The sequence below is a fragment of the Dama dama genome, chromosome 8 (genome assembly GCF_033118175.1).
Source record: "Dama dama isolate Ldn47 chromosome 8, ASM3311817v1, whole genome shotgun sequence".
Classification (NCBI taxonomy): Eukaryota; Metazoa; Chordata; class Mammalia; order Artiodactyla; family Cervidae; genus Dama; species Dama dama.
In genome coordinates, this window is record NC_083688.1 from 3,334,485 (window position 1) to 3,405,230 (window position 70,746).

The following is a 70,746-nucleotide window of genomic DNA, read 5'->3' on the forward strand; positions in this document are numbered from 1 at the left end:
ACGGGTATTCACGGCAGAGACTGAGTTTAGGAGCATCAGTGTGGCTCATGCAGAATGTCCATTCTGGGTGGTCAGTGTCTGCAGTTTTTTTAAACTGCATAGTGACCAGGGGATGAACCCAGGCCCTCAGCATTGAAGGCGTGAAGTCCTAACCACTGACTGCCAAGGAATTCCCAGTGTCTGCATTTCAGTGATTGTTGAATATTTTGAATATCACACATGTGTATGACCCCCGGAGGAGGAAATGGCAACCCACTCCAGTGTTCTTGCCTGGAGAATCCCATGGACAGAGGAGCCTGGAGGGCTACAGTCCATGGGGTGGCAAAGAGTCAGACACGAGTTAACGACTGAGCACACACATACTCTATGAACTAGCTTTCCCACGCTTAATAATGCTCCTCAGAAACTCTCTCAGGCACGTCTGTAAGATAACCAGAGAAATGCAAATAAATACTACACGATTGACTTGACACCAAATAAATGTGCACACAGTGTGACCCAGAGATGTTTGTGAAATCAGGGGGTGGAGGCTACCCAGGTGGCCCCACTGGGGGACTGTTAAGTAAAACCTGGCTTATGCATTCAATGAAATACTACATAAAATGCAGAACTAATGATCCAGATGTATATATGATAATATGGGTGGATCTCAAGAAGAAAGTGTTAAGGAAACAAGTAGGGACAGAACGAGATTTATAAACATTTCCATTTGTGTGGATTTAAAACAGTAATAGGATACAGCTTCAAATTTACTTATATATCAAGATAAAACCAATGAAAGGTAAATTACATGGACTTACCTTAAATAAAATCAATGCATGTGCTTACAGTGGGAAGACTAGAAGAGGAAATAGAAGATGAAGGGGAAAAGAAAAAATAAAGTAAACTTTAAAAGAAGAACTTTCATTAGTGTTGCCATATTTCACAAATACAAATACAGAACATCCAGTTTAGGGACTTCCCTGGGTGGTCTAGTGGCTGGGAATTTGCCTGTCAATGCAGGGGACATGGGTTCGATCCCTGGTTAGGGAACTAAGATCCCATGTGTCCCAGGGCAACTAAGCCCATGTGTTGCAACTACTGAGCCCCTGGGCTCTGAAGCCTCCAAGCCACAACTAGAAAGACGCTGCAACTAGAGAAACCCCTGTACCACAGAGAAAGATCTCACATGCCACAACCAAGACCTGATGCACCCAAGCAAATAAATATTAAAAAAAAGAACATCCAGTTTAATTTGAATTTCAGACACATAAAAATTTTTAGCATAAGTATGTTCCAAATATGCCCAGTTAAAATTAAATTTCAGATAAAGAATAGAAAATATTTTATCATTAGCATATCTCCATAATTAAATATATGCATATGTCTATAGTGCTGATGGTGGTTAAATAGATGGCTAAATTCGAGCTCAACAGGACATTCCTCAATTTCATCTGTCAATTGTAGGTTCAGGACATCAGTAAGTTCTCTCCTCTACCTGGCTGAACTGTCCAGTCATAAAAGTATGTTGATGAGATTAGTGTTCTTGGCATCCCGGTCTCTGCTTCCCACAGTGGTACCCCTGGGTGGACCCTGGCTCCACCCATACCTTTCTGGTCGGATCACTGGATATCACGAGGCTATCTCTTGGCAGAAAGGTGGTATGGATCAAGGGTCTCTTGAGCCATTTACAGCAATAAACACAGCTTACACACGTTTAGCCATTATACTGTGTTGATAGCCTGTCTTAAGACCCACTGGGAACATTCAGGTCACCACTCCTCAGTCACATCTTATAGTAAGGAAAGAGAGAAACAAACAGAAAGAGAGAAAACAAATGATGGATGATATCCTAGGCAGTACTGCCAGCCCAACCTTGGTTCAAATCCCAGGCCTGACGTTTATCAGCCCTGTGATCTTGGGTAACTCACTTCTTGAGCCTCAGCGATTCTATCTGTAAAATGGGAGGAAGAAAACAGGTGTCTCACAAGTTTGCTGTGAGGATTGAAATAATAGTGGAAGGAACGATAATAAGAAAACATATATACAGGGCTTAGCACAACTGTTGGAAATACTTACGTAATCATGTACAGAGAAAAGCTTAGGAACTTCCCTGGTGATCCAGTTGTCAAGAATCTGCCTAATAGAGCAGGAAACATGGGTTTGATCCTGGTTGGGGAACTAATGTCTCATTTACCATGGAGCAACTAAGCACTCCATTGCAACTACTGAGCCCAGGTGCCACAACTAGGGAAACTGCACTGCACGGAAGGTCCTGCACTCCACGAGGAAGACCCGACGGCCAAGTCAGTTAACTCTTGTAAGAAAGAAAAGAAAGGGGAGGAAATTGGACATATGCACAGTGGCTAAGTAAATGACTCAATGAGGAAGATTGTGGAAGGTGCTATAGTCACTCAGAGAAATATAGATGTCATTTCCTATTAGTATTTATTGGTGATGGTCTCATGAATGATGCTCATTTTTTTTCTTTATACTCTTTTGTCTTTCCCCCCATATTTTATAAAGTGAAAGCATAATAGTATCTGAGACAACAATTACTTCCAGGGCACCCACCAGATCCTGGGCACTGTGTCGGATGCTTGGCATGAATTCAAACAGATGAGGTCTTTGTGGAAAATTCAGGCTGAGACGACAGGATGGTATTTTTCCTGCTTTGTTGTGTTGCACTATCTGTAGACTAGATACCATGCATGGGATATGCAGTAGTCATGTATGGATGTGAGAGCTGGACCATAAAGGAGGCCGAGCGCCGAAGAATTGATGCCTCCAAACTGTGGTGCTGGAGAAGAATCTTCAGAGTCCCTTGGACTGCAAGGAGATCAAACCAGTCAATCCTAATGGAAATCAACCCTGAACACACATTGGAAGGACTGATGCTGAAGCTCTGCCACTTTGGCCATCTGATGTGAAGAGCTGACTCCTTTGAAGAGACCCTGATGCTGGGAAAGGTTGAAGGCAAGCAGAGAAGGGGGCATCAGAGGATGAGATGATTAGATAGCATCACTGACTCAGTGGACATGAATTTGAGCAAACTCAGGAGATAGTGGAGGATAGGGGAGCCTGGCGTGCTGCAGTCCATGGGCTCACAAAGAGTTGGACTTGACTTAGCGACTGAATAATGGGATAAGCAACATAGCCCTCAAGGGCTCAGCACTTTCTTTTAGGCTTTTGGATCATTCTTCACCACTATATACCCTCTTTCTGCTTCCTTCACCCTTTCTTCCCTACTTTCCCATCATAAAGAAAAAAGGGACATTAAACATCGTCGACATCATCCATCAACTTTACAGATGGAGCACCAACCCGAAGTTTCTCTCTTCTCCCACCACATTTTCTATTTGTTCTGTTCTGTTTTCTTTTCTTCCCCTGACACCCCATGCTACTTTTCTCCTAGCTGTCCACAGTCCTGATGAACCTGTGGGGGTAGGAGAAGTTTCTGGTTGATGCTTTTTCTCTTGCTGGCCTGCTGTGTGCCCTGTGTCCTCAGGCTGCAGGGAACGTTCACACCCCTCCATCAGTGGAGGTGTGTACTACCTCTCCATCAGTGTTCCTGATCTTTAAGGGACAGATTTGGGTAACATCAAAATACTCTAGACTGGATGTTAAGAGTCTCCAAGTTCAAGTCTCCAAATGCCAGTGATACCAGCTGTAATATAGTCTCTGCTCTATCCCAGGCTCTGCACTGAGCCCCTTTGATACGTTTTCTTGCTGATGCTGAAATGCCCAGAAAGATGACTGATGAAAGACAGCTCCACAGGGTAGTTTATTCTAAAGAATGGATGAATGCCAGCAAGGCCAGTCAGCTGGATCCAGTGGTTTTAAAAATTTCTCCGGTGCTGAGAGTCCCCTGATGACCTAGTAGTTAGGATTCGGGGCTTTCGCTGCCGTGGCTTGCCTACAATACCTGTTTGGGGAACTGAGATCCTACACGTCCCATGGTGCAGCCAAAAAAAAAAAAAAGTTCAGTTGGTAAAACATCTTTAGTTACAGTGGGTTTCCCAGGTGGCGAGTGGTAAAGAACCTGCCTGTCAATGCAGGAGACGCAGAGATGAGGGTTCAGTCCCTGGGTCGGGAAGATCACCTGGAGGAGGGCATGACAACCCACTCCAGTATTCTTGCCTGGAGAATCCCATGGACAGAGGAGCCAGGCGGGCTACAGTCCATAGGGTCGCAGAGTTGGACACGACTGAAGTGACTTGGCATGCACACGCATGCACTTTAGTCATTGTGCTCTCTGTGGAACATTATAAAACTTATATAGCTGTATCTGTATCTCTATATCTCTATCTATATCTGTCTCTATCTTTATATACTTCCCTCAAAGAACAAATTAATACAACTACGCCATATGATCAGTTCATTAAAAAGGAAAGAGAGTGGTTGAAACATGGCTTCCTTTGAGTTTTCTCTCTAACTTTAGACTGTGATTTCTTTATTTGATTACTAATTTTTGATCATTTATTGGATCATAAACAAATACTATACTTATTGAGAGTCTTTATGGGTAAGATCTTCAGCAGGTGAAAGTTTGGAGGGAAAAACATTTTTATGTGAGAAAAAAATTAAAATTGGCAAAATTCAGAACCCTCCTGGGAATGCTTACATTTTGAAAGACATTTCCCTTCTTTTTTACCCAAAAAGGACAGCTTTAATTGTGGAATTTAAGCTAGTGGTGGTCCCAGGGGTTAAGAATTGCCTTCCAGTGCAGGGGACATGGGTTCAATCCCTGGTCAGGGAACTAGGGTCCAATATGCTGAGGGGAAGCGACTGAGCCCATGCACTCTAGAGCCCGCACACTGCAACTAGAGAAGCCTGCATGCCACAATGAAGAACCAGTGCAGCCAATTTTTTTAAACATTTAATTAATTAATTAAAAAACACTAAGCTAGTGTAACATGTCAAGATAGAAGGTCTGTCTGGAGGCACAGACACCCTTCCAAAGTCATGCAATTGAGGTGGCACTTACCTTGTCCTGGAGAAGCCTTTCTAGTGCGTGGGCCTCAGTGGCTAAACACTCTCCAAGCTTCTTGCTTAGACAAGGTGGGAATAGGAGTCCTCAGGAGCCCCCCTCATGGGACGTGACCTTTGCACAACTCTGAAGAAACAAGAGCACAATAACAGTTGAAAGAGCATGACCCAAGGGGCATTGGCCCCATCTGGATGACGGAGCAGGTGTTTCCAGGCGTGTCCAGGTTACCCTGTGGACAAGCACGCACCCACCTGCTATTTTCAGAGACACCCTCTCCCCTTCCCAGTGCTGTCTGCACTGGGTTTTAGCTTCCTCAGATGACTCTGAGTGAGCCTGGGTCCAGGGAAGCCATCTGTTCCCACTCTGTCTCTTAATATCTAGAAGCACATCTGTAGGTGGGGAAGGAAAGGCGATGGAACATCACTGACTTCAGAGTGTTGGACCAAAGTCCTGCTGTTTCTTAACTAGATGGCTATGACGAGGACCTTAACCTCCCCAGGCCTCAGTTTTCCAATCTGAAAGTGAGGGTCATGATAGAATCCTCATTACAAGGTTATGTGAGAATTAAATAAATCATACATGAAGAGGTTTTTAACACAGTGGGGAATGCTCAGTTAATAGTAACTTGGAGAGTTATTAATGTCCTGAAAATTCAAGATGTGGGATCACCCAATCCTTAGGGAGATTCATGGGCCTGACATGCATCTGCCTCCCATCACCTTCTCCCTGGCAGTCCAGTGTCTACTCTGCATATTTCTTAGAAGACAAGTGGCTTTTTCTCCATTGGGGTAAAGTCCCCCACTGCTTCAGGGAATTCAGGGGGGTGGAATGGAACTGGCGTTGGATTCTGATCTCTGTGGATGACTCACATGCTTTGGCGTGAAACCTGCCTTTGCAAAATGGGGACAATAAAACATTTTCCCCTTCACTGCCCCACCCCTGTCTCCCAATTTATGAGGCTGGCAGAGTACTGATTAGCCTGTAAACTGTCCCGGTCTCCCTTGGAGAATAACATCTAACAGAAGCGATGAGGATGGTTGCAGCTTAAGAACTGAAGATTTGTTTTCAGAGCAACACTTCCTGTTACCTGCAACTGAAGACTTTGTTCTGTGCAGACTCGGGTGGGAATAGGTGGAAATAGCGTGGAGCTCCATCTTGGAGAACTGAGAGTCCTTGGATTGACATTTGTGCCTGAATCTTTGTGGTAAGATAAGTGACTCTGAGACCCTTGACGACACGAAAGTTCTGTTTAAAACTTTGTGTTTAGGAGCACAGACTCTGGAGTTGGACTCTCAGGTTTGCATCCCCACAGCTCAACCCTTGCTGCTTGTGTGGCTTTGGGCTAATTTACTAATATCTCTGTGCCTGGATTTCTTCATCTGTAAAACAGGAATAATGTTAGTCCCTAACTTACAGGATTGTTGTGAAAATTGAATGAGTTAAAAAATCTAAAGTTTTTAGAACAGAGTGCCTGACAGAGCAGGGAGCTTGACACATGTTAAGTTTCTATCTGTCTGTATCTATCTATCTATCCATCTATTGATCTATCGATCTATCTTTATCTATCTGTCTATTATTTATCAATCTTCTGTCATTTGATATCATTATCTAGACTGAGCAGTGCAATGTAGAAGAAAGAATCTAGGGTTTGAAACAGATATATCTCTTACCCCAATCCTGCCTGTACTATTTAAAAGTTTTGTGATCTCTGAGTACAACTGTTCTTAAGCTTTTGTATCCATTAATAGCCGGAAGCTGGAGATGTTACCTGAGGCCAAGCTTGCTCTACTCACCGCATGACAGGCCAATAAATCCGAGAGACAACATGTTGAGGGAAGGAATACAACTTTATTTGGAAAGCTGGCCCCGAGAAGATGGCAAACTAACGTCTCAAAATAAACGTCTTGTCTAGATCTGGAAGCCAGGTTCTTTTATAGAACAGGGGTGAGGAGGGAGAGGTGAGGAAGCCAAGTAAAAAGGCCATTGATCTTGCAAATATATCCTAGAATGGCAAGCTTCTGCGAGGGAGGTGTGCCAATTTCTTCCTTCCTGTAGCTATCCACAGGTGGACAGGGTCCTGAGCAAAGGAACCTTAATATTCAGGCAGAGGGGTAGGGTTCCCCAAGGCAGGCCATTATGTATAAACACTGTCCCTTCAGCGAACAAGACAACAAGAAGCAAAGGTTAAAGTAACAGGAACAGATCCAAGGTGGACTCAGTTCTCCCCTGTAACAGGGATACTTAGCTGAGCTGTATAAAATACAAAAACATCCTAAAAGTGTCAAATAGCTAAGAAGATAGTGAGCAGTATTGGTTGACATCTGAGAAAAGACAGGATCCAAAAGAGTTGAGCCTTACACTCAGGGTCACTTGTATTGTTCCACCCATTTGCTGATATCAATAAGTAGCTCTCTCAGAGCTAGTGGAACTAAAGTAGAATTTTGAATCCCATCAGGCGTAAGGATCCTGGTAAACCATTCCCACTATTAGCTGAGACTCAAAAGGGCTCTACCCTAGGAAATAGGGTAAGATAGAAATAAGCAAGCTTTAATTCAGAATGTGGTGAGGCTTTGATGGAAAAAGTGTACAATAATACCAATATCATGCATTCTGTATATGGTTGTAAGAATTAAATTTAGATAAAACATGTACCATTTAGATAAACAGGTACCAGCCTCTGCTTTCATATTGGTCCAGTGAGGAAAATCACTCCAGTAGAGCTGTTTTTAGTATTGGCTGAGACAAGCTATACATCAGTGCTGAATTCCGACCACGTGCCACTTGCTGTCCTAGGAGCATGATATTGATGACCTCATTTCCAGGTGGATGAAAACATGAGACATATGGTTGTCTTCTTCCCTCTTAGATGTCTGAGAACTAAAAGCCTTGCAGGGGTCTCATCACAGAAGTGTCCTGGAGGAGGAGGAGGAGGAGGAAGAGAGAAGAGATGTTTTAGATCTTGGGAGATGCTCTTGATCTTCAAGTTCTACTGCTAAGTCTGGGGTCAAGGAGGAAAGTGATTACTTTGTTGGGCAAAATTCTCTCCTCCTGCATCCCAAGAAAGTAAAAAAAAATTGACAACAAGTCAGAAAGGGCCCCAATATTTCTCACCCTATAGTCACTAACCTTTTCAGAAATAAGTATCTATTATAGTAAAAACTGTTTCCTTTTGGAAAGGTGAAGGGGGTAGGGGGTCCAAAATCTCATGAGGCTGATTTCAGAGGATTCAAAGCCCTATATTTATTTATTTATTTTTTATTTATTGGGAGTATAGTAGCTTTATAATGTTGTATTAGTTTCTGCTTTACAACAAAGTGAGTCAGCTATATGGATACCTACACCTCCTCCCTATCGAGTCTCCCTCCCTACTACCCCACCCCCTGGGCCATCACGGACACTGATCTGGGCGCCCTGTGCCACACGGCAGGCTTAACACATGGGGGTGTATATATGTCAACCCCAGCCTCCCAGCTCACCCCACCCCACCCCCCAGCCCCATGTGCACACCGGTTCTCTATGTCTCTGTCTCTATCCTTGTCCTGCAAAGAGGTTCATCTGTACCATTTTTCTAGATTCCACATATATGCATTAATATGCAATATCTTTTTCTCTTTCTGACTTACTTCACTCTGTATGACAGACTCTGGATCCATTCACTTCTCTACAAATTGACTCAACTTGTTCCTTTTCATGGCAAACCTCTGTATTTAGTTACATCCATCCAGCAAGCACTTAGAGTAGGCTCTGTATGACACCCTCATTCAATGTTCACGACTCTTCTAAGGCTGTATTAGTTAGTGTTATAATGCTGGAGGCTATATAACAAATACAAGCTAACATTTCAGAGGTTTAACACAGTCAAAGTTTGTCATTCCCCTCCCTTACCAGTCCACCGCGGTGTTCCTGCTCACTGCGTGATTTTCCTCTTTGAGGTGGTTCAGGGACCCTGGTCTGGAAGTGACACATTGCTCAGTGGTAAAATTTGTCTTTGCATCTGGATGCAAAAGGGGCTGGAAAATGGAGACCATGGTAGGGTGGTTCACACTATGGAAGAGGAAGCATGGGGTTTTGGTGGACAGCTAGTTATCTGTTTTGTAAATATCATCATCACCACCATCATCCCCATTTCTGGATGGGGAAACAGAGGCTCCAGTACTTAAATAATTTACCTAAGGTCCATAGCTGATAAGCGGTAGAGGCTGGACTTGGACCCGGGTGGTCCATTTTCAAATCCCAAATGCTCGCCATTGAACCCTGCCACCTCACAGTGATAAACAGCATGCAGTCTCCACTGTGAAAAAAGCGAAAATATCAGACATGCTCTTGAAACTTTATTTTCAAGAATAAAGCTTTTGGGACCTCCCTGAAAATGCAGTGGTTAAGACTGCGTTTCCATACCAGGGGATGAGGGTTTGATCCATGATTGGGGAACTAAGATCCCGCATGCCCTGCAGCACTGCCGAAAAGAAAGAATAAAGCTCTTGAAATGAGCTAAACAAGCACTTGAGGACAAGTGCCCTCCCAGTCATTCAGAGCTCAAATGCCACCTTCTCAAAGAGGCCTTCCTGCTCCCTTTACCCTCCAATAACCCTGCTCCCCCAGATACTCTGTCTCCTATAAAATTGTGTGTTTTCTCCATAGCACTCTCATTATCTGAAATCAGGGACATATTTGTTTCTTGTGGATGGACTATGTCCCTGACTAGAATAGAAGCTTCCTGTAAGCAGGGAGCTGGTCTGTCTTGCTCACTCTGTACCCCAGTGCTCGTCATGGAGCCTGGCACACAGGAAATCCTCCATAGATTTTTGTAAAATGGGTAGGCATATCTGCAAAGTACAGGTGCATTCATTTATCCATTCTCACATTCTTATCATGTATTGGTCATTCATTCATTCATTCACTCTTTCTCAAATGTCAGGGCCTTATCTGAGAATTAGGATCTGATGCAAAGAGCTGATGGTGGGAAAGACTGAAGGCAAAAGGAGAAGGAGGAAGCAGAGGATGAGATGGTTAGTTACCATCACCAACTCAGTTGACATGAATTTGAACAAACTCTGGGAAACAGTGCAGGAAAGGGGAGGCTGGCGGGCTACAGTCCACGGAGTCACAAACAGTCAGACACGACTTAGTGACTGAACAGTGGCAACAACAGTCTGAGGATAGAGAGATGATAGTCCTTGGTCTACCGGTAACTTGTGAAACCTTGGAAGGCTTCCTATAGGAGGTGATGTTAGAGCTGGAGGAGATATTTAATTGTGAATCGGAGAAAGGGGTGTCATCTTACTTCTCTTGATGCTTTTACATCTTCACTTGGTCTGTAACCAAATACACTGCTCTCCTGGGCTTTGTAAACTACCACCGTTCAGCACGGAGACCAGCCTGGCTACCACTTTATGATGGCAAAACTCCTGAACCCTATCTACATTATAAAGAGTAGAAAATGGACTCACAATGGAACGAGGTGGGCTTGTCCTTTCTCTCTCTCTTAGAGGGGACAAGGGCAGGTTCTAGGTTTACAGCAAAGGGTTGGTAGCTTTCTTCAGCTTATAAATAAAAATGACCCAGTCATCCTTATGATGGCCAGCCCACCTCAAATTCCTGATGTCACCGCAATGCCAACGTCACAGCTGTAAGCGTAGGTGTCCCTAAGGAGAGGCATTGTTTAGTCACTTCAGTCACTCTGTGATTCCATGGATTATGGTGCACCAGGCTCCTCTGTCCATAGGATTTTCCAGGGACGAATCCTGGAGTGGGTTGCCATTTCCTTCTCCAGGGGATCTTTCTTGTTCAGGTATCAAACCTGTGTCTCTTGCATCTCCTGCATTGGGAGGCTGATTCTTCACCCCTAAGCCACCAGGAAAGCCCAAGGAGAGGTACTCAATGCTTTTCTTAAAAATCCGAGTGCCTACTCTCCAATTTTCTTTTTGGGTAAATTAAGGCAGTGGATATGACAGCTACTTGTTTTCTGTTACAATGAATACGCTTAGATAATGTCGCAAGTGACACGCCTGCAGGAATCAAAGTTAGGGTCAGCTGCTGGAGAACCAAGCATTTGACCTTTCCCAGTAAGAGACTGCTCCACTGTGAGTTCTGATGCTAGCAGGAAGCTTCAGGGACAGGATAAGAGCAAAGAACCGGTTGTCCCAAAGACATGTTTCAGGAATGTTTTTCTTATTACCATTGTAATAAAGTTTCAGTGTCTGAAATTCAGAAAAATACAAACATGCAACAATGCAAACAAAAGAAAAATACAAATCACCTCCATTTTCAAGAGCCCAGAGATAATCTGCTTAGCATTTTGGTGTCTACTCTTTCAGTCTTTACGCACGTATGTGTGTGTCTTTTATTATAAACAGACACAGGATCTTTGTGTGTGCTTAGTCGCTCAGTCCTGTCCGACTCTTTGCAACCCCATGGACTGTGGCCCACTAGGCCCCTCTGCCCATGGGGATTCTCCAGGGGAGAATACTGGAGTGTGGGTTGCCATGCCCTCCTCCAGGGGATCTTCCCAACCCAGGGACTGAACCCAGATCTCTCACACTGCAGGCAGATTCTTTACTGTCTGAGCTACCAGGGAAGCTTTATCTCTTTGCAAACTGCCTTTTTCATGTAATAACACACTACAGATACATTATTCCATTCCATTTGATTGCTCATCTTTGATGAGACTATTTGGAATGTCTACAGATATTCTATGGTATGACAACATCATAGTTCATTTGACAAATCTACTCTTGGTGGATATTTAGGTTGTTTATAATTTTTTCCCATGATAACAAATGCTGTAATGATTATTTTCAAAGCTCAGCACCCAGTCAAGTGGTGTGCATATTTTAAAAGCATAACTTGTTCTTTACCAGCAAAGTGAAGTCCTAGCGGCTGTAGCTGAACAAATTAAAATAAAGGCTAATTTAAATGAAGTGTGTGTCTGTATATAACTGTAAATACAAAAATTAAATGCTCGTTTCTTTGAATAGATCTACTCCACGGGGGTCATTTTGACCGCAATTCCTTTTTCATCTAACTGGAAAAAAGAAGATGTTTGCCTGGGGAATAGTAGGTAGGTGGAAGCACCAGATTTTACCTCCTTTTGTTACCGACTAGGGTTTTTGGCCTCCTTAATCAAGAGAAATTGATCAAAGGCCAGACAAGAAATTCAGGCAAGGCTTTCCTGGGGCCCCTCCTGCAGCAGGGTGGAATGAGAACAAACAACAGTTCCCCTTGCTGGCTCGCTCCCCAAGGAGGGGCAAGCTGGTTCCTTATATGCGCTGTGTCCAGGGGTGGAGCCTGAGGGGTGGCTTAGGTGGTTTGCCCACCCCTTTGGTGATGTGTGTGCAGGCGGTATGCTCAGTACCCTGTGTTTGCTCCCAGATCTTCAGGAGTGGCAGTTGGACTTTTTGGTCTCTTTGTGTCTTGTTGTCCAAATTTGCCCCATCTGTGCACGCACCCAATTATTTTCAGTCGCTTATAGTTTCTTTCTCTTTCGAGAGTTCCAGGCAGAGATGTTTGTCCAGGTGCAAAGCATTGCAGGACTGCAGCAAAAGGTCGAAGGTCCCAACATGTCTTGTTTTCAGGAGGCTTTTGCACCTGGAGATTTCACATAGGATTCTTAGGTGATCTTGGGCACATTTTTTTTTTTTTAAGATTTGTTGATACACACCCTTTTCCCCCTTCATCTTCTCTAAGAAGAGAAATGGACACAGAACAAAAGGTAGCTTACTGGGGTATCAGAGACGTACCTTCCTCAAGGGACAGACATATTCTTGGAGAGGGTTGAGGACAGCCATTTCCAAGAGCAGCAGCTGGCAGCAGCTGGCACCATGAGATTCTGGGTTTCTGTAACTGTGAGGAGTTTTCTTTCTCTCTCAATGAGCAGGCCCAGCTTCAAGTGTCAGAAACAGTTTCTTGCCAAACCAGTCTGCCAATAAAAGCTGCTTCCTTTTATAGGATAATCGGTATAGACCAGGCAGTTTACATCCATCAACTTGCAAAGTGGGCATCGGTATTTAATTTGCAGATGAAGAGACAGAAATTGAATGGTTAGCTAACTTACCCAGTGTCACATGTTCAAGAAGTGGAAGATTCAGGATTCTAACTCTACTCTGATTCCAGAGCCCCTAAACTCTTGTTGCTATGCCTCGTTGCTACTCTGGTTTATTGTCATCCTTGTATTTTTCAGTTCATTTTACAGATAATTTAAACTCCTCAGAGTTAAGAAGATTTCAGCTACTAAAAGAATTGAGTTTTTTTTTTTTTGTCTGTGTTTTAAGGTTCCAGCAATGCCATTTCCTACCAATCATATATTCTAGTTGTCAAAAAAACTGGAGACAAATTCTCAGAGAATTCTGAGACATGTTGACATATTCTCAATGCCTTTATCTAAAAATGTGGGCTTTTGCTTGCCATGGTGAAAGGGATCCATCATCTTTCAGGAATGGCCTCAGGATCCTCCGGGAGCTTTTCCCGATGTTCCTGCTCCGCCCTTCGCTTCTGGATGGCAGGTCCTAGCACCCCACGTCTGGCACTAGAGATGTGACATCACCATGACGCAAGCAGCCTTGATGTCCACTCTCCCAGACACGGGAGCCTTCTTACCACCAGTACGCTCTGCCTTGGGTACCCAGCAGAGGAACCCAGGCTAAATTTTCTAGCACAGCGGTCCTTACTCATTCGCTTCCTGCATTTGTCCATTCCACTCAACACCCATTAATGGAGCCTCTAAGGCCGTAGATGATTAATACAGAGTTCCAGCATGGAAGAGCCCAGTCTAGTGGAGAAAGGTAGATAGCAACCCTGAATATTTAACAGCAAAAATTTGAGAATGAATCAACAAAAGTGACACGTATCAACATGGATAAAGTTAATAAAATATAATGTTCATACAGCTGACAAATAGGCTCAATATTGCTGACAGTTAGAGAAATGCAAATTAAAACTATCATGAGGTACCACCTCACACTGGTCAGAATGGCCATCATGAAAAAGTCTACAAGTAACACATGCCGGAGAGGGTGTGGAGTGAAGGGACCTCTCCTACCCCGTTGGTGGGAATGTATATTGGTGTAGCCAATATAGAAAACAGTATGGTAGTTCCTTAAAAACTGAAAAGAGAGCTGCCGTGTGAGCCAACAAACCCACTCCTGAGCATGTCTATGGCGAGAACTATAATTAGAAAAGAAACATGCACCCCAATATTCAATGTAGCACTATTTACAATAGGAAAGACATGGAAACAGCCTAATGTCCATTGACAGATGAATGGATAAAGGTGTGGTGTGTATATATGATGAAATACTACTCAGCCAAAAAAAAGAATGAAATAATGCTATTTGCAGAACATGGATAGCCTAGAGTTTATCACACCAAGTTAAGTAAGTCAGAAAGAGAAAAACAAATACCATATGATACCACTGATATGCAGAATCTAAAATATGACACAAATGAACTTATTTACAAAATGGAAAGAGACTTACAGACATAGAAAAGAAGCTTATGGTTACCAAAAGGAAAAGGAGATGGGGAGGGACAAATTGGGAGTTTTGGATTAGCAGATACAAACTAAATATTATATATAAAATATATAAAAATTATATATAAATTATTATACATAAACAAGGCCCTACTGTATAACACAGGAAACTATATTCAGCATCCTGTAATAAGTAATAGAAAAGAATGTGAAAAAAATAAATATACATATAACTGAATCACTTTGCTGTACATTGGAAGCTAACACAATGTTGTAAACCAACTAGTTCAATAAAAATGATATATTGAAAGCATAATGTTCAGCAAGCAAGTCATAGAACGATATACTCACTTTGGTATCATTTATGTAAAGTTAAAAATGCTAAACCATAATGCATATTGTATAGTGATATAAACCTGTGTATGATGAACAACAAATTTGTGAGTGTGGTTACCCCAAGGAACTGGGGAGGGAGCAGGTTTGGGGGAGCAGTGGATATGGGCTTCAGTTGTATGTGACATTTTACTTCCCAAGAGAGGAGGGTCAGGCATGTTAGTGTAGACTGCATTATTCTTAATCCATGTTTGTAATCGTTACTATTTCATTATAAAAGGCAGATTTTTAAAGTGCACACACATGCACATATAGTCTCATTTCAATTTTGTATCTAAAAATGCATTTATGTTCATAACAGAAAAGATGGGAGGAAATGTTAAACCACATGAAACTTTTTTTTGTAGGTTATAAAAAGATCAATTGTCAGCAATCTCATATGAGTCAACCTGATACACTGAAATGGCAACAATCTCTACCTCTCTGAGAGCAGGATTATGGATGAGCAAAAAGAAAAAATGTTTAACGACTTTTCAGATTTTCTCCCATGAACAGGTTCTATTTTTCTTATCACAGCAATTTCCCTGCAGATTGTCTGGGAAGAGAGAGAAAGCTGTCTCTCTGCTGCCCCCTTGTGGGCCCTGCAGCACAGGGCTCCTCTGCCCAGGGCCTGCCCGTGAGTTAATCCGCGCCGCAGGGTGGGGTCCTGGCACACGTGCCGATGAAGCAGCTCCAGGTGGTTTGCCCAGGTGTCTGATGATAACCACGGACACTGCGGGCAGGTAGGATCGTTGGCACAGAGACACCAAACAGAGAAATTGTTCTGGAGCCATACAGATAAGTCCTGCAGCTCAAGGGCTGGCAAAGTCATTTTGAATGAGTATGAGCATCTCCTCCAGGAGTGGGGGCTCCATTCCCACACCCATCACCTCTCATCACCTTCAAGGGGCACGGATAAAATGGAGAAGTCAAGTGAGGGGCATGGAAATAAAAACTTCTGTCTTTTAAAAAATTTTTATTTTTAGAGTATCACTTTATTATTAAGTGAATGTTCTTTTCAAAGAAATTGGGACAACTTGGTCTATAGCATAACACGAAATACTGTTTAAGAGTCAGTATTACTTCCTTTAAAATTTTTTAAATTTTATATCAGATTATAGCTGATTAACGGGTTTGCCTGGTGACTCAGACGGTAAAGAATCCGCCTGCAGTACGGGAGACCCAAGTTCAATCCCTGGGTTGGGAAGATCCCCTGGATAAGGGGATGGCAACCCACTCCAGTATTTGTGCCTGGAGAATTCCATGGACAGAGGAGCCTGGTGGGATACAGTCCTTGGGGTTGCAAAGAGTCGGACACGACTGAGTGACTAACATACACAAAGCCAATGAACAATGTTGTGATAGTTTCAGGTGGGCAGCAAAAGGACTCAGTCGTACATATACATGAATCCGTCCTCACCCCGATTCCCCTCCCATTCAGGCTGAAAAACCTGTCTTTTAATCCCCTCAAGAGCCAGGTAATATATTCTATTTAGTTGCCAGAAAAATTAACAATGTAGGATATTAAACTATTCACTTTACATATAAATGTAATTTGGTATATGTAATATATTTTAAATAAATAAATAAATATATATAATTTATATACATATTTATATATTTATATCAGTTTTCTAGCCATTTAAGGGAAAGTGGAGAGAGTTGGCAGTGGTGAGGTAGGAAAAAAAGAGAAGTAAGGGAGAGAGGAGGCAGGGAACTAATATTTAATGGATAGGGTACTTTCTTAGGGTTGTGACAGTAACATCTCAGAAAGACTCAGAGAAGCAGCCGCCGCTGCCCTCACTTCTGGGATGAGGAAACCGCAGCCTGGAAAGATGATGGAAAGCAGGGCTGGTCGCACAGGCGGCTGGCAGCAGACATGGGATCTGGACTTAATTCAGCCTGACCACCCGAAAGCCTTTTCCTTTTCGTCTACCCTGTGCCGAGGGAGTGAAACCGAGGAGGACTGGAGATTCAGAGGAAGATGAGAGGGGAGAACGAGAAGGAAGGGAGGCAGCGGGGGGACCAGCCACCACGGAGGACGGGGGCCACGACGGGGAAGAGGCAGCGGGGTGACGAGGCTGCCCGCGCGCGTGCACACACGCACACCGCCGCCGCCGCCAGACGCAGGACGCCGAGAGAGACGGAAAAAAACGGACTCAAGACGCTTGTTTGACTGTGTCATGCCGGCTCCTGGTTGTGGCATGTGGGATCTAGTTCCTTGACCAGAGATCAAACCCAGGCCCGCTGCATTGGGAGCGCAGAGTCTTAGCCACAAGACCACGAGGGACGTTCCAAGACTTCTGCTGAATAACCTTCTTCCCTGTGGCCTGCTAAGAGGCGGAATAGAAGGCAATCAGACTGTGTTGCATTGTCACAACAGTAAGCGCGAAGGATGAAATGAAAGACCTGCCCTGATACTCTCTTCCCTGAACCTGTCCTTCCCTGAGACTCTGCCAACCAATCAATTGCACAGAGCACCCACCTTGCCCAGGGGAACATGCAGAGTGGTTCTGGGGGGCGGGGCAGGGCGAGGGGACGTTCTTTGTCCCGAGCATTCGATGTCTACATATGTGCTGCATGCCCATCAAATGGAATGACGTGTCGTTAACTCAAATTTAGTACTGAAAAAACTCTGATAGTTTGGACACGGCTGAGTTGACATTTGATTTTGCTTAGAAAGCCATGTCCTGGGACTTCCCTGGTGGTCCTGTGGTCAAGACTCTGCCCTTCCCGTACCGGGGCATGGGTTCTATCCCTGGTTGGGAACTAAGATTCTGCAGGCTGTAGAGAGACTAAAAAAAAAAAAAAGCCAGGTTCTCACAGGAAGAGCAAATTAGCAACACAATGAGATTGATCTGAGGGTGGTACAATGAGAAAGGCGAGAAAGCAAGATGCTAAGAAGCTTAAAAGACTGAGGGAGAAGCAATGTGCTTGTCACCAATTCACCTCACCTGATAAAGCAGGTCCCCCAAAACTCTACTGAGCTTCCATGTGAAGGAAAGAATAGATTTTATTAGTCTAGTAAAAACAATTGTGTTCATTTTGTTATATACATAATATGCAACCATATTGCACTCATTAAAAAATAACACATAAAGTTAAGTGCACTATCACGCTTTCCTCCCTCCTCATTCCTGTCAATTTGGTATTTATCTTTCCAGACCTTTGTCTTTTACATATTTAAGAATAGCCAGCATGGACTTTCCCGGTGGTCCAGTGGTTAAGAATCCTCCTGCCAGTGCAGGGGACACAGGTTCAATCCCTGGTCGAGGAATTGAGATTCCACATATGCCATGGGGCAACTACCCATGCTCTAGGGCCTGCATGCAGTAACTGCCGAAGCCTGTGTTCAGGCTTCTAGAGTAACTACTCTTGAGCCCGTGTTTTGTATCAAGAGAAGCTATGACGATGAGAAGCAACTGGAGAAAGCCCATGCACAGCAGCAAAGACCCAGCAGAGCCAAAAGTGAAAAAAAAAAAAAAAGAACAGTCAGCCTTCTGTATCTGGGAGCTTCCCACCCATGGATTCAACCAATGGTGGATCCAAGGTTGGTTGAATCTGCGAGTGGGGAAACTGCAGCTACACAGGAAGGCCTGTGTTACAGCCGTGTTATGTGATGGACTTGAGCACCCGTGGGTTTGGTGCTCCCGGGGTCCTGGAGCTGTTTTCCACAAATACCAAGGAGTGACCATATACGTGTATAGTAGAAGACATATCGTTCTTCTGTTTTGTTGTTTTATACAAAGATTACATGGAATGGATTGCTTTGCCACATGCTTTTTCATTCCACCAACATTCAGGAAAGCTACCCACGTGAGCTCATCTAGACCTACCTCATTTTCCCTTCACCATTCTTTTAAACGGTTGCATAGTACTTCATAAGTGACTACTTCATAGGTGAAGAAGCTCTTTTCCTATTGATGGATTTTTACTCTATTTCCAATTATTTTCTTTTACTCACCACTGTCACCTCCTAGTGCTTGTGTGCAAGATTTGTTTTAGAATAGTTAATGAGATGTGATATTTCTAAGTCACTAGGCATTTAAATGTTATCAGAGACTGCAAATTGCCCTCCAAGTGGCCAAACTAGTTTACCTCCCAACAGTAGTGTGTGAGATTTCTCATTTCCCCACACCCTCACTGTATATTCTTGCAAGTCTTGCACTAATATTCTACTTTCCTGTTGTTAAGTCGTTAAGTCACATCTGACTCTTTGTGACCCCATGGATGCAGCACACCAGGCTTCCCTGTCCTTCCCCATCTTGTGGAGTTTGCTCAAACTCATATCCATTGAGTCAGTGATGCCATCCAACCATCTCATCCTGTGTGGTCCCCTTCTCCTCCTGCCTTCAATCTTTCCCAGCATCAGGGGCTTTTCCAATGAGTCAACTCTTTGCATCAGGTGACCAAAGCATTGGAGCTTCAGCTTCAGCATCAGTCCTTCCAATGAATATTTAGGGTTGATTTCCTTTAGGACTGACTGCTGCTGCTGCTAAGTTGCTTCAGTTCTGTCCGACTCTGTGTGACCCCACAGACAGCAGTCCACCAGGCTCCCCCGTCCCTGGGATTCTCCAGGCAAGAACACTGGAGTGGGTTGCCATTTCCTTCTCCAGTGCATGAAAGTGAAAAGTGAAAGTGAAGTTGCTCAGTCATGCCCGACTCTTAGCGACCCCATGGACTGCAGCCTACCAGGCTCCTCCGTCCATGGGATTTTCCAGGCAAGAGTACTGGAGTGGGGTGCCATTGCCTTCTCCATTAGGACTGACTAGTCACACTAAAAATTTTTTTTTAAAATTTACTTTATTTGGCTGTGCTGGGTCTTAGTCGCAGCACGTAGGTTCTTCAGTCTTCCTTGTGGCATGAGGGATATTTTCAGTTGCAGGATATGGGATCTAGTTCCTTGACCAGGGATCAAACCTGGGCCCCTGCATCGAGAGCACGGAGGCTTAGCCACTGGACCACCAGGGAAGTCCCTAGTCACACTTTTTTTAAAAGAACTAATTTGGACTAAATGCCAGTCAATGAGGTTCGATGATTCTTTTAATTAATTCTGGTGAAGCTAGAATTAGAACATTCATTTTAATTCACTAGTCCTCCCTTCCTTTGGCCTTTAGATATAATTTATAAGCAGTATTGATTTTCACTCAAAGGGAGACATTGTTAAACACGGGCCTGTGATGACAGAAGAAAGACAAGCTCATTCAAAATTCTAGGCATGGCCTGACAGGTCAAGGGCTTATGCAAGAAAAGGTTTTACGAGAAGGGTTGTAATAGGGAAGAACAAACCTGACTCCATATTAGACCTGCTTCTTTTACTTTAACCTTTGATTCTACTGCTTCTGCTTCCAGTTAAGAAAGTTGACCATAGCCTGAAATACACAAGAGCCCATTCTCAAGGCTCTGACCTTTAAGGATATAACAGTTTTCTACTCATATAGAGAAAAAAAGTTGCAGAACAGAGAATAAGGTTCGTCATATTGATGGTTTCAGGAATATTGTGACCTGACCTGTGTGGATAGCTGCGAGAACAAAGGATTCCTACACTAAGAAGGCTGGAAAAACCAACGAAGATCCTCTCTCACCTTGTCTTTGAAAATGGCTTGCTGAGACCCTTCTAGGAGTTTGGAGTTTTGGAGGCACAAGTCACCCATCTCCTCGGGGCTTCCTAGGTGGCATCAGTGGCAAAGAACCTGCCTACCAAAGCAGGAGATGCAAGAGACACTGGTTTGATCCCTAGGAAGATCCCCTGGAATAGGAAATGGCAACCTGCGCCAGTATTCTTGCCTGGACAATTCCGGGGACAGAAGAGCCTGGTGGGCTATAGTCCATGGGGTTGCAAAGAGTAGGACAGGACTGAGTGACTGAGTGTGCATGTGCGCGCACACACGCACTCCCATCTCCTTGCATGGCCCTGCAATAAAGCTTTCTCTGCTCCAAACACTGATAGCTCGGTTTGCTTGGCCTCACTATGCCTTGGGCACATGGACCTGTGCTCAGTGGGCAAGTCTTTGCAATGCTGTCAGTATTCCCATGTGTTCTGCCTTTCTCCGTGTTTTGTGGAAACTCTTCTTTCCTGGTTTCTGAGGTTTGCAATGTCACTCTTTGCCCTGAGCCCGGGAGTTTTCCACAAACAGAGGGACGATTCAAACGGCTGAACTATGCTGGTACCTACTGCTGACCTGGGGCTTTACATTTTAATGTCATTTTTCCAACGCTTCCTCCCATTCTAATGTTATCTCAGTCGTTTTACAGAATAGAAAGCTGAGGTTCAGAAGTTAAAGAACTCATCTAAAATGAAACCAGGATAGAAACCCAGGCCTACCAGGCTCTAAATCTTTATGATCCACTTTAACGCAGAGAAAGTGAACTAGAAAATCAGATAGTAGTGATATCTGACAACAGATATCATAGAAAGCCTGTATCAACAATAATTATGGGCAGTGTAAGGGAGTTAATAATGAAATAAATTCAGGTGTTTTGTAGAGGGCTCTCCATAGTTTAAGAAAAAGTTATATGTGTGGTATAACACAGTGGTTAAGAGCATATACTCTGGAGCTAGGTGGCCCAGTTTCAAATCCTATCTCTGCCACTTCCCGGCGGTGTGACTTTGAGCAAGTTACTCATCCTCTCTGTGCCTCAGTTTTCTCATCTACAAGGTGGGGATTAAAAATAACACACGTTTCAGTAGGTCAGACAGAGAAAGATAAACATCTTATATCACTTACATGTGGAATCTAAAAAAGGGTACAAGTGAATTTACCTACAAAACAGAAACAGAGTTACAGACGTAGGAAACAAATTTATAGTTATCAGGTAGTAAGGCAGGGGAGGGCTGAGTTGGAAGATTGGGGTTGACACACACATACTACTAAGTATAAGATAGATAACATAAGGATCTACTGCATAGCACATGGAACTTTACTCCATACTCTGTAATGGCCTATGTGGGCAAAGAACCGAAAAAAGAGTGAATATATGTATGTGGATAACAGATTTACTTTGGTGTATACCTGAATGAATACAACATTGTCAATCAGCTATCAGTTCAGTTCAGTTCAGTCACTCAGTCCCGTTCTGACTCTATGAAACCCCAAGGACTGTAGCCCACCAGGCTGCCCAGTCCATGGGGATTCTCCAGGTAAGAATACTGGAGGGGGTTGCCATGTCCTCCTCCAGAGGAGGGACTCAGTTCAGTCCAGTCGCTCAGTCGTGTCTGACTCTTTGCGACCTCAGGGACTGCAGCACACCAGACTTTCCTGTCCATCACCAACTCTCGGAACTAGCTCAAACTTATGTCCATCGAGTTGGCGATGTCATCCAACCATCTCATCCTCTTTCATTCCCTACTCTTCCTGCCTCAGTGTTGCCCAGCATCGGGGTCTTTTCCAATGAGTCAGTTCTTTGCATCAGGTGGCTAAAGTATTGCAGTTTCAGCTTCAGCATCAGTTCTTCTGATGAATATTGGTGTAGGTACTCCTTTCCCAATTTGGAACTAGTCCGTTGTTCCATGTCCAGTTCTAACTGTTGCTTCTTGACCTGCATACAGATTTCTCAGGAGGCAGGTCAGGTGGTCTGGTATTCCCATCTCTTGATGAATTTTCCACAGTTTGTTGTGATACACACAGTCAAGGACTTTAGTGTAGTCAATGAAGCAGAAGTAGATGTTTTTCTGGAATTCTCTTGCTTTTTGTGTGATTCAGCAGATGTTGGCAATTTGATCTCTGGTTCCTCTGCCTTTCCTAAATCCAGCTTGAACACCTGGGAGTTCTTGGTTCATGGACTGTTGAAGCCTAGCTTGAAGAATTTTGAGCATTAGTTTGCTAGTGTGTGAAATCACTCCAAAAAAATTAAAAAAGTCCAGTTTCAAAACCCCCCACAAATTTCACTAGGTTGTTGTAATGATTAAAGAAGGTAGTATTTGTAAAGCAATAGAACAGTGCCTTGTACATGGTAAACACTATAAAAGTTTATCATTACTATCATTATGATTGTATGTGGTCTTCACTGTTACTCCCATTTTATAGGTGAGGGAAAGGTTAAGCAACTCACCTACGATCATGGAGTGAGTTAGTGATAGACTTGGACCACAATCTGGGTCTCTACCATTCTGTCCAGGGGTTTCCCACTCCTAGCACTGCCTCCCAACTTAACTAAATATAAGCAAAGGCGTTGCTGCAGGCATTGGAATGTCTATTGCAAGAAAAGACAGGGTCAGGCATAATTCACTTTCTTTCTTGAGAATAAAAGGGGGATCTGTAGAGGAGGAATTTCAGGAACTTCAGAGAAGCATGTGAAACATTCCACAACAGTTCAGTCCAATTCTGTTTCATGAGCTTTTTCTAGCACATGAATCCATCTTTCCAGTCTACTCCTCTTTCTTTCCATCCCATACTCAGCATCTTATCACCATCATCTGTCTTTGGATAGCTACAGGAACTTCCTGCCTGGCATCCCACCTTCAATCCATTCTCCTAACTAAAGCCAAAGATATATTTTAAAGGTACGCCTCCTCATGTCAGTTCTGGATGAAAATGCTCAGTGGCTCCCCATGGCTCTAAGGACTTGGGCTAAACCCTTTCATCTAGCCTGCAAGGCTGGGCTCAGAACTGACCCATCCTTTCATTTCCTATCTCATAACTCAAGTTCTGGGCTCCTTGGTCAAATTAAACTTCCTTCAGTTCCCAAAACAGAGCTCTGGTGTTGGACACAGAATCCCCTCTCTTTTAACCGTCTTCGTCTGGCCAAGTCTTACTGATCCTGTGAGTTTCAGCCCAGAACGCAGCTCTTCTGGGAAGCCTTTTTGCATTTTCACTCCACTTTTTGCACTCTTGATAACATATGTCACACAGCGTGGAAACTTCTATATCCTTGCCTATACATCTCACTGGAATCTGGGCTCCTTGAGGACAATAGCCGTGCCTCTTTGATTCAGTGCTACACCTGCATCTAACACAAGAGCTGAAGAGAAATATGCTAGCTGAAACTGAGGAAACAGAGGCTATTCCCAAAGGGGAACTTGTAGGTAGAGTGAGAAAATAAAATTATGAAGGGCAGAGACAGCATTAAGAAAGAGAGCCCGGGATGAGGTAGAAGAAGGATTCTGCAGGGGAGAGGCGATTACTGACGGAGTTAGCTTTTAGGGGAGCTAGATGTGGATTAGGGTTACCCAGCTACTTTGGTTTGCCTGGTACTGTCCCCGTTTTAAAATCGAAAGTCCTGTGTCCAGTGAAAACCCTTGGTTCAGGCAAACCTAGATTGGTGGCCTTAGGATGGAATCCAGATTATTAGAGGAGCTACTGGTTCTGGACAAGGGCTACTACTCTCTGAGTTATGAGAGAAGGCAGAGAAGGAGAGAAGGGCCGGATTAAATCAAGGGTGTGGGCTGAGCCATCAGGCTTCCCTGGTTGCTGACTCTTTGGGACCCCATGGACTGCAGCACACCAGGCCTCCCAGTCCGTCACCAAATCCGAGTTTACCCAAACTCATGTCCATTGAGTCGGTGATGCCATCCAACCATCTCATCCTCTGTAATCCCCTTCTCCTCCCTCCTTCAATCTTTCCCAGCATCAGGGTCTTTTCCAATGAGTCAGTTTCTCCCATCAGGTGGCCAAAGTATTGGAGCTTCAGCTTCAGCATCAGTCCTTCAATGAACACTCAGGACTGATCTCCTTTAGGATGGACTGGTTGGATCTCCTTGCTGTCCAAGGGACTCTCAAGAGTCTTCTCCAACACCATAGTTCAAAAGCATCAATTCTTCGGCGCTCAGCTTTAAGATAGTAAAGGATCTGCCTGCTATGTGGGAGACCCAGGTTCCCTCCCTGGGTTGGGAAGATCCCCCTGGAGAAGGGAATGGCAACCCACTCCAGTACTCTTGCCTGGAGAATCTCATGGACGGAGGAGCCGGGTAGACTACAGTCCATGGAGTCACAGAGTCGGACACGACTGAGCGACTTAATTATTTATTGTTCCTTATGGGCTTTGGAACCAAGGCTCGCTCTGACCTTCCCCCATTCTGTTCTCTCCGGTCCCAGCGGCGCCGCACTTGGAGGACGGCTCACCGCTAGGCGGCGGAGCGGCGCCAACAGACATGGGTGCCCCTCTAGCTCTTCCCAGCGAGCTCTCTATGGCGCTTGTCCGCCCGGCCAGGCCGAGGGGGCGGGGTCCCGTCATGTGACCGAGGTGCCTCTCCCTCCCCGCCCCGCCCCCCTCAAGCCGGCGCAGGCGCGGTGGTCGCGTCGCGGTCGCCGGGCTCCGTAGCCCGCGCCGCTTCGCCTGCTTTGGCCCCTGAGGCGGCCGCCCCAGCGGTCCTGCGGCTCTTTCTCCTGCGGTTGCGGGCCGCGGGGGCCGAGGCCATGTCCCGGAAGCAGGCCGCCAAGGGCCGGCCGGGCAGCGGCAGCCGCAAAGCCGAGGCCGAGCGCAAGCGGGACGAGCGGGCGGCGCGCCGGGCCCTGGCCAAGGAGCGGCGGAACCGGCCGGAGTCCGGCGGCGGCGGCGGGGGCTGCGAGGAGGAGTTCGTCAGCTTCGCCAACCAGCTGCAGGCCCTGGGGCTGAAGCTGCGGGAGGTGCCGGGGGACGGGTGAGGCGGGCCCGGGAGCGCGGGGTCGGGGGGCGGCGCCGCGGGTCGCGCCGGGACTTGGCGACCGTCTCCGTGCGTCGGCGGAGCGCGGGATGAGCGCGAGCCCGCCAGGCGCCTTCTCTCGAGAAGCTCGAGGCGTCCCCAGTGGTCCTCGTTGTGGCGAACTGTATGGGGTCCTGACAGAGAATAGTGGAGCAGGTCTTCCTTAGATCGGTGCCCGGGAAGCCCTCCCCCCCCCCGCCAAAAAAAGGTGACTCTTAAGCCGAGACCTGAGGGAATGAGATGGAGCCAGTCATCCCCCACCCCCCCCACCCCCCCCAAAAAAGGTGACTTTTAGGCCGAGACCTGAGGGAATGAGATGGAGCCAGCCAGTCAGAGCAGGGCCGTGCGAAGAGCTGTCACAATGACGGTCAGACAGACGCAAGGAGGTGTAAGCCCCACTTGACCGGACGCTCGGACTTCTTTGAGCCGTTACTGTTGGGTATTGCGCTTCTGCCACACTCGGTAAATTAGGTCTGCGAGGGCCTGTTGTTTGTTAAGTTGAAGGCAGCTTTTCTTAATTCTTCCTTGCATGGACTTCATTTTCTCCTCTGTAAGCAGTGGCGCTTACCCAGGGTTGCTTGATGGGTTTAGACAGGAATCTAAGTCCAACTTTGTTGGTCCAGCTTTTTTAAAAGAACTCGGGGTAAACGGGGTAGTAGGAGGGAGAGAATGGATGATGGGAAGGAAAAATGACCCCAGTAAGAGGGATATGGATCCAGGAGTGTGGAGGAAAGAAGAAAAAGGGTAGGGAGAGGGGAGGAGATCAGTTAGCATCCGCATTGTGGGGGTAGGTAAAAGGGAGTCTGGTTGCTGGAGTGTGGCACTGTGTAAGAGGCAGTATTAATAACAGCCTGGCTATTGTTTCTTCCTTCATTTGGGGGCTCAGCTAGGCCAAGAGGCAAGAATAAGATGAAGCTAAAGACCATACAGAATTGCCTTAGCCTTAAGCGTGGAAGAGGGGCAGGAAAATGTTTTTTGAATTACATTATGTCTCATTATAAATCAAGACTGTTTATGACCTGGCCTTAAGTTACCTTTCCCAGTTTTCCTACATATGTGCAGTGTTTTAGGCAGATTGGATTTAGAGCTTGATTGCAATTTATTCGCCACTCCCTAACACAGTGCCTGGTACATTAAAGGCATTCAGTGCGTTTTTGTTGAATAAATGATGATAAGAATATCATAGAGGAAGGCCACCTAGGCCCTTAGCAGGTCCCCTCAAAGAGGTGTTTTATTACTGGAGTCGCTACAGTTAAAAGGTTGCTTTGCTGGGTCTTGCTTTTAGCCTAATACCTTGATTTTTGTCAAATATAGTTTATTAGATAAACTATTAAAGAAATTAAATGAGTGGACATTAGCCACTCATAAGCACAAGACATTGGTATATAAACTGAAGTACCGGTTGAATTTGGTGGGACTGAGCTGGAGTCTGACTCTTCCTTACGAATGGTTGGATTGCTTGTGTCCGCTATGCTGGGGATGGTATTCCCACTGTCAGTGTGTCCAGGACACGGACATCCTCAGCAGAAGCTTGCTTATGAGCAGGAGTTGCAGCACAGGGAGTTGTAAAATCTTGAGGGAGTTTTCATAGTGCTATGGGAAACTTGGGGAGTACTACTTCTGCTCCCCTGCCCCTGAAGAGAGCATATTTCTTTAGTTAATTCGGCAAACATTGGTTGAGGAAGATGCTGGGAGTACATTGCCTAGTAAGAGAGAAACAGGACAGCAGGTCTCAAACATTCTGGTCTTAGGATCCCTTTATACTCTTAAAAATGAATGAGGACTCCAAAGAGCTTTGGCTCAATATTTACTATATGAGAAAGTAAAATAAAGTAAAAACATGCTACAAAAACACAGTATATTAGCTTTCAGAGTGATAACATCAGATATCATATATCAAGTAGCCTCCAGAAAACTCCACTGTACACTTGTGAGAGAATTAAAGAGTGAAAAGGATAACTAACATATTAGTTTTGGAGTCTGAACTCTGACAAGGTCTCAGAGACACCCTCCCTTCCCAAACTGGGCCATACTTTAAGAATGAATGGTATAAATAATTAAAATACAAGTTAATATATTCTTTACAGTGACTGATTATAGCATACTATTGAGAAGGAAGTGGCCTACACTCCCTGAAGTGGCCAGGGAAACTGCGTTCATTCAACACATGTTCATCGAAACCTACTCTGTGTTAGATGCCTCAGAGAAGGTCATTCTCAGACTGGGTCATGAAGGGCCAATAAAAATATGCCAAGAGAGCATCCCAGACTGAGGAGTAACATGTGTAAAGGCACAGGAGCACTTTATTTTTGAGAGATCTGCAAATTGTTGAGTATGACAAGGCTGGGGGCCAGCTTGACTGCAGTGCTCATGTCTGTCCCTTCTGACGTCCCTGTTCTTTGGGCAGTGTTAGGTAAAATGATAATGGTAATTCCTCCTCTGTGGGCTCCATGAAGTGAACCCCTTTTCACTCACAAGTTCTTCCCATGGATGCCATGCAGTGGGCTGTTTAGTCCTCTTTAGTATTTTATCACTTTTGGATATGGTGAAGACAGGCTTATCACTGTGCAGTGGATGGTGCTTCCTGTGTATGTTACGGGTTAGCAGATATCAGTGGATTATTTTGTTTGTTGATATTTCTTGAGTACTCTTGGTGAAATATGAAGTTAGGTAATGAAAAAATAATCAAGTCTCCACTCTTCTGACTTTCCATCCTGGTCTGATAAGAATATTGAATAGCCTGAGATAGTATCTCACTATATAAGTGTATTCATTGTTGGCAGTGTGGCATTTGTAGCATACTGGAACCTTTGGGTGCTTGGGCATAAACCAGCTGGTATTCCGCAATGTAGCCTTCATGTGAGCTGGATCAGTGTAGCATGGGTTAATCAGGGAGCTGCTTATGGGGTGTTGTAATGCTTCATGGGCCACCTTCATATTTATTGTGTTGTCCGGAGGGTGGACCCACATAAATTGGATTCAGTTTCAAAACAGGAAATATTTTAACCTTGATGTGGTCCTTAAAAACATGATTGAATGTAGCATAAATAGAATCTCTAATTGGACTAGGCAGTACAATACTAACATTTCTCTGAACTATGTCCGGTTGTATCTTCCTAAATGTAGCCTCAAATTACAGGACTAACTAGTAATGTTCTAATATTAAAGCATTAAAGAATCATTAATTGTAGCTACTTATTTCTGTCTTGGACAAGTTGTTTTATTTTTAAAGTTTTACCTGGTTTTTTAAATTGTAGGATTTTAGGGACAGAAGGGTATCCACAATATCCGTTAGTTCCTGCATCACCTGTACAACAGCCTCATCCTTTGGGTCTTGCTCAGTGGTTTTCCACCTTGGTGGCACAACAGAATCACTTGGGGAACTTTGGAAAAAATACAGTGAGTGGACTCTGCCCCAGATCAGCCACGCCAGAATTTCAGGCAGTGGGGTCTGGTTGTGGATAATTGGGGGAAAAAAGTCCACATGTGATTGTAAAGTGCAGTTTAATTGTGAACTGCTGATTTAGAGTCTAGATCCTAGTGTTGCTCAAACTTTAGCATAAAACAGAATCACCTGGAGGGCTAATTAAATCCTTGGAGAGACTAGACTGCTGGGTCCCAACCCCAGAGAGTTTGACTCAGCAGGCCTGGGGTGGAGGGCTCGGAATTTTCATTTTGAACAAGTTCTCAGGCGGTGCTCAAGTTGCTAGTCAGAGATCACACTTTGAGAGTCAGTGATTGAGCCCATCGCTGCCTGATTGAAATCAGAACCACATGTATAATTTGAAAATTTTTCAGTAGCCATATTAAAAAAGTAAAATGAAATGGATGAAATTAATTTTAGTATATATGGCAAGTTACTCTACCTAAAAGATCATTTCAACATATAGTCAGTGTAACAAATTTTAATGAGATACTTTACATTTTAAAAATACTGTTCAAAATCCAGTATTCTACACTTACAGCACACATGCATTTGGATTAACCACATTTCAAGTGCTTAGTAACCACCTGTGGATAGTGGCAACCATATTGTATAGCACGGAAGTGGACAGTTACTGAGGCTTGACAATCGAAATGTACAGAATCCTTAGTCTGTGCAGTCTGTCTGTATAAAACTAACACAAAGTTGCCTTCTGTTTGTCTTTGTCTCTGTAGCTTCCTTGTTTTGGTTTTAGTTTTATTGTACAAGGATAACATCCCTTTCACCATGATGGACTGTTGGAGGCCGCTGTCATGTCCCCTGGAGCCTTCTTCAGGCTGAAGGTCACTAGGTTTAAAGCCACATCACCTCACTTGAACATACCTTAAAATGTACTGATCAGAATTATATCTAGTACTCTGGCAGTGGTCTGACCTCAAAAGTGAAAGTCACTCAGTTGTGTCGAACTTTTTGCGACCCCCATGGACTATACAGTCCATGAAATTCTTCAGGTCAGAATACTGAAGTGGGGAGCCATTCCATTTTCCAAGGCACCTTCCCAACCCAGGGATCGAACCCAGGTCTCCCACGTTGGAACCCAGGTCTCCCGCATTGCAGGCGGATTCTTTACCAGCTGAGCCACCATGGAAGCCCAAGAATACTGGGGTGGATAGACTATCCCTTCTCCAGCGGATCTTCCTGACCCCGGAGTCGGACCAGGGTTTCTGGCATTGGAGGTGGATTCTTTACCAGCTGAGCTACAAGGGAACAAAACCTGACCTGCCGCCCATTTTTCTGCATTTTGTACTATTACTGCACCCTTTTTGTGTGTTAAGTCGCTTCAGTCATGTCTAACTCTTCGAACCTATAGGCTGTAGCCCACCAGGCTCCTCTGTCCATGGGATTCTCCAGGCAAGAATACTGGAGTAGGTTGCCATTTCCTCCTCCAGGGGCTCTTCCCAACTCAGGAATGGAACCCATGTCACTTATGTCTCCTGTGTTGGCAGACGGGTTCTTCACCACTAGTGCCACTTGGGAAGCCCAATTACACCCTAAGAGCCCATTAATTATTTTCATGTCTATGTTGTAATATTGTCTCATGCTAAATTATTGAGCATCCAAAGCCCTTGGATGCTACTTGTATAATTGATGACTTTTGTATGTGTATCTGTAGGGATAGTGATGTGGTTCTGAAGTGGGGAGGACAACGGCCGGAAATATTTTTGGCTGTCACAACTGGCGTGGAGAGCCGTGGTAGTGGTGCACCGGCATCTAGTCGTTAGAGGTCAGAGGTGCTGCTGAGCATCTTCCAGAGCGTGGGGCAAAGGCTTGTCCAGAATATCAGCAGTGTGAGGGCTGAGCAGCACTGCTCTAGTGTAGTAGGTGAGGGCGTGGGCCGAGAAAACAGCTGGGGTCTCCTGAAGGCCCTTCGGCCTGTGGCCGCCCTGTTCTCATGAGGATGGTGAGTGCTCTTCCTGGGTTCCCTAAGAGAACCCAGGTCATTTGTAGTGTTAGTTCACATTTCCTGTGTCATTGCCTTGAAACTGTTAGAAAAGGAAGTGATTCATCTATCTTGATTTTTCATTTTGACTATTTTTAGTGAGCTCAAGGAAATTTTTTTAAATATAGAAAAGTACATTTAATATTTTAAGTAAGTTTGACACTTACTCCTAACTCCACTACCCAGGGATGACTTCACTCACATTTTGGTGCCTGGCATTGAATCCTGGATGCAGCACCTACTGATTTTGTGACCTTTGGCACCTTACCATAGGGGAATAGTCACTGTGCCTGTCTCATAGAGCTAACTGTAAGGACTAAATGCTTTTGATACACGTAAAGTGTTTGGAACAGCCCCAGCACATTGTCAGAGCTGCTTAAGTGATGGTTTCAGTGCTTTTTCCCTGCATACATTTGTATGTGTTTCTGCATCTGTGTACATAGTATGCAGATGAACATGGTTGAGCTTATGCAGTGTACACAGTTTTATACCTACTTTTTTGACTTGCGTGTGGAATATTTGCCCCTGTTACTGAAAGTTCTTAGAAAACATGTTACTTTCTGTAGAACACCATGAATTTTGAGATATCAAATGTAAAATAACTTCGTATGTAATTTTTTGCCAAATCGTACCTCTTAAATGGAATTTAGGAGTAAACTAGTGGTAGCAGTTGGTAAAGGTTTAAGAAAAGTTTGAGAGAGAAGCTTAAAATTGAGAACATCTTATCCACTGGCTTCCTTTTTTCCCCCTGTGGTTGAAAAAGACCACCATTGTTAGATTTTAGCAACACACCTCTCATTCTAGTGTGTAGAACTGTTATGTTCCAGTCCCTTCTAGAATGTTGCCCCAGATAGATGCAGTTTCTTGGATTCTTTTGTTTATAGAATCTGTTGCCTTTTAAATCTCCCTTCTTCCCTGCCCCCCCCCCCCCCAAATCCTTATACGTTTGAAGAGATTCCTGCCTCTCCAACTTTCTGTTGAAAAGTCACTTTTCTAAGTTGAAAATAAAAAAAACTCCGTCACCAAGCACTTAGGTCTAAAGTCCTTTGAGAAGTGATGAGTTTATATTTTGGAATTAGAATGTCATAGATTTTCATTTGGAAGAGTAAACAGCTTGATGTGGAAGTGGGCAGCAGCTGTTTGGCTTCAGAACATCCTTGCCTTAGTTTTGAGGATACCAGATTGTGTTTCAGTCTCTGTGGATCAGGGCTCTGTGTTTGTGATGTAGTTTGGAATTTTAGAAGCCGTTAAGGGGTGTGAAAGTAAACTCTTAAAATTTATTACCAGCACTTTAGGAAGAAAACAAAAGGAAAACGAGGAGAATTTTCATTTGGCAGAAGTGGAAGCAGCACTGTGGCTCCTTGAGTGTGAGGAGAGGTGCTGAGGAGGGAGAGTGTCCCTGTGGGCTGTCCCAGCGCTTTCCTTCCCACGCCTTTCTCAACCGCGTCCTCAGGACTCGAAACAGGATGTGAAGTTTGGTCGCTTCTATTGGGAGCTTGGCACATTGCTATGTTTTTGATACTTGTTAGCTGAATGGTTAGTTAGCTGGGAAGCCATAGTGGAAGGGCTTTCAGAAAAGAGGTCGTAGATACGATTTAGCATTTTGGAAGGAGGTCTGGGTGTCATAGATTGCCCTTGGGTGTGGAGTGGCCCATAGTGTCTGGACCCTGTCTTCACGTGGTTAGTAAATCACCAACTCCACTTGTTGAAGCAGTGGAGGCTCAGAGAAGTTCAGTATCTTTCCTGAGTCAGCCAGCTCATAAATGCGGAATAGGATTCTTGTCTGTTGCCTCTCAAAAAGGTAATGTGGTTGAATATCTTCCCTAGTGCTCTCCTGCCCCCGGTATCTGGGAAGAATCCTGGACAGTCAAGAGAGTTGAAGCTTTATCTCTTTTCTGTGTGAAAGGTTTCCTTGGATAGCCTGCCATGAAGCATCACTGTTTTGGATGAACTAAGTTCATTTCTAAAAGGTCTTGACCAGCATTTTGTTTTGACAGCAATTGCCTGTTCAGAGCCCTTGGGGACCAGTTGGAAGGACACTCGCGGAACCATCTCCGGCACCGACAGGAGACGGTGGAGTACATGGTGAAGCAGCGGGAGGACTTTGAGCCCTTTGTGGAGGACGACGTTCCCTTTGAGAAGCACGGTAGGTTCCCGTGGGTGCTGGAGCCTCCAGGAGTGATGCAGCGGGCAGTTAGGTCCGGCAGCATCCCTGACCCCCCCAGCTAGGGCTGAATTACATAAAGTATGGCATGTTTTATTCAAAAAATACTTGTTTGTCTGCTCTGTAACAGGCAGCATGCCTAGGCAGTTAGGAATCAGTAGGTTTAGATGTGGGTGCCATTAATAAAAATGATGATGTTAATTAACTCGAAAAGTGACTTTTTATTTGGGGTGGAGGGGATGGGAGAAGGGGGGAAGCAGGTTATAAAACACTGTGTTTAAGGTTGATCCTATTTTTTAAAAAAATTTTATTTATTTTTGGCTGTGCCTTATCTTCACTGCTGCACACGGGCTTTCTTTGGTTTCAGTGAGGGGGCCACTCTTCCCTGCAGTGCGTGGCTTTCTCACTGCAGGGGCTTCTCTTGTCGAGGAGCATGGGCTCTGGACGCACAGGCTTCAGTGGTCGCAGGCTCGGTGGTTGCGGCTCGAGGGCTCTGGATTGCAGGCTTGGTAGTTGTGGTGCATGGGCTTCATTGCCCTGCTGTGTGTGGGATCTTCCCAGAGTGGGAGTTGAACCTCTGTCCCCTGCATTGGCAGGTGGATTCCCATCTGCTGCGCCACCCGTGCAGTCCAAGATTGACCCTGTTTTTAAAAGGTGTATGTATACAAAACAAATTAGGAAAAGTCTGTTGGTGTTGGTCAGTCGTTAAGTCATGTCCGACTCTTTGCGACATCATGGACTGCAGTATGCCAGGCTTCCCTGTCTTTTCCCCGAGCTTACTCAGACTCATGTCCATTGAGTTGGTGATGCCATCCAGCCATCTGTCATCCCCTTCTCCTTCTGCTTTCAGTCTGTCTCAGCATCAGGGTCTTTTCCAGTGAGTTGGCTCTTCGTATCAGGTGGCCAAAGTATTGGAGCTTCAGCATCAGTCCTTCCAATGTATATATACTTGGGGTTGATTTCCTTTAGGTTGGACTGATTTGATTTTGTAGTCCAAGGGACTCTGAAGAGTCTTCTCAAATACCACAGTTTGAAAGCCTCACTTCTTTGGTGCTCAGCCTTCTTCATGGTCCAACTCTCACATCCATACATGACTACTGGAAAAACCATAGCTTTGACTTTATGGACCTTTGTTGGCAAAGGGATGTCTCTGCTTTTTAATATGCTGTCCACATTTGTCATAGCTTTTCTTCTAGGAAGCAGGTGTCTTTGAATTTCATGGCTGCAGTCACCATCTGCAGTGATTTTGAAGTCTAGGAGTCCCCTTTCCCCACTTCTGTTTGCCTCAAAATGATGGGACCGGTTGCCATGATCTTAGGTTTTTGAATGTTGAGTTTTAAGCTTCGTTTTTCACTCTCCTCTTTCACCCTCATCAAGAGGCTCTTTAGTTCCTGTTTGCTTTCTGCCATTAGAGTGATATCATCTGCAAGTCTGGAAAGATTCTAACAGTTTATGGTTGTTAGTTATGGTTTATAACTCTTGGCTCCAGTTATTTTTCAGAAACCACTCACTGTCTTTCGATAGCTTCTATTAAGAGGAGATAATAGTACCTAATTTATAGGGGGTTTTGGTAAAGAGTAAATTAGATTATACAATTAAAATAAGTTTTTAGTAAGTGCCAGCCATCTTGGGATCCTGGGACTATGAGTATTCAAATTACCTTCTGTAGATTTTCTGATTTTTAAGTGATCATGAATTACTTTTATAATCAGAAAAACCAGTAAGGTCATTTTAATTTCTCCCCCAAACCCAAACACAATCTGATTTCTTTGAGGCAGTCAGGGATTTATATTAGTACCTTAATAGGCTCAAATCTAGTAAGAAAATATTTATGAGTTTTAAGCTTTGATTCTGACAATTATTTACTGAGACTGCTGTGCTAGGTGCTGATATATTTATGTTTTACGAATAGCATTTTCATCACAGGGCTCACAGTCTTACCTGTCTCAGGAAAGAGAATCATTCTGTGTTTCGGAGCACTGACTCTGGGAACCAGTCCAGAGTGGGTGGGGGGAGAGACTGAGAAGAGGCCGAGGTGGAGGCTCTGCACGTTGGTAGATGAAGGTATGAGCGCCTTCCGCCAGGGCTGTCCTGGGGATGATGAGTGGGTCCAGACCAGCCCCCAGCTTGGTAGTGTAATTGATAGGCCTCGTTGGAGGGGGCGGGGGCGGGGCTGGTGGTGGTAGAGACAAAGGTGATTTTGAAGTTCTGCTTGGGGAATGGCTAGGGTAGCTGTGCTTTAATAAATTAAAAGGCAGCAGGAGGAACACATTTTTTCTCATTCATCACTGGGAAAGCACTCATTTATTAGGCACAAGCAGCAAGAGAGACCCAGCAGCGAAACTCCATTGAGTAGTTTATCCTAGTCATTGAGTTCTCACGGTCCTCTTCCTGGATCATTTTTTGTCCGGCAGGCACCAATTAATTAGATGTCACCGGTTTATAGATTAAATATGGATATATGGAGCAAGTTTTGTTGTTTAATGATGTATAAAATGAGTTGGGTCATTGATTCAATAAATATTGTATGTGAAGAGAATCTTTGGTTTGTGACTTGAAATTCTGCTTTGAACCTCTTCAGTGAAGACCTTGTGGTAGATGTGGGGTGTGGCAGGACCTTAGATGTACAGGTGCTGCGTCATGGTTTGAGTATCATAGTGGACAGTGGCTCTGGTTGCCACAGCAGAAAGAAAAAGAAACCTGGAAGTCTGTACATTCTCTTTGTGTGTCAGTGGAAGCCTAGCCTTGTTATATTTCCTGCTCTTATAGCTGTGTGTTTTTAATGTCTACCTTGTTACACTGTGAGATTCTTGAGGGCCGGGACTGTGTCTGTTCCCCACTGTGGCAAAATGGCTGGCACATAGTCATCACTCGTATTTGTTGATGGAATAATTGAATGGCTCACTTAACTCTTCAGGACCTGGTTATCCTTGTGTCTGGTCATGTCTTTCCTTTGGTCTGTGGCTTTGGAGAATCAGCATCATCTTTTCCCTAACTAAACAGATACCCACCAGAAGCCTGAATGTTCTTAGTGCCTTCTCATACTACTCACTTGTGAAGTCTTGTCACTTTTCCTTCAATGTATTTTTCCTCACTTCTACCTCAGAGAGTCAGGCCTCTTTGACCATTTGCCTAGATTTCTCCAGTACTCTTTGAATTGGTCTCATTGCCTCCTGACCCCTTCACTTTGCTTTCCATGTGGAAGCCAGAGAGGTGATCCAAACATATATCAAATAGGTCTTCCCCTGTCTAACACTGGTAGGCAGCTCCCCATTGACCTCAAGAATGTTCCGACTCTAGCCTTTATGATCTGTGATTTTCTTGTTTCCCTGCCCTCTTGCCATTTCCCAGTATATTTTTGTGCTCCCCAACCCTGCCATCTCAGCATTCTAAGTTCCTGCCAGTACTGTGCAGTCTGTAAACTCATCGTGTTCTCTTTCTCGCTTCTGCTTGGAACATCATCCATTCCTCTTCTGTTTGTCTTTTACCTGCCCTTTGGGAAGCAGTGTAGTTGTCTCAGCTGAGAAGCTTATCTGGTATACCTCCCCTCCCCTCCCCACTGTTCAGACTGGCTTATGTTCCCCACCTGGAGTTAGCCAAGCTGCAAGGTTTGAGGACACAGTCTTACTTAAGACTCCCCTGACTTCTGACACCAGCTGAAAATTTGTGGTTTCTCAGAACCATTCTCAGGTTTGATAATTTGCTAGAAGGACTCACAGAGCTCACTGAAGTCTGTTATACTCACAGTTATATAGGAAAGGATCCAGGTCAAATTAACCATAGGGTAGAATCATTGGAGAAGACTCTTGAGAGTCCCTTGGACTGCAAGGAGATCCAACCAGTCCACCCTAAAGGAGATCAGTTCTGGGTGTTCATTAGAAGGACTGATGTTGAAGCTGAGACTCCAATACTTTGGCCACCTGATTCGAAGAGCTGACTCATTGGAAAAGACCCTGATGCTGGGAGGGATTGAGGGCAGGAGGAGAAGGGGACGACAGAGGATGTGATGGTTGGATGGCATCACCGACTCGATGGACATGAGTTTGGGTGAACTCCGGGAGTTGGTGATGGACAGGGAGGCCTGCGTGCTGCGGTTCATGGGAGAGAGTTGGACATGACTGAGTGACTGAACTGAGAATCTTAGAAGGTTACACAATGGTAAAATATCGGAAGGTTACACAATACACAGTATTGTCAACCAGGGAACCGCACCCAAACATCAGTGTCCAGACTTTTTATTAGGCTTTCATCATGTAGATTTTGTTGATTGATTGCCTAAGTGGTTCAAGTCATTCTCTAGTCCATGAGGTCTTTCTAGTGTGACTTGACCAGAGAGGTCCACCAAAAGTCACCTCGTGCATAGACTTAGCATAAACAGTCAGATGTGGTCAGTCAGAGGGGCCACTGTGAACAACAGAGACACCCCTATCACTTGGGAAGTGCCAGGGTTTTAGAGGTTCTTTCCCAGGAGCAAAGGTCAGACTTCTCTTTGTGTAAGGCCAGATGCTTTACTACGCGTGCGTTTCTTTCCTGAAGCACCTGCACATCAGCAGTGTCTGTTTTCTTGTTGTTTGTCCCCTGCTGGTTGTAAACTCCTTGAGGGCAAATTGTGACAGGCTGTATAATGGAGTGGCCAGGAGCCAAGATCTTGGAGTCAGGATGCCTGGGGTAAAACTCAGCTCTGTTGTGTACTGACTTGTGACCTTGGACACAGTTACAGACTGCCCTGTGCTTTAGTTTCCTCGTCTGCAAGATGGTGTGCATGATAGTACCTCTTTCACTTCTTTCACAGGGCTATTTTGAGGGTTAAAAGTGATCTATGAGATAGAGAACAAACTATGGACATGTACAGACTGCTAGACTCTGACAAAGCTATTGGACTTTTCCAGGCATATACCCTGATTTCTCATTTTTGGAACTAAATAAATACCAAAGCATGTTTGCATTTGGGTTTTTCCATTATAAAGACTTTGTTTTTCTTTCTCTCCTATTTCCTTCCACACAGTGGCCAGTTTGGCAAAGCCTGGAACATTTGCTGGCAATGATGCAATTGTAGCCTTTGCAAGAAATCATCAGTTGAATGTGGTGATTCATCAACTTAATGCCCCTTTGTGGCAGGTAGGTCATCTGTTGAGGAATTTATGTTAAGCCTTTATTTAAAAATTAGCTTTGGGGATATCCTAAGATAATGGGGCTTGACTGATGATATTGAACTATGCAGGGTAACTTGGACTGTGAACCTCAGCAAGCTTGTAGTGGCTTGGAATTAAACCCTGCATTACAAATGGAGTCTGAAGTAGGATTCAGAGACTTAAAATGTCAGAAATATTACTCAACAGTTAGTTACTTGGGTGATTTGGGGCAGAGAGCCTAATGTGGAAATAGCATAGATAATTTTGTAAAAATCTCTAAATGAGAATTCACAGGATTTGCATACAGATTCTAGTTTGAATATACCTGTTCCATGTGTATGTTTTTGTTTTTTAGATGGAGAGAAACAAAGACCAAATTGACTATAATAAACTGTTGCTAAAAAAGAACTTTTGAACAACAAAATTTCATGGCCTAGGGCATCAAGCTCTATGTCTGTGCTCTTCCCAGCTATCCCTAGCATTCTGATGATGTTTCTGCAGCAAGTAAGATTTCACAACAGGTGTTCAGTTTATGCTGTGGGATGGCAGAGCACGATGTTGAGCTGCTTAGTCCTCCCTTCCCCTCCTCATACCCCTTTGCCCTTACCTTTGTTATTCTAAGTTACCTTTGGTGTCCTAAATTAACCTGGTCTCCCAAACAGTCCATCAAACCAAACATTCTGTAGCATGGAAGGTCAAAGGTTGGGATGAAAATGTCCACAGACCACCCCTTGCTTGCCCTCCTTGCACTTTTCATCTTGTGGCTCAGCTCCCAGACACTGGATGGGTGGTTCCTATCAGACCTCCTCACTCCCCTTCTCTACTACTTCCCCATTTCTAGCTTTTTTTAAATTATAAAGTAAAACATAATGATTATAGAATAATTTGAAAATTCAGAAAAGCCCAGAAAGGCAAATAAAAATCACCTAGTCACACTCCCTAGAGATAATTGCTGTTAAAATTTTAGCATGTATCCGTGTTATTCACACACACTCTTAAATATAAAAACATTTGTATGTAACTGGGAAGAGACATATCCCAGTGTCACATTTTAAGAACTGGTTCAGTGGTAAAGAATATGCCTGCAAGGAGGGAGCTGCAGGAGACTCTGGTTCTATCCCTCAGTCGGGAAGATCCCTTGGAGGAGGAAATGGCAGCACACTCCAGTACTCTTGCCCGGGAGATCCCATGGACAGAGGAGCCTGGTGGCTGCAGTCCATGGAGTTGGAAAGAGTCAGACACGACTGAGCGACTGAGCATGCAAATACACATAGATGCATCCGTATGTACACGCCTACACACACTATATCCCCATATATCATATCATTACAGAGGTAACATGACCTTTTTTCCTCATTGTTTTCCTGTGAAAAGTGAAAGTTTTAATTGCTCAGTCATGGCTGACTCTTTGGGACCCCATGGATTGTAGCCCATCAGGCTCCTCTGTCCAAGGGATTCTCCAGGCAAGAATAGTGGAGTGGGTTGCCGTTTCCTTCTCCAAGGGCACTTCCCAACCCAGGGATCAAACCTGTGTCTCCTGCATTGCAGGCAAATTGTTTTCTGTCTGAGCCACCAGGGAACCCCATTTTCCTGTACCATCTGCATATATATCCCTTTGTAAATTGCTCAATCCTTTGCTTAGCTTTTGCTTTCTGAAGTACAGTCACTTAGAGAGATATAATTTACATATATCAAAACTCACCCTTCTTGGTGTGTAGTTTGTGTGTGGACATGGCCATGTAAATGCTGCCACTGCCTCAGTGCAGTGCCGTTGGGCTCAGTCGCTCAGTCGTGTCCGACTCGCTGCGACCCCATGAACCACAGCACGCCAGGCCTCCCTGTCAGTCACCAACTCCTGGAGTCCACCCGAACTCATGTCCATTGAGTCGGTGATGCCATCCAGCCATCTCCTCCTGTGTCGTCCCCTTCTCCTTCTGCCCTCAATCTTTCCCAGCATCAGGGTCTTTTCAGATGCGTCAGATCTTTCCATCAGGTGGCCAAAATATTGGAGTTTGAGCTTCAACATCAGTCCTTCCAATGAACACCCAGAACTGATCTCCTTGCAGTCCAAGGGACTCTCAAGAGTCTTCTCCAACACCACAGTTCAAAAGCATCAGTTCTTCTGCTCTCAGATTTCTTTATAGTTCAACTCTCACATCCATACATGACTACTGGAAAAACCATAGCTTTGACTAGTCATACCTTTGTTGACAAAGTAACATCTCTGCTTTTTAGTATGCTGTCTAGGTTGGTCATAATTTTCCTTCCAAGGAGTAAGCGTCTTTTAATTTCATGGCTGCAATCACCATTTGCAGTGATTTTGAAGCCCCCCAAAATAAAGTCTGACACTGTTTCCCCATCTATTTGCCATGAAGTGACGGGACCAGATGCCATGATCTTAGTTTTCTGAACACTGAGCTTTAAGCCAATTTTTTCACTCTTCTCTTTCACTTTCATCAAGAGGCTCTTTAGTTCTTCTTCACTTTCTGCCTTAAGGGTGGTATCATCTGCATATCTCAGGTTATTGATATTTCTCCCGGCAATCTTGATTCCAGCTTATACTTCTTCCAGCCCAGCGTTTCTCATGATGTACTCTGCATATAAGTTAATAAGCAGGGTGACAATATACAGCCTTGACTTACTCCTTTTCCTGTTTGGAACCAGTCTGTTATTCCATGTCCAGTTCTAACTGTTGCTTCCTGACCTGCATACAGGTTTCTCAAGAGGCAGGTCAGGTGGTCTGGTATTCCCATCTCTTGAAGAATTTTCCACAGTTTATTGTGATCCACACAGTCAAAGGCTTTGGCATAGTCAATAAAGCAGAGATAGATGTGTTTCTGGAACTCTCTTGCTTTTTCGATGATCCAATGGATGTTGGCAATTTTGTCTTTGGTTCCTCTGCCTTTTCTAAAACCAGCTTGAACATAAGGGAAGTTCACGGTTCACATATTACTAAAGCCTGACTTGGAGAATTTTGAGCATTACTTTACTAGCATGTGAGATGAGTGCAATTGTGTGGTAGTTCGGGCATTCTTTGGCATTGCCTTTCTTTGGCATTGGAATGAAAACTGACCTTTTCCAGTCCTGTGGCCACTGCTGAGTGGCCAAATTTGCTGACATAGTGAGTGCAGCACTTGTATAGCATCATCTTTTAGGATTTGAAATAGCTCAACTGGAATTCCATCATCTCCACTAGCTCTGTTTGTAGTGATGCTTCCTAAGGCCCACTTGACTTCACATTCCAGGATGTCTGGCTACCTACATGTAGACTATTTCCACTACCCCAAAAAGTTACCTCGTGCCTCTTTGTAGTCACTAGTCCCATCTCCTCTTCCCCAAATTCTTGTAACCACTAATCTCATTTGTCTCTTGTAGTTTTGCCTTTGGGTTTTCCCTGGTAGCTCAGCTGGTAAGGAATCCGCCTGTAATTCAGGAGACCCTGGTTTGATTCCTGGGTCTGGAAGATCCCCTGGAGAAGGGATAGGCTACCCACTCCAGTATTCTTGGGCTTCCCCAGTGGCTTGGACAGTAAAGAATCCACCTGCATTGCAGGCGTCCTGGACTTGGTCCCTGGGTTGGGAAGATCCGCTGGAGGAGGGCATGGCAGCCCACTCCAGTATTCTTGCCTGGAGAATCCCCAGGAGAGAGGAACCTGGTGGGCTGTAGTCCGTGGTGTTGCACAGCACAGTTTTGCCTTTTCAGAATGTCACATAAACGGAAATATGTCACCTTTTGTGTCTGGCGTAATGTCCTTCTAACAGCCGCACTACAGCAGGGTAGATTAGCTATTCCCTAGACAGGTGAGGACTCTTTACAGGGACACGGTGAGCCGGAGGAAACAATATCTGCGTGTGCTGTTTGTTCTCTGTGGTAGTGTCATCACGTGTCCTCCGAGGAGAGCTATCATATGTTTACTGAGGCGCTCTCTTCCTCAGGATGTCTTTGAGGCAGGAAGACTGGTTACCTCCTTCATTGTCCCAGTTTTTTGTCCTTAAATCTTTACTGCTTAGCAGAAGTCATCAAAATCATTTGAATATACAGCATAATGATCCTGTTCTTGAAGCAGTATACTCTGTGCCAACTTAGTAACTATAGCTTGCCTATTCCTCCATTAATAACTTTTTTAAAGTTTCTTAATTTTCTAGGTAGTTGTGGAAGATATTCTTCATAGTTAGACTTTTTTTTTTCTCAAATCCAGTTATTTCTCTAGTGTCCCCTTTTATGAATTGCTTAATATTCAAAGTATGTGTTTTCAAACTAAATACATTTTCTGTATACTGGAACTATCCACTAGGTTTCCCCCATCACCCCTTACCCCAATGAAGCATCTTATAAAATTTGAGAGTTAAAACTGAATTGATTGCTACTGTCAAGAGTAGGAGCTCTTAATAATGAGGTGAGGTGGTTTATACTGAGATCCTACTATTTTTTTTTTTTTTGGCTGCAGATGGAATATATACTTCTGTAAACCATATAGACATGTGTAAAGTAGAAAGTGAAAGTCCTCTGTGATCTCCCTCGCCTTGAGCAGCACAGTTAACAATTTGGCGACTGGTGCTCAAGTTATTTTTTCCTTTGGATAATGCATACATAGTGTGTTGTTATTATTTAAATATGTAAGTGCTGTAGGAATGATGTCACTCACAGATTCTGATTGGCTGATTTCCTTTCCAGTAGTCTTCCTGGGAGATGAGCAGTGCTCTATTTTGTATGTGTCAAAACCAGACTCTTTGCACTTTGAGACCTAGATACTCTACCTGGGAAAACTTCTATGATTTTGACTTCTAGACCTGTGTGGTTCCTGTTTGTTCCAAGGTTTTGCTATGTTTTTAGACCACAGATGCTATTTAATAATAATTTAACTGCCTATGACTTTGCGCAAAAATAAGGAGGTGCTAATATTTGGGGGATTTAACAGACAGTCTCAGCTTTCTAAAGGACAGCATGGGGATTACCGCAGAGTTTCTGTGGAGGTGGTGGTTTGGGGGCATTGCCCAGGCTCCGTTTCAGGGCGTGTGTGTTGCATGACTCCCAGGAGCACTGTTCTGGTCGGGTTGTGCTCCAGGGGCACATTCACACGGACCACCTCATGAGCAGCACTTCTGGGGTGTGCAGTGCAGTGGTGCTGCTCGGCTGTGCATAGTTTTGTTTTGAAATTGATACAGATGGGACATTTGTGTGTTTCTCAATATGTGTTTGATGAAAAATGCTGTTTTTGTTTTAAGGACAGGGTGGATTTTCTGTGAAGCCTAAGTATCAGTTCCTTCAATTTTATGGCCCCCTTCCAAGGTCTTGGGAGGGGTGATTGCAATTTTATATTTTTAATTTTATATTTTTTTTCCTCAAAGAGAGCCCCTAGTTGTCTAAGATGCAAGGCTCTCAAATCTGCATCTGCCTCTGGGCCTGCCTTCTTGAAAGGAACCTGAGCATTTGAGGGGCTGAGGTGTCCTGATGCTCCTGAAACTTAGACTTACTTAACTTCATGGTAAATTTGCCCCTGGTTTTTGGACATGCCTTTTCAAATGGCTTTATTTCCATTTAGTTGCATATTAAGTACATGGAATCATACACACATGAGTGGGAGAAAGATAATTAAAAAATTGCTTAGGAGTATCACAGTGATACTCCCAGTTGCTTTTATAGAGAGCCTGTTGACCGGGCGTCCTGGGGAGGCAGGTGGCCTTTCTCTTCCGACGTGGACACTGTGCAGATCCTCGCTGGCATCTCCTCTCCCTCTGCCTGCAGATCCGCGGTACGGATAAAAGCAACGGGCGGGAGCTGCACATCGCCTACCGGTACGGCGAGCACTACGACAGCGTGCGCAGGATCAACGACAACTCGGAGGCGCCGGCACGCCTGCAGACGGAGGTGAGCCAGGCCGCCGGCCTCAGTGCTCTCGGCCCTGCAGGGGCCGCTCGGGAGCTCCGTGCCCTGGAGCCCAGCGCCAGTCACGTTTTAAGAGAAAGTTGCCTTTAAGAATCTGTGGGCTTGTTTTTTTTTTTTAAACTGTTCATTTGGGTGAGGGCAGTGGATAAAATTGTCATTCTTCTGCTTTCCCTCACAGTGATGGCTGTGATTGCATGAATATAATTTTTTTTTTGAATATAATTTATATAAACAGTTAAAATTACTTCCATGTTTTAAAATTAATTCATGCTTCATATCTAAAATTTGGAAACTGTAGAAAAAGTAAAGAAGAAAATAAAACATACACAGAATCAACAGTTTTGTTACTTTTTTTGTATTTGTATAGCTTTTCCCCATTATTTCATATGTCTCTCCTCACATGATTAGACACTTTCTTTGTAATTAAAAAAATAAAGTGAAAGTCAGTCTGTCACCCCTGTGTACCCCTCTGGTAAACAGTGGGTGCAGCCAGTGTCAGTGTGTCATGAAATCGCCTGGAGAGGCACACGCATCAGTCAGTCACGTGGGTGTGTGGCGCGCCTGCGTCTGCTCGGGTACGTTCTCCTTACCCACAGTTGTAGCATCCGCTGCGCAGTGTTCTGGACTGCACTTTTCAAATGGAACGTATCTCAGAGGAATTCATAGCAGGACATAGAACGCTTACGGCTCCATAGCTATGTAGTGTGTGCATGCATTGTAAGGTGCTTAAATAGGCCCTTCAATGGACTTTTAGATGGCTTTCAAACTTGGTTTTTACAAACAACATACAGTGCCTTATATGCATGTCTTATCACACATGCGCGGGTGTATTTGTGGAACAAATTCCTAGAAGATTCTTACTACATCAGAGGATGTGTGCATTTATAACTTGGTCGGTATTGCCAAGTTGTTCTCTGTAGAAGTCTCACCAGTTTACACTCCCACTTGCAATGTGTCTCTTCTGTACCTTTGCCAGTGCAGTGTGTTATCAAGTTTTTAAATCTGTGTCACTTAGGGGAAAAAAAATCTTAACATAGTTTTAATTTCTATTTTTTTTTATTAATGAGCTTATACATCTTTTCTTGTGTTTAAAACCTCTTTGTCCTTTGTTGTGTGTGAACTGTATGCATGTTTTTTATTTTTTTTTCTGATCAGTCTTCTTAGTGATTTTTGGGAAATCCTTTATGTACTAGGAAAATTAGCCTCTATTTGTGGTATGAGTTGCAGAATTTTTTTCAGTTTGTTATCTGTCTTTTTATTCTCTCATATTGTCTTTGCTATGAAGGAATTTTAGATTTTTATGTGGTTAAATTTATCTCATTTTCAAGACATCGGGTAAATGTCTTCTGGGTTTTGGGTCATAATTAGGAAGTTCTTTCCCATTCTGAGTTTAAAAAGAATTCTCGCATAGTTTATTTTAGTACTTCTGTATGTTCATTTTTTGAAAGAAAATTAGGTCATGTCTCTAGTTGGTACTTATATTGATATACAGATGTGAATGTATGGATTCAACTATATTTTTCTTTGTGGTTACTTACTTGAACCCAAACTGTTTATTTTTATAATTATACATCTTTTTCTCCATTGATTTAGCTTGCTGATTCTTTCATATTCTAAATTCCCATATGTAGTTGGGTCTATTTCTAGACATCGATTCTGTTCCACTGTTTTTTTCTGTTCATATGTTCATGTGTTCATAATTAAGAAAGTATATTTTAAAATCTAGTAGAATTTTTCACCCATCATTACTTTCTTTTTTTATGGTTGCCTGTATATTTTTGCTTTTTTGTTTTACATATGAATGTTAGAATAAGTTTGTCTAGCTAAAAAGTCCTGGTAATATTTCCTTTTATTGTAATCTCATTAAATTAATAAACAAGCAGAAATTGACATCTGTATGATGTTGAATCTTCTTAGCTGGGAACCTGATAAGCTTTTTGTTTGTTTGTTTGACTTTTTTTGGTTATCTGCAGGAGCGTTTTTTTTTTTTATATGGCTCTTTCCCATTTTTTGCTGACTTTATTGTTAGATGTTTTATGTTTTCTGTTCCTCTTGTAAGGAAAGGGCCTTTTGTTCCCTTTACATTTGTATTTATGAAATTTGGTAACAGAATTTTAGTTATGTATATACCCAGCTATCCTACAGAGTTTTCTTTCTTTTTAATTGAGGTAAAGTTCACATAATGTCAAATTCACCATTTTCAAGTGTACAATTCAGTGGCACTGAATACACCCACAAAGCTGAGTAAGCACTTCCTCTATCCAGTTCCAGATAATTTTCAGCACCCCAAAAGAAAGCCTGGAGCCCATTAAGCAGTTACTGCCCGTTCCTTTTCAGCCCCAGCCAGCACCAGTCTACTTTCTGTCTCTGTGGATTTACTTTTTCAGGACATTTTTTATAAATGGAATCACACACTGTGTGGCTTTTTATGTCTGGCTTTCCTTAGTGTGATGTTTTTTAGGTTCATCCATGTCATAGCACATATTACTTAGTTCCTTTTCAGGGTTGAATGGTACTCCATTTTATTGATATACCACATTTTGTTTATCCTTTTATCTGTTGAGGTCATTGGGTGTCTCTGTCCTTTGGCTGTTGTGAACAGTGCTGCTCTGACTATTTGGGTATAGTATTTGTTTGAGTACTTGTTCTCAACGTTTTGGGTGTACAGTTGACCTGTGAACAAGGGGTTGGGGTACCAGTGATGCACAGCTGAAAATCTGAGTGTAATTTATAGTTCACTTGCAAATCTGAGCTTCTGTATCTATAGTTCTGCATCCTTAGGTTTGACCAATCGTGAATTACGTAGTACTACAGTATTTACTACTGGAAACGTCTGTATAAGTGGACCTGTGAAGTTCAGATCTGTCAACTCTATATAGGAGTGAAATTGCTGGGTTATGTGGTAATTCTGTCTGTAACTTTTTGAGAAACTACCACACTGTTTTCCGCAGCGTGTAGCTGTGCCATTTTACTTTCCCACCAGCGGTGTATTGAGGGCTTCACTTTCTCTCCATCCTCACCAGCACTTGTTATTTTTCCTTCTTTCTTTTTAAAATTACGGCCAACCTACAAGATGTGAAGTGGCATCTTGTAGTTTTGATTTTCATCTTGTAATGATTAATGATGTTTGGCATCTTTTCATGTGCTTGTTTGCCATTTGTTTATCTTTGAGGAGATGTCTGTTCAGGTCCTTTGCACCGGTTTTAATTGAGCTTTTTGTGATTTGGTTGTTGAGTTCTAAAAAGCTCTTTATATGTTCTGGGCACTAGATTCTTGTATGACTTTCCAGAATTCTTTTTGTTTGAAGTAGTATTTTTTTGTTCTCTCTCTTTTTTTAAGGTGTAGAATTATCTGCAAATAATGATAACTTTTCTTCTTCCTTTTCAGTTTTATACTTGGAGTTTTTCTTTATTGGGGGGCTAATTGCACTGCTGTTCTCCAAGACACTGTTAAATAATCATGGTGGTAGTGAAAATCCTTGTTGTGTTCCTTACTTGAGTGGGAATGAAGCTCTGTTTGTGGGTAATTTAACTACACCCACACTAAGAAACCTGTAGTTGTTTCCAGTTATTCACCACCCTTCGTGGCAGTGGGATGATCACTTTTACATAAATCCTTTCTATCCGTGACATTATTTCCTTTGGATAAATTTCAAAGAATCCTGATACACATAGCCAAACTATTAGGGTAAAATTTTAGAATAGGTTTTGCTTTTTATTACACATTCTAGGGAATATACTGCACATTGCTGGCTTCTACTTGCCCTTTTATAGGCAGAAAGCAAAAGTGTCCTTGCTTATGTTCTACTTGCTGCATTAATAGCAAGCAGAGGGAGAAAGTGATTGGAAGCCATGGACGGATGACTTTAGCTTTTCTGAAGTGGGCTTAGGTCATAATAAAGTCCAGTGGACACCAAGTGAGCGGCTCTTGGTGGCTTTGAAATTGGGACCACAGGTTCCCGTGAGTGTGGTGGTAGCACGGGAAGTTGGCGGAGTCATGCTCACCTGTGATGGTCTGGTGTGGACAGGGGCTCCAGCACACCACAGCTTGCTGGTGAAACGATAGGGCCTAGGGAGCCAGGTGGGAGTCGTCTGTGTGTCTCTTCACGGTGAGCTGTTCTGCTGAAAAAGCTCATTGAGTGCTCGTGTAGAAGATTGATTCTGTTACTAGGTTCACAGCTCTAGAATCCAGCTGAGACAGGTGTGTGCTGTCCAAGTCAACAGTCATTGCCAAAATGTTGGTCTCTAATGCCATTTTTACTGAACAGTTTATCCCATATCTTGGGCCTTCTTTTAAAAAAAAAAACTTATTTGCGCCAGGTCTTCGTTGTGGCATGTGGGATGTTTGATTTTCACTGCGCCTTGCAGGATCTTCAGTTGTGGCTGTGAACTCTTGAGCTGTGCCATGTGGGATCTAGTTCCCTGACCAGGGGTCAGACCTGGGCCTGCTGCATTTAGATTACAGGGTCTTAGCCCCAGGACCAATAGGGAAATTCCTGGGCCTTTCTTCTTAGTATTTCAAGTTGTGGCCTGGAATCTCAGTGTGTGAATGAAATTTAGCTTAGTGCTTGCTGTTCCTTTAGGATTGTTTCTGAATGTTTTTTCATATATTTGAATGTTTTGAGATGATAGAGTGTTTTCCTGTGTTCAGGATTCTGAACATAGTTTGCTAGAGTTCCATGATTATCACTCTTGCTGTGTCTTTTAGTTTCAGATGCTTCATCAAGACGAATCAAATAAAAGAGAGAAAAGCAAGGCACAGGGAGTGGACTTTGAAGACGGCCTTCGAGATGCAGTGGGAGATGCTGTCCAGAAAGTTTGTGGTGCAACCGGCTGCTCCGTGAGTGCTCGTCGCGCGGCGGCCGCGGCTCAGCGGCGGCCCCCAGCCTTTATGGCACCAGGAAGTGGTTTCATGGAAGACAGTTTTTCCACAGATCGCGGGGGCCTGGGGGGTGGTGGTTTGGGGATGATTCAAGTTCATTACATTTATTGTGCACTTTATTTCTAATCTAAGGCCACCGCCGATCTGATGAGAGGGACCAGTCCGTGGCCTGGAGGTTGGGGACCCCAGGTTTATAGACAGGCATTGTTGAAAACCCGTCTGTACAGGTTTAACTTTTTGAGAAACTGCCACAGTGTTTTGTGGCCTCACTCTAGCATGCCAACACCCGATGAACCAAAGTAGGCCCATGATATTTGTAGTTTGATTTAGTTATGTCGTGTAACTTACTGAGAGCTATTTATTCATTTCTGTCTTGTTTTCTCCACTTTACCCAGTATTGTTCAAAATCCGAAGAAAGTATGTCTATTTATTATTTTCTGACTAGTGCAGTTTTGTACGAATTCACTTTATTAAACGGCTATTTCAGGTGTTCGCCTTACTGAGAATATTAAGACATTTTCTAGATGGAAAGTCTTGAAACCTTGCCTCAATTACATCGTTTTGCATGTCAAATTGTTGATGTAGAGATGGACAAGAAAGTACACCCAGATTCTGATGTGTTCCTTTGTTTCTTTCATAGGATTTTAATTTGATTGTTCAGAACCTGGAAGCTGAAAATTACAATATTGAATCTGCGATAATTGCCATGCTGCAGATGAACCAGGGGAGAAGAAATAGTAAGTCTGTGATTGATATTCTTAAGCTTTCAAGATGATTATGTTGGTGATTTTTCAAATATTTAATTTTAATAATTTTATTAATAATTGGAGAATAATTGCCTTATAATGTTGGACTTGTTTCTGCTGCAGAACAGCGTGCATAAACTATTAAGTACCCATACATCCTTCCCTTGTGGGGCCTCCCCCCAGTCCCAGCCCTCTAGGTCATAGGTCACCCTAGACCGCCGCTGGGCTCGCTGCGCCCCACGGCAGCTCCGCGCTGGCCGTCCCCTCCACGCAGGGCGGCGTCTGTGCGTCCCTGTTATCTCCATGTGTCCCGCCCGCTCCTTTCCACAAGTCCTTCTCTAGGTCTGTGTCTCTGTTCCTACCCTGTGAATAGCTTCATCAGTGCCATTTTTCTAGATCCCACGTATGTGCATTAATAGATGGTATCAAATTTTCATTTTTAATCAAGTGGCAGGCAGTTAACTGTCTTGCCATTTATTCATTTCGCAGTTGTTTATTGAGCGCCGTGTGTATGCAGGTGGTTTTCACTGGGTGCTAGCTCTGCCTCACGGAGTGTGTAGTCTGGTGGGGAGGGGATGGTGAGTAAACTGGCATAATCGTGAGTGACGAAGTTGGGGTACAGGGGGCGAGGGGGTGCATGGGAAGGCCACCTAGCCAGTTTTGGAGGAGTGGACAGTGTCAAGGAAGACTTATCCTTTTAGAAAGAAGATTCCATTATAATACCAAAGTGGTAACTGAAATGGAATGGAGAGAAAAATTACCTTTCTAATGGAAATACTTACATTACTAGTGTCAATGAACTGGTGATAATTCAGAATTTTTCTTTGCTTAAACTGAGTTTAATTCTGTGATTCAGAGTAAGGAAAAGAAATGTTAACATCTGTTTTTCCAAGTTATTTATTTTGAATGGCTTCAGTACTCATTGCCGGACATTTTACGCCAGATGCTGTTCCTGGCGTTACATTAGTAGCTTTCTGATTGGGCATTTTATTATCCTCCTTATATGTTTGTTGTACCTTCTTAGAAAGCTGATCCGTGTGATTTTAAAGCAGCGCTATGTAGTGTCTGTGCTATTGCCTATGGTATATACTTGGCAGGTGGCTAAGTGAGACTGAGGAACTAAATCTAAAATTTTATTTAACTTTATTTTTAATTTAAACAACCACATGTGGCTAGTAGCCACTGTATTGGAGAGCACAGCTTTAGAGCTTATTTCCTTTCTGTTTTAGGGGTACAAATGAAAGATTTCCTCCTAAAAATTCATGTTGAAAAGTGGTTTAATCTGATAAAGCACTCAGCTGGTAGGAACCTGATGAGAAGACTGGTCAACGGGTTATTTTAAAATTTATCTTCCAGATTTTACCAATAATTTTTTCCTTATGTTCCCCACTGTGTTGACTTGATACTGGAATTTTGCCTCAAGGAAACTTGCTCTCTGAATGACAGTGATGTAGGGAGCCAGGTACTTTGAGTCTTTAACACTTGTCACGCTGTGTAGCTGTCTTAGGCTTTCAGTTTAACAAACGGTCTTTCTTTGGAAGATGCAGAGGAGGACCCTGAGTCCAGTGGCGGCGTGCTGACGCAGCGTGCTCCCTCATGGGCAGAGGGAGGCAGTGGTGGCAGACCCTTCGGGACTCAGGGTGTGGGTGAAGGCGGGACTGAGGACAGGAGGGCGCAGGCCGGCCCTGCTGAGGAAAACAACGCGAATAAAAACCAGCTCCCGAAGGTAGGCCTGACGGGGCGGCCAGGGTAAGTGGTGAGGGAGGGAGGGAGCGGGTGAGTCAAGTCGCTCAGTCGGGCCTCTGTAATTTGGCAGCAGTGGCAGGAACTTGGAGCTCGTGTTCGTATGTGATTTTATTTTGATTTTATAAAGTGATTATTGTAGGAAATACGGGGAGTGCATGGGGGTATATCATGAAGCGAAATGAAGACCCCACTTGTCCTGTTTGGACTTTCCAGTGACGCATGGAAGGAGGTATACTCTGAGTTGCTGCTCTGTACACAGCAACCTGTCTGCCTGATGTCACAGCGTGTGGGTGGCTTTCTTGGCTGATCATGTGCTTGCATCCCATTTGTTGTAAATGCCACCACCTTCAGTGAATACCTTGTGTGTAAATCTTTGTATTTGCATGATTTGCTTGGCTAGAGTCCCAGAAGAAGAATTAACAGGTTAAAGGGCATAGATAAGTGCATCTTTTTAAGATCTTCTGGTAAGTTGTCAGATGCTTCCAAGAAAGGTTGTACTTCTCTCTTCCCAGCCCAGCACTGGTATATGACACCGTGACATTTACTGAATTTGGGACTTCTTGTTAAGATTTTTACCAGGAAATTCTGAGCTCAGAATGTGAGGTAATGTAAAAAGTCACAGGCAGAGGCTAAGATGCAGTAAGCTTGGAAGGATTCTCTTAGGATTCCCTGGGGCATTACGCACAGAAAGGCCTCCTGTGGCATTTTTGAGCATTGTCTCCATCTGGCCTAGGGTTAATGTTTCTTTAGGTCGTTTTGAATTACTTCAGGAGGAGAATGGAACTGACTTTATTTGCGAGCCTAGCACGGGGGTATACTCACGCGGCAGTCTCCTCTTTCAGGTCACGAACAAACAGAGGCGGGAGCAGCAGCGACTGGAGAGGAAGAAGCGACAGGAGGAGAGGCAGCGCCACAGGGCCCTGGAGGGCAGGGGCAGCCGCAGGAGCGAGGCGGACGCCGGCGCCCAGGTCACCTTGGTGAAGACCTTCGCGGCTCTCAGCATCTGACTGGCCTCCTGGGAGTTGTCAGGAGCGAATGGAAAGTGGAGGGCTGTGTGCCAGGCTTTCCAGTGAGGCCGTCCTTTTACAGAACAAAACTCAACCCACAGAATCACTCACCGAGTTAGTCTCCTTCAAGCTGCCTCTTTTTTGTTCAGAGTTTTGTCCAGTGATGTGTTTTATTTAATGAAAGTACAGTGAAGCCATTCATGTTCTGTGATTAAAATATCGAGTTTTAGGGGTGGATAGTTAGGTTAAAAAAAAAAAAAAAAACTTTTAAGTGTGGTTTTATTTGCCCTGAAGATTTAGAGTTTGGTGACCCAGGGATCTTTCCTTAACACTTGGGGTGAGTTTGCTGTAATTGTTCATGAAGTAGTTTAGATTAATTGCTAGAAATTCAGAGGACAAGTTTCCTTTGTTTCTGTTTCATTTTCAAACAGACATTAATTTGCAGGATAGTTTATAAATGATCTCCAACTCAGGTACATGTTTAGAATTAACTTTCTTCTACTCCAGGTTAATCAGAGAATAATTCAGGAAATGTTTTTCCAAAGTAATGTGATAGGGAGGTTGTGGCCTGTATGCAGGTTGGCAATTAAACAACCACATTTCTCTTCCTGATCATGATGTTCAGATGGGTTTGCAGGTACTGCTGGTTCATTTGTACTCAAGCCATATGATAAATAGGCCTGACTGTTAATTAGGCCTGGGCCTTGCTGGAAAATTGGTAGTGTGGCTGAGTGTTTGATACTTGTTTCTTGACGGTAAGAAGATGCTGTATGACTGCTTACGATACAGTTCTGGGATTCTGAAAGCATGCAGTCCAGAATCTGTAGTTGTGAAGGGAAAGATCGCCAGAGTCTGAGGTTTTGCACAGGAGCAGTCTGAAGAGTTCTTTTTGTTTTGTACGGAGAGAGTGTCTGGAAGACCTGCTAAGGTTTTTCATGTTCACATTTTAAGTGAGTTGACTGTCTTTTCTTCCTTGCTATCCTAGATTTAGAGAGATTCCTTCAGAGGAAAAGTAACTTGAGCTGTTTTTTAGTTTCTTAGTATTGTGAAACTAAGTCCCATAAAATGCTGCACTTTCTTCTTTCTAGTTAAGCCCCGTTTGGGATTTTGCTCTTGGGAAAACTCTCCAGCACCCTCTGGAAGTCATCAGGGACTTAGCGTAGACCAGCTGGGCTGAGAAAGCACTTGGGCTAAGGCCCTGCAGTGGCTCCACGGTGCTGAAATAGTCAGGTTTGGGCAGTGGGAGGCATCATCCCTCAAACAGTTAGATGGATGTGAACTTTAACCCTTGAAGTGGCCAATCTTGGACCGTTTTTGCCTTTTGAAGACCTAATATTTGGAGAAATAATATTTGCTGAACTGAAACGTAAGCTACTGGTTTTCTCCTCCATCTGAGATTTCAAAATGACAAGAGTTCCAAGGCAAAGGGAAGCTGATAAGAAGGTTTGACATGTGTAGACATAGCATTGTGTGGGCAGCCCTTGGCTTTAGCAGGTTGTCTTTATCAGCAAGTAATTTGCTTTCTTTGGTTTTGATAATGTATTTTAATTTTTTGTTTGTTGGACTTTGGTAACTTTTTGTGGTTGGAGCTTCAGTAGTCTCTTGGAGGTGCTCCCAGGACGTCCTGGTACAGTACTTCATAACATGTAGCAGGCTTAGAAACGGCATAGCATTTTTTCTTTGCACACTGCAGAGTCCTGAGTTAGAGCTTCTGGCGCTCAGTACAAGGAAGTCAGCCATCTCTGTTGCCTCGCCGACTCCAAGGGAGTGCGGTCCAGTGCTTTAGGCTCTGTTCTCCTGGGTTTCCACTGTGACTGAGCATTTCTGAGTGAGTGAGCACTGTTTCTTGAATGTTTGTATTGTGAGGATTCAGGAGACCAGATCCTCTCACACAATGAAGATTGTGTTACCAGGAATCCAGCAGAATTAGGAGTCAGAAATAGCGGAGGGAGACCCATTGTCAGAAGTAGTAGGATTGCTTTATTTACATGGTTAAAGAAGCTGGCCTTGGGCTCTATTGGGTTTTAGAAGTTGCTAAAGAGTTACTATAGAATATTGGGGGCATTTATTTATGAATTACCGAATTCTGAGGATAGGCTTCACCTTTTCTTGGGTAAATGGTTTTAAAAACTAATCTAGTGGCTTCAGTAGTTTACTTATATTACTATTTCACAGTTTTCCAGTTATAATTGGCCTGTGTTGAGTATGTTAATTATTTGGGATGGGGTACATGTATCCAACTTTGGTGATATCTTCTAGCTAAGGGTTTAAATTTAAACTTCCCTGCCTCTGTCCCACCAAAGTATGAGGTAGATGGAATCCATGTGGTAGTTGGTTGCCTCGATAGGCTCTGGAGAACCACGTTATTGGCAGCCAAGTAGGGGCCTGGCGTGTTTATTAGTCCTAGGATGACTGGTCAGTGGTGGTTACCTGGTGCGGTTACTCAGGTGCACTGCATAGTGAGAAGTGAAGTTTTCTTAACCTCTGTGGCTGTTAGATGTTTGTTCTGTGGGGTTATCTTGGTAGCTTTGGTCAGGAGAAAGGGGATGGGGTGGTGGTCCATAGCTGCTTACTTGTCTTATAAGCTGTACATAAAAATTTTATGAATTTTTTTAAAAAAAGATTTTTTTAAAGGTCAAAATAAGAAAATTTTAGTGGCAACAGCTTTGTACTAGAGGTAGATGTATTAAAACAGCATAGAACCATAACTTCTATTAATATAGTTGCCACCAGGAGATGTTAGAAGTTGTGTATGTATATTTAATTTTTCAGTAATAGCATATGCTTTTAGGAGTGAAGTCTGGTCGAAGAGTTGTGGCAGAAAGAAGAGTCTGAAGGGTCGAGCTTGTCTGTAGTTCCCCCTATAAGCTCTGGACGCACTTCCACACCCCGTGTGATTCCGAGGGCTCTGGGGGCTCCGCTGTGGGGCACCTGGGGCCGGGCTCCGAGGGGGTGGTTTCTGACGCGCCGCCTCCTCACCAGGGAGCTCTGCCGGTGGGAGATGCCGAGGGGAGCGCCGTGCCCGTGCCCCGGAGGCGGGGGTCAGGCGGCTTGGCACAGGGCTGCGCTTGCCTCGCAGGGAGTCCCTGTCGCGAGTGTGCAGTTTCTCTCATTCTGAGAAACTCTCCAGACTGCCTGGGTTTTACTGGGTCCACATGGAATGCTGTCGGTTTACCTCTGTGAGACGTTCAGCTCAGAGCGTGCAGTCGGCTGAAGGAAAGTCGGATTCCTCGTCGGGGCTGACTCACGCTCTCCCTGGCCAGGAGGCTCGGTGTGGGCGGGGTGACAGCGGCGCTTCTTGGTTTGGGGCCGTGGCCGTGGCCCTCTCTGACCCCCACCTGGGGTAGGCGCGTAGCTCTTCACCTTTTTACCTCAAGGCTCTGTCTATCTATGGCAAACCTTTAGACTCAGAGTCTGATGCAGTTCTTTTGTTTTCGTTTGTTTGTTTTGACATTTTCATCATTCACTGATTGGTTCATCTCAGCTTTCAGAACAAGCGTTGCTCAAACTCGGGGCCTTCCGACGGTGGTTCTGAGGTGATTTGATGATGGCACTTTCTACAAGGCGTGTCTTTCTGACTCTAAAACAAATTGTATGTTTCCATTGATGTTGTTAAGTTGAAGATCTCGATTGTAAATGATAGCAGATCTTCTGCCATCACCTACGAGAGAGGGGATGGGCAGTTGGTCTGCAGCAGAGACGCTGAGCAGCGGTCACGGAGTGCGTGCACAGTACTGAACTCAGAAGGCGCCCCCAGAACCCAGCCCCGGGCAGGAGCTGGGCCTGGTCACTGCCTGTCCCCATGTGTCCAGGGTAACATGCCCTGTGAAAACCTCAGGCTCTTACCCATTTCCTCTGAGGGATCACCTTCTAGAGTCCTGCTCTCGTAGTTCAGACTACTTTGTAACTCGATTAAAATGTTTAGCATCCTTGCAAAGGTACTTGAGAAGGAGCTGATTCCAGTGAGGAATGATTTCTGTGAAAGCATGAACGTCTGTGGTGACCTCGGTGTAAGCAGGGCCTCCCCGGGTCCAGAGCAGCTTGTGCTCACTGAGCCGCAGTGCTGGGCGGTCGTGACCGCTGGTGAAAGCTCAGCAGCCCGCCCTCCCCTTCCCATCTCGGCATCCACTGGGACACCGTTGCCAGCCGTCCGTGATGGGGGTGTGAGTGCGGCCCCAGACCTCGGCCTGCGCTCCGATCCCCGGCAGGTCCCTCGGCCACAGCGGAGGAGTGCGGCTGCGGGTTCCTCCCATGGTTCATCTTCGTGGGGGAAACGGCCCTTGGCCTCCCCGGAGCGACCCTTCCAGCCTCCACCCACGCTGAGCTCAGTCAGGAGAAGGGAGGAGCCAGGAGCCTGACGGCAAACCTCTGTGTTCCTCGTGCTGACGGGGAAGCGCTGGTGGGCGTGAGTCCCCTTTATGAGGGAGGGCAGGTGGGTCTGTGAACACCGGAGCCCCTGTGGCTCAGCCACCTTCTCTTTTTCTCCTGATTGCACTACACTTGCTCTCGCTGCAGGACGGAGATACCCGAGACCTCCGTGGGGTCATGACCCAGAGACTGAGCAAGTCTCGCCTTATCCGTGGAGCTCGACAGGGAAACGTGACCATTGTCTGATGTCCGTAGTTCATTTCTTCCTTCTTTCCTCACCTTGTGTTACTCTGAACCGTTTTGGTTTTTATTTACCAAAGTACTGTACTTGGCTATTTGCAGTGTCTCCAGAACCAAATGTTTTCTTTTTTGTCTGTTTTTAATCTTCAATACTTGGTGCAATAGAAGCTGCGGAGATGTGCCACTTTATCTATGAGATGGGGTTTTGTATACCAATAAATTCTGGTTTAAAGACAGAGCTTCCAGTTGTCTTTGTCACCGTCTGACCGCCGTTTGCACGAGGCGGAGAGCCTGCCGGTCCTTCTCGGAGACTTTACAGGAAGCTGGGCCTGTTCCGCCCGTGGACAGTTGTTCAGGATCTCACTGAGCTCAAGCAGCTGATTGCAGCTTCCGCCCGGGTGAGTGTGGCCGCACACACTGGCCAGGCCCTCCTCCGCTTACTGCTGGGTGTCTGAGAACGTCTCTCGTAGTTAGCCGTTGTCTAAATACAGAGCAGCTGTGTTTTGGCTGCCCCGAGGGTTTCTGCAGGACTCTGGGGCTGGGTTTGACCCCGTTCCAGGAGGGATCGCCTTCCCCCAGACACACGTGGGTGGCGGTGACCGCACAGGCTTACCTGGAAGGGGTGCTCGGGAAGGGGAGGGGGCGCCGGAGGGCCGGGCCCCTGGGCGAGACTGTCGGGGCCAGTCCTGAGGTCGAGGCTGCCCCCGTCTCGCCAGCCGCACTGTGGCCTTGTGGTTTTGGCCTCTAGGTTCCCGCCTGATCTTGTTCTGTGTGCTCGTCAAGCAGCCTGTGAATGGGCCCCACGGTACCTTGATGCCGAAAGGGGTCCGGTCCCACCCTGGGTGGATGGGGACTTCTCCAGCCGCTGGCGAGGCCATTCCTTCCCTCCCTCCCGGTCACTGTCCTCCCCGTGTGATGTTTGCCTCATTCCGTGACCCGGAGACCTTGGGGTGCACAGATGCTATCCAGTTCCTGAGCCTGTGAGGCCCAGACTCCGGACCCTGTTCACTCAGCTGAGAATCTCTCTGAAAGATCCGCCAGGACCGGAATGCTGCCCCGGTGCAGGGTCTGTCCCCCCTCCCAGGTGGAGAACGTCTATGGCCTCCTTGGTACTGTTCCTCAGTGGTTCTGCTGGGGCCGTGGGCCGCCTGCTGGGCTGCATGGTGGTCCTGGGGCTGCCTGCCTGGGTCTTGGTGACCTGTGAGGTCGGGTGAGTCTGCAAGGGCGGAAGTGTCCTCAGGCCTCAGAGGGGACAATTAAAGGAATATGGTATGTTGTTTAGGTTTTCCTCCAGGCTACAACCTTGCTTACTCCGGGTGAGTGATAATTTATGGTCCCAGACTGAGATGCCATAAGGGGAAAGTGGCTGTTCCCGTATCCCCTCTTGGTAACTGGTCATGGTTGTCTAGGAAAAAGCAGGGTTGAAAAACCCAGGATTAAAGTTACCTGTTCCCCAGATGGGCAGAGAGTGCGTGTCCCCCTTGAGATAGAACCAAAATTTATCGTAAATGCTCTGCTTCAGTATGGGTTTAGCTGGACTGCTGGACAGAGTGGGCCCTCAGACCGCAGTGACGCAGTGATTTAGAACTTTCTGTGTTAAATAGGATCTAGGCCAGTCTTGCTGATTGGTGGATTCTGGTTTGGCAGCAGAAAAACTCTTCCATCTTGGAGAAACTTGTCTGAAATTCCCTAGGTAGAGGGACCTAGCTATATCAAGATACTCAGCTTTCATTCAATTTATTCACCAATCAAAGCATCCAGGAATTTATCACTTACTGAACCTGTGCTGTGTTGGAATCTTTACTTCTGGGCATTGAATCAGACATGGACCTTGTCCTCGAAAACCTTTCAGCCCAGCAGTGAAATTGGACACATAACTATGACCCAAGAGAAGACAGGCCTTAACAGGAAGTACTGATAGGAAGAGGCTGTGAGTTCAGAAGGGAAACCAAGGAAGGCTCCGTGGAGGAAGTGTCATTTAGATGAGGCATGAAAAGGGAAATAGGTGTAAATGGGGAGTGAGGTTTTTGGGACTGAAGGGCCAGCATAATCAAACCCCTCGAGTGGGAGAGTGGGATTTCCCTTGTGTTAGGGACAGAGTTTACTAAGGATGGACGATTCATTTGGAGACAGACTGGGGACTCCTTCCTTCAAATGCTCGTCACATGTCGTTTGCCACCAGAAGACTATTGCACTTGCTGAATGAATTCCAAACATCAGGCATTCCTGATCCCTCCTGACCACATCTACGGTGTTCCAACTCCGCCTCCGTGTACACTTCTGACCTTGGCGCACATCACAGGTAGCAGCCCTCCAGGAAAACGCTGCACGCCATCTCTCTAGCCAGTTGCCAATTGCCTCATTGCCTCTGTAGGACATACGTTCAGGGCACAAAAGGTTAATGATTTCCAAACACATGTCCATTGAAGATAAACGAGTGCTCTGAGTAGTGAGCCACGGGGCTGTTCAAGTAAATCAGTACAGTATTTATCATGTGTATGATGCCACGTCTGTAAAATCACCATGATCATGTATCTGTGGATTCAGTGGAACAGATGGATTCAGTAGGGGGGGCAGAAATGCAAAGTGACCTAGCGCAGATGGAGCTCTCTGAGGCTCCAGGCACTTTTGAGTAAGTTGTCTCATTTAAACCCTAAAACCACCCAGTGAGGCTGATGGCCCCATCCCCATCTTACACAGGAGGGGATAAATGATGGGTCCAAGATCACAGATTTGAATTCAGGGCAGTCTGCACCATGTAGGAACCCAAAATGAGAGCCCAAGTAACGGGTATGTATCCCTAGGAAAGGTAAGAACACATTGCTTGGTCCTTCAGAGGAGGGCGAGATCTCCAAGTGGAAAAACATCATGGAAGAGGTAGCATCTGAGATGTGCCTCTCAGCACGTGGATGTGAACGTGCCGATGAGTCTGTGAAGAGGGAGGCTTCTAGGTTGAAGGAAGCTATTGCAGAACTTCAAAGGGAGGTGGGCCTGGCCTGGCAGTGGTGAGGAGCATAGAGAAATACATGTGGCGGGATAAAGGCCTGGAAAAGCTGATGAAACCAAGCTTGAATGCCAGGGGTCGGTGGACAATGGGGAGCCATAGATGGTTCAGGGCAGGAGAGTGATGGGATGGAAATCAAACTCTGGGAAATGAAGCTGGTGTTGGTGGACGATGGAGAATGAAGGGCTGAGGAACATTTGGTTCTGAGAGCCCGCTTTTGGCTCCATTACAACACTCAACTAGGGTAGCATGGCTGGTGGTATCTGTCTGGCGGTTGGCCACACCAGACTTGTCTGTCTCCAGCATTCAGCGAGGGGCCAGGAGCATCGTTTGTATGAAAGTGTATTGAGGGAAAGGATGAAATTTAATACAGTATTCAGTTCTCCAGCAGTCTCTCCAAAGACTACAAAGAACCCTAAGGAAGCAGACAAATGTCCATGAAATCATAATTGGACTTTTAACTCGGGAATTCCAATGTGATTTGACTTCTAACCACTTATTCAGCAAGTTATTTAATTGAACACTTGGTTCATAGCTTATGCTAGGGGCTAGGTAGGAACAAAAGCAAAACTCACCCAAGTCCTATCATCAAAATTGGAGAGGCAAGCTATGAAACATTGAGGTAACAGAGCTTTCAGCCTTGATTTAGTCCCATGCCTCATTCATTCATTCACTCATTCAATGAACTGAGAAACAGCATTTTTTTTTTTTTTTATAACAGTGCCTGGTGAATGCCAAGTGCTTGATAAATGTTAGGAATTGTTGCTATGACTGTCATTCACTTACGGGATTCTTTATAAGGTGCTAGGCATTATTTTGTGTACATTCATACATGGTGATTTATTAAAACCTTGCTATAACCAGCCTGCCTGGGACGTGTCATTGTTCCATTTGACAAGTGTGGAAGCCGGGGCGGTGGCCGTCTATCAGTGCTTTTTGATTTCAGGGTGCATATGCACCACCTGGGGGTCTTGTGAACCAGCAGGTCTGGGACCAGGTCCACGATTCTGCATTTCTCACATGCTTCCTGAGCAGTGAGGTCTTGAGTGACACGCTGCTGCTCCCTGGCAGGGCAGAAGGCTCTACCTGGAACCTGCAACAACATCAAGTTCAGGGTTCTGCTTTCCTCTGTTCAGTCCTCTCCACCAAGTCTACAGCTGGAAATCGAGTGTGTGGACTGTAGAGACGCACAAACAGGAGTTAGACGGAATCATTGACTCATTCACCAAACATTTATTGATTCCTGGGAAAACAGGCTGCACCGAGGCTTGCTCTCAAGCTCTAATTTTCACCCTGTCCGATGATTAAACAACTGTCACGTCCCCAGGTCCTTGCAGCCATGCATCACGCCCAGAACACCACCTTGTCTTCATCTCTCCCGAGTCAGATCCTTCTTCCTGTGTTTCTCATGTGTGCAATGGCACCATCATTCTGAGATGTCTTTAAGGACTTGTTATTTCTCAGCTTGTTTATTATTGAAAATATGAGAGGACTGATTTCACTAGCCCTGAAACACCCTTTGCCCCACTGACAAAGGGAAATCCAGGTTTAAACCAACTTTGTTTCCTCCCGGCAGCCTGAACGAAATGGGCACCAGAGGGCGCCTCCGGACCACGCTTCCTAACAAACGCGTTCCTGTCTTCCCCACCCGTCCCCGTGGCACTTTAAGACCTCATCTCCTGGTGATTTTTCACCCAGGATTTGAGTCAGTCACAGCAGCAAAGCACGCATCTGCCCCTCTCTTGTTTGTTTGGCCAGCAGAGAACTTCTTCACCTTTTAAAATTTATGATGATCATCCTTTCGATGGCATCAGGCTCTTTGCTGTCCTCAAAGCCCTGGACGTGGTACACATGCCAAGAAATGGAGAGAGGGAGTGCGCGTTTATTCCCTGAGCACCGTGAGCTTCGCCTGTGCAGTGCGTTTTCACATGCTTTATCTCACTGAATAGGCTCATCCCAACCCTGGGAGATTTTCTCAGCATATTACAGACAGTGGAGTGTCATGTCTGTATTTAGGAGTAGAATCTGCTGAAGCCTATTTCTTGCCAGGTAGGCTGCATTCCAATCTGATGGGAATCCTTTGGTGCATTAAATTGGCTCCAAAGTCAGCCTCAGGATGCTGGATGTAGGATGTAGACATCTTGCCTCTTCCCCTCCCCGTATCAGGAGCCGGGCCTGGCGTGGGTATCCGCACAGCTGACCTTCCCTGGGCACTCTGGGTTGTCTGTGATGACAGTCAGAGGGGCCGTGACTGATATCGACTCATGAAGGAGGCCCACTGGCTTGAGAGTGAGGACACCGCTCCAGGTAGAACCTTCCCTCTCTGACCTCCTGGGTGCCCCTCTGCCAAGGGAGGGCTTTGAATAAGATGATTTGAGAGCCCCTTTTCACTCTAAGCCAGAATTCTAATGGGAGGGATTTGAAGCCTGATGACATGGTGGGGACAATATTTTTAGGTTGGTATTTTGCGTGCTTTTCACATTACGCCATATGGCCAGAAATATTCCTGCTAGAGACTGCCATTATTATCTCGGATAAGACGGTAAGACGTTAGAAAAAAAGAGAATCACAAAAACTCACTGTAACGGAAAATTGCAAGGACAGGGTGTTGGAACTGCACGCAGGGGCCGCCCGAGCCAGACCCGCGCCGCGTCCCGTGCTTAGCACGCTGCTGGGTGCTCCAGACACAGAGGGAATGGAACTGGAGACTGATGAAGCCCTAGGACAGAATCCCAGGGCCGGTGTCAGAATCCTGGGCAAACGTTATTCACATATTCAGAAGAGGGCCTGATAGCCCAGGGGATGGGTTGTAGAATCTTCTGGGTGTCCCAGGCCCTGCCCCCGGTGTGGCTCTTCTTGAGGGTGCTGTGGCCAGGGAGGCCAGGGACGGTCCAGGGCTGAGTCTGGGGCCTCTCAGGGAAGGATGGGCTTCCGGGAAAGGAGTTTTCCGGCGGGAGAGCCTTTGGTGCTAACCCTCCGGAGGCCTTGGGTGGGAGGCAGAGCGCGCCCTTAGCAGGGCGGGGTGGGCCCGGTACACAGCCTGTTGGGGTAATGGGCGTATTTGCGGTCGTAGGTGCCCAGGTTGCGGCGAAAGCAGAGCGCGGCCTTCTTGTCACACTCGCAGGTCCGTCGCTGGCAGCTGGTTCTGCCGGCTGGATGGGACGAGGGCAGTCAGGGCCCGGGAACCTTGGGCCCGCCACTCCCAGCCATGTGCAGGGGAGCGCGCTGGGGTCCACGTTCTCCACCCGGAAGCCCATGCTCACCGGGGGGATGTTCCAGGGTTGGGTGAGAGAACGGGCAGGGTGCCGAGGCCCCGCTGGGGCCAGGGACGCTGGAAGCCTGGAGATTCGTCCTTGCTGTTCCTCCCTCTCCCAAACCCACTGCACTGCCCCAAGCCCCTTCCCCACGGGGAGGCCACCTGGTTCGCTGTTCCTTGCCCCAGCCCAGGGCGGGCTGTGTTTCTGGGCGACCCCTTCTCCCACGCAATGGACGGTGCCACCAGCCATCAGCCAGAGAGAAAACTAGTGAAAGGCAACAGCTCGTCCCGGGTGGCCTGGGCGTGCCCCGGAGGGCCTGGAGCTGGGGCCTGCACCTGCCTCCCTCAGCGGGGATGGAGCCCCTTTCTCCAGCATTTATCTCAGGGCCCACACCCAGCCTGGGGAGTGGGGCTGACACCAGCTCTGTGGGCTCCAGGGGCCTCAAAGCCTCCTCTTGCCTCCACCGCCTCTGTCTGCCCTCAGGCGCTCCGGCTGCTTTTTGTCCCTGCGAAGATGTCCCCCCGCTCTGACATGTCCGGCTTCCTCAGGGTCCCTCGCGAAGGTCAGCCTCATTTCCCCTCCAGGTTCTGCTCTCAGCTGCTCGTTCAGCAGAACTCAGATTTGTCGAGGGCTTAAGAGCTATGTCAGCTCCCCTGGGGCTTCTTACCAGGAGCTGGGCTAGGCTGGGCCAGGGGGAGGTAGGTCTCCCTTTTACAGATGAAGAAGCAGAAGCTTTTGAGGGTTTCTGTCCCTTGCCCAGAGTCGCACGGTGGGGAGGGGACTCCCAGAACCTGTGTCCCTGTTCATCTGACCCCTCCCTTCACTCACCCTCCAATGCTGTCCCTGACAGGCGGCTTCCCAGCCTCGTATGAACTCCCAGCGACGGGGAGCTCATTACCTGCCAAAGCCGCTTTGCTGAGTGGGTGGCGGTGGGAACAGGAAACTCGGAGCCCAGCCTGCCTCCTGGCTCTGGTTTCGTCCCGCCCCACCCCAGGACAGGCCCCAGAGATCTGAGTCTTCTCTGACCCTCCCACCCCCGCTGAGCTGTGCCCCACCGCCCTGGGCCTGCCCTCCGCCTTCCAGGCTGCTCCTGGCTTTGTGGCAGGAAGAAGAAGGTTTGGCTCTCCGGTGTGAGTTCCCTCCATGGGGCTGGGCTGCGTGGAGCCCTTCGCTACACTCTGATTCGGGTCCGGCTGTTTCTCCAGGCCGGGAGCAGAGGAGAACACTAACTGGTCCAAGTGGGCGTGGGGCCTGGCAAAGAGGCGCCTTGGTGCAGTGGGTCAGCCTTTGGGAGTGGGGTCTGCGGTCCCACGTCCGAGCTCCAGCCTCTGGGTCTGGGGCTCTGCCCTCGAGGCCCTGTCCTGGGGACTTGCCCCTAGTGGCCTCCCAGACCCAGGGGAGGGCTGTCTGGGTGCAGCTCCTCTGGGGCGGGCTCAACGCTGTCCCTCTGCTCCTCCCCTCAGAGGCTGGAGCTGGGGGGTCACCTCTGAATGGGGGGATGTTCCTGGGGTTCCAGGGCAGCAGCTGATGGGTCCCAGGCTCTCCAGCCTGGGTGCCACAGGAGCGTCTGGGCGCAGGGACACGCCTCTCCCTAACGCTGTGATGATGGAAGACCCGCCTCTCCTGCCCAGGTCAGGCTCAAGGGTCTCCATCAGGAGAGGGGTTCCTGGCGGAGTCCCTCCCCTCCCCCGGGGCCTGGGGGACCCCCAGGTCTGCTGACTCACCGCAGAAGATGCTGAGCCTGGTGGCGGAGAAGAGGTACCTCTCCATTTTGGGTTCGCAGCCCAGCTCCTCCAGGCGTCCGTAGCAGCAGTCATGGGCGTAGCAGCACCTGGGAAGGTCGTGCTCGGCCTGAAGGGGCCTGTGAGCCCAGCTGGGCTGGGCCGGGGGCCGCCTGGGGGGCTCAGGGCCCAGTGGGGCTCAGAAGGGAGGGGGGTCAAGCCTCAGCTCCCTAGGCGCCCCCAGCTCCCCCCAGGATGCTCCCCACCGGCTGGGCCGCCTGCTCACCAGTCTGTCTTGTCCACCGGCCAGCCAGAGCCGCCGACGCCGCAGTAGCAGCCGTAGTCATTGTACTGCAGTGCGGGCCTCCCGGTCACCCTCTCGATCATCACCCCGAACTGGACCAGGTTCCCGCCAGCCAGGACCACTGCGGGGACGGAGCGGGGAGGGCATCAGCTCCCTTGGGGCCCCACCCTCTGCGGCCAGCTGCAGTCCCCACACATCTGAGTGCAGGCATCTCTCTGATCGTCTCGGGAACCGCCACCTCCCCAAGCACCTCACTCCCGATGAGGACAGTGCTCATCAGTAATATGACAGGGACGACAGAGGATGAGGTGGTTGGATGGCATCACAGGCTCAATGGACAAACTCAATTGAGCAAACTCCAGGAGTTGGTGATGAGCAGGGAGGCCTGGTGTGCCGCAGTCCATGGGATCGCAAAGAGTCGGACACGACGAGCGACTGAGCAACAACACTAATCAGTGGCGATGTCCCTGTGACGTCTTTGCACCTTGATCTCCTGGTCCTCACCCACATCGTGTCCCCACCTGACCTCCCACCCCCGCTTTCCTTCCACCGTCTCCCAGCAACCCCCCCACTCATCCTCTAGGCTCCCATCCCGATTTCCTGATCCTCTCCCCAGGTGTCAGCCCCCACCCCCGCCCCTCAGGAGCACCTGTCCCCATCAAGTCCCATCAGATGTCGCTGGATAAGCTTCCTGACCACCCAGACTTCCCCGAGTTCCTCTGGGTCCCGCTGCTGCAGCCGTGGGGGCCTGCCCACCCAGGCAGTTTAAAGGCAAAAATGGAAACCCAGGTGAGGGGTGGAACGCAGGCGGCAGGAGCTGTCTGGGGCCCCTGCCAGCCCTTCTCCCCTGCTCCCCCCCAGGCCATCCAGGCTGCAGCCGTGCCCCCTGACCCCCTCTACACTGGCCAGTTCTTCCTGGGCCAGCACCGGCCTCAGGGTGACTGATGACACCCTCCCTGGGGCCTGGCTCAGGAGCCCCCAGGAGTGTTCCCAGCCGGGCAGAGCGGGAGCGCTGGCAGGAAGGTCACTTACCCAGGAGGCACAGGAAGGTCAGAAGAGGGGGCCACTTCATCCCGGGGGGTGGGGAGGGGAGCAGGGGGCAGAGAAGCTGGACTTCGGGAGAGATGGAAGCCAGCAGGGGCCCTCTGATCGCCAGGCACCTCCCCGATTAGTTAAATACCCGGGTCCTGTCCACTCCCCATCATTAACCCCTGAGCACCCAGTGATGCAACGATGCTTCCAGCTCTGACACTCTGGCCAAGTCCCCAGGGGAGGGGCCAGGCTGGGGCCCGCGGCTCTGCTTCCAGAGCCAGCAGTGGGGCCAGCCTCTGGGCCTTCTCCTCCCCACCCTTCTCATCACCACCCTCTTCCCCAGAATCCCTGCGCTCGCCCCACCACGGAGCTGGGAGCCTGGGCCGTGCCAGGGGCTTTTCCTTCATGGGGTCTTTTTCTCACCCTCATTTTACCGACGCCGCTCCCGAGGCTCAGAGAGGCTGAACTCAGATGTCCTGGGAGCCCCAAGGGCGAGCCTGTCCCGTGTCCACACCGCTGGCTACTTCAGCTTGGCTCTGATTCCCCGCCCTGCCCCTCAACCAGCCCCCATGGGACCCAGACCGTGAGGGTAGCTTGGCTAAATGACAAGGCTCTGGGCACCTGGGGGCCCTGTGTCCAAGAACCTAGAGTCCGAAGGCTGGGAGCTGAGCCAGCTGGGCTCGGGGGTTTATCCTTGTTGTTCTTTCTTAGGCGTGCTCCTGCTTGTTTGACGGGCAGCAAAAATCCTCCCGGTTGTGAACTCTGTCTCCCCAAAACCCTTGAGCGGTGGTGTAGCGAGGCTCCCGTAGAAACAGGCTTGGTCTGAGTCAGCTGGAAAACCCACATTCCAGCAGGGACTGGAAGCTTCCATCCTTTTGATGTCATCTTAGGGCCCGCATGGGGGAGACAGCTCCGAGAGAGGCTGCTGTCGCTGGAGTCAGGACAGCCCATGGAGGCTGGGCTTCAGGGCGTGGCTGGAGGTCAGCAGGACAGAGGAGGGGACCCGGCTCTGCTGTGATCAGAAATGTCGGGGTCCCACCGACCCCCAACTCACCATGGCCTCGTTTGCTGGCTGGAGTCCACTCAGGCGGAACTGGATGCAAGATGCTGGGACCTGGCCTGCGACTTCCCCCTGCCTTCCGTGTTCCTGGTCTGCTGGGATAACCAGATCAGCTACTTCCGCCAACGTCCAGGGCCTGGGAGCTGCTTGGTCTGTGCCCCTGGAGTCCTGATTCCACCATTTGTTACATTTCCTTGTGTGGAATCTCAGTTTTCCTGTCCCTATTATGGGGAAAGAAGCCATCTCCTTCATGGGAAAGAAGGAACGCTCATAGCCAGCTCAGCAGTCCCCGCACCAGTGTCTTTACTCTGCGGCAGGACCATGCCAAGCTCTTCTCCAGTGGGATCTCCAGGAACCTTCAAACAGCCTCATAACTCGGTCACGGTGATCATTCCCATTTTACAGAGGAGCAAACTGAGACACACTCCTAAGGAGCTGGTGAGCCAGAACGGGGGCCCAGACAGTTCAAAGGGCTTACAGGAGGCAATACCAACAGTGGGCAGGCTGCCGGGCACCCATGATATCTTTGAAAAAAGTGAAAGTGTTAATTGCTCAGTCCTGTCCAACTCCTTCGTGGCCCCATGGACTGCAGCCCGCCAGCCTCCTCTGTCTACGGGATTCTCCAGGCAAGAATAATAGAACGCATTGCCATTTCCTTCTCCAGGGGCTCTTCCCCACCCAGGGACTGAAGCCGGCTCTCCTGCATTGCAGGCAGATTCTTTACCATCTGAACCACCAGGGAAAGAGGCTCTCAAAATCTTCTCCATCCTTTAAAGTCAGAGTGACTATAATCTAGCTTGGGTTATATTTAGCTTCATACCGTTGTAGTCACAGCATTTGCTTTCCAATTTTTTTTTTTTTTTTTTAATGAGGAGAGGGTCCATGACAGGGAGAGTGGCCAAGGGTCCACAGTAAAAATCATCCTGTAGCCTCGAGCTGAGCCACCGGCTGTAGGGCCTCCCCTTCGGGAGCTGACTGGGGGTCTGGCTTCAGCATCCTTTCCAGGGGCGGAGGCTGGGCCTAGCCTGCAGATGGGGAGGACTTCCAACTCGAATTTCCTGGCCCAAGTCAATATTCCCTATCCTGTCAGGGATAGAGTCCCTGGGGAGGTGTCACCTTGGGGCGGGGTGGGGCAGGCTGGTGGCAGGGATCTCAGGCAGTGATTTGGGATTAAAGGTTTTCTGACCCTGGACAGTAAAGCTGGGTAAACTCTGACATACATTCTGCTTGGCCCTGCTTCCGGCCCCTCCCATTTCCTGCTCAGGACTCCTGGAACCCTTTCCACGCTGGGCTGTGCTCACCCACTGGGAGAAGACTTGGGGGGAAAGGAGCCAGAGAGGCGGATCCCCTTGGCCAGGGTCACCCAGCTGTGCTGAGTCACCGTCTCCGGGGGGAGGGGGCGTCCCCTTCTCACTTTTGCCTTTTGATTTTAACGAGGGCACTCCTGGCAGCCCCGGGCTCCTGGCCTGGGTCATTATATCCCAAACAGTGACTCACAGGGGAGCTACCTCCTAAATAACTGAAAATTAGCTTTGATTCCTGGGGAAGGGTTGACCCACAGCCCTTCCTCCAGCAGCATCAAGGGTGTTTCCCAGGAAGGAAGGGCCGGGTTTCTGAGACAGTCCCTTTATTGAGCCATTTTGAGTCCTGGCCCGGCCAGGATGGGGCCCCTGTGAGCTCTGCCACAGGGTGCACCTGTGGCAGAAACCTGAGGACTCTGGGGCCAGAGTCAGGCAGGGAAATCCAGGCAGGCTTCCAGGAGGAGGTGTCCCCAGCCGAGGTTTGAGGTAGGGACGTTTGGGAGGAGAATTCTAGGGATTCAGGAAATGTGGTTGGTTTTATGGTTTTTTCACCTGTAGCACAATGTGGTTGAAAGCTCTGGATCTCTGCCTCACCAAGACAGGGACCTGAGTGTCCACCTAAGCTCCACCACTTACGGACTGTGTGACCTTGGCCGGTTCCATCACCAGCTAAGCTCAATTTCTTCATCTGTGTTGTTCAGTCACCAAGTTGTGTCCAACTCTTTCGTGACCCCAAGGACTGCAGCACGCCAGGCTCCTCTGTTTTTCACTATCTTCCGGGGTTTGCTCAGAGTTTTCATGTCCACTGAGTCAGTGATACTATCTAACCATCCCGTCTTCTGCTGCATCATCTCTAATGGGGAATAATTAGGCCTACTTTTCAGAGTTTGGGACCAGATGAAAAGGAAATGAAATGTGGAAAGCTCTTTGCAGGGTGCCATGCCCATGTGAGGAATTCACAAACACTGGGTCCCTCCTTAACCTGCTCACAGAGGAGGCAGCTGCTGGCCCAGGAGCTCAAAGCCCTCCTCCCCACTGGAGGCCAGCGCACAGCTGGGTCGGGTCTGCCTGCATTTCAGTGCGGTTATTGCCCCCACTTGCCAGATTCTAACTTACATGATGGAGAAACAGGAAACAGAGCCCCGTCTCTTGGCAATGGCGTCTTCCTCTTGGACTAAAGCTGTCCCTGTAGTGAGAAGTCACCATCCTCCTCCTTCTCAACATCATCATCGTCACCCTCATCATGATAAAAAAAGGCAAAACAACCACCGTTTATTAAGTTCCTACAGTGTTGCAAGCACTTTGCGGAGAGCTCGTGATCTGTTCAATCTCATCACTTCCAGGCTTACCCCGGAGCCTGAATCATCCTACAGCCTCTCCCAGCGAAGTGCGATCCCCTTCATCTGAAAGAATTCATTGCTCTTCGGTCAATAAACTAGACTGAGGATCTTCTAGGTGCTGGGGCTCCAAGGGAGAGCAAAGCCAGACCCAGTCTCTGCCCCCATGGAGCTGGCCGTCCAGCAGGGAGACCGACATTAGTCGTTGTGTACTGAATGGAAACGTTCAAATAGGAATAAGTAGTCTGATCGAATGTTCCTTGGGTTTATGAGAGCATTTAGTGGGGATGTCTGATCTGGGCAGGGCTTCCCTGTGGAAGAAATGATTTAGCAGGAATCTCAAGATGTTGATAAGGAAGTGGGGAGAGTTTAAATGGAAGGATAGTCTGTGCAAAAGTCCTGTGGTCTGAAGGACTTGGTGCCTGGGAGGGGCTGAAAGAAGCCTGGGGAGTTGGGCTGGTGGTGCGTGGGTCTTGAAGGACATGATTCACTGGGGAGCTGATCCTGGGACCTTGACCTCCCGTTCACCTCACAGCCAGCCTTTGACTTGAGTCTGCTGGAAAAGTGGCCTAGAGCTTGCCTGATGCAGGAGAGGGCCTGCGGTCCCCCATGAGAATAAGGCCCCTCTCTGCAAGACCTCAGCCTGGAAAACCCCATGGACGGAGGAGCCTGCTGGGCTACAATCCATGAGGTCGCAAAGAGTGGG

At 46.5% G+C, this 70,746-nt stretch overlaps 2 protein-coding genes across 4 annotated transcripts; one reads left to right on the top strand and one right to left on the bottom strand.

The window, feature by feature from the left end:
• The first annotated feature begins 25,071 nt into the window (after window positions 1–25,071).
• Window positions 25,072–57,260, top strand: OTUD3 (OTU deubiquitinase 3). 3 transcript variants are annotated; one of them, XR_009693778.1, is made up of 9 exons: window positions 25,072–25,389; window positions 32,852–33,000; window positions 38,024–38,136; window positions 43,896–44,018; window positions 48,744–48,875; window positions 49,558–49,654; window positions 51,205–51,389; window positions 52,252–56,821; window positions 56,932–57,260. XR_009693778.1 is itself a non-coding variant. In XM_061148065.1 (8 exons), exons 1-8 carry the CDS (start codon window positions 25,166–25,168, stop codon window positions 52,414–52,416), a joined length of 1,188 nt encoding a protein of 395 aa, XP_061004048.1. In that variant the 5' UTR covers window positions 25,072–25,165; the 3' UTR covers window positions 52,417–57,260. The 3 variants fall into 3 exon arrangements, 1 of the variants encoding a protein (XP_061004048.1); XR_009693779.1 differs by having other exon boundaries at window positions 52,252–56,815; XM_061148065.1 differs by having other exon boundaries at window positions 52,252–57,260.
• A 5,777-nt stretch (window positions 57,261–63,037) lies between these two features.
• PLA2G2E (phospholipase A2 group IIE) lies at window positions 63,038–66,382 on the bottom strand. The gene is made up of 4 exons (XM_061147820.1): window positions 66,343–66,382; window positions 65,293–65,431; window positions 65,010–65,116; window positions 63,038–63,180 (listed from the first exon to the last, which is right to left on the bottom strand). The coding sequence occupies exons 1-4, from the start codon at window positions 66,380–66,382 to the stop codon at window positions 63,038–63,040; spliced, it is 429 nt and encodes a 142-aa protein (XP_061003803.1).
• Between the last annotated feature and the right edge of the window lie 4,364 nt (window positions 66,383–70,746).

Excerpts from the sequence above, each read along its gene's own strand:
- OTUD3 (XM_061148065.1), top strand. The coding sequence starts at position 25,166 with ATGTCCCGGAAGCAGGCCGCCAAGGGCCGGCCGGGCAGCGGCAGCCGC. Across the intron at positions 44,019-48,743 it reads CGGCACGCCTGCAGACGGAG|TTTCAGATGCTTCATCAAGA; the intron begins GTGAGCCAGGCC and ends TGTGTCTTTTAG. Across the intron at positions 49,655-51,204 it reads GAACCAGGGGAGAAGAAATA|ATGCAGAGGAGGACCCTGAG; the intron begins GTAAGTCTGTGA and ends TTTCTTTGGAAG.
- PLA2G2E (XM_061147820.1), bottom strand. The coding sequence starts at position 66,382 with ATGAAGTGGCCCCCTCTTCTGACCTTCCTGTGCCTCCTGG. Across the intron at positions 65,117-65,292 it reads CCGGTGGACAAGACAGACTG|GTGCTGCTACGCCCATGACT; the intron begins GTGAGCAGGCGG and ends CGACCTTCCCAG. Across the intron at positions 63,181-65,009 it reads CAGGCTCAGCATCTTCTGCG|CCGGCAGAACCAGCTGCCAG; the intron begins GTGAGTCAGCAG and ends CGTCCCATCCAG.